This window comes from Homarus americanus, unplaced genomic scaffold, assembly GCF_018991925.1.
Source record: "Homarus americanus isolate GMGI-L3 unplaced genomic scaffold, GMGI_Hamer_2.0 scaffold43707, whole genome shotgun sequence".
NCBI lineage: Eukaryota > Metazoa > Arthropoda > Malacostraca > Decapoda > Nephropidae > Homarus > Homarus americanus.
The window spans coordinates 798481-870569 of record NW_024724449.1 but is presented as its reverse complement, the minus strand read 5'-3'; positions in this window follow the sequence as shown (position 1 = coordinate 870569).

Sequence of the window (72089 nt, the reverse complement as noted above, 5' to 3'; positions counted from 1 at the left end):
CTGATATGGGACGGATTATCGTGGACGGATTATTCTTATTTGGATTATTACCAGCTCACGAATTATTCTTAGGCGGAAAATGAACCAAGAAATGCGTTATTACTTCTATTTATGGAGCCGTTGGGTGTGGATAAGTGAGAGGTGAGGGTGAGAGGTGAGGAATAAGGAGTGAGAGGTGAGGAATGAAGGTGTACGGATGGAGGAGAGGGGTAAGGAGTGATGGTGATTCCTGGTGGCTTGTGAAGTGAGTCAGGCAGCGAGGTTGACGTAGAAAAGTCCCGTCGCCTCTCCTGCTGCTTCACGAACCCCGAGAATCTGACTCATGAACCCGTAGGAGAGGAAGGGGGAGGGAGGGGTGGGGGAAGGGGTGATGAGAGGTGTGAAGAGGTGTGAAGAGTGGAGGGGAGGATGGTGAGAAGGAGGGGGGTGAGGAGGGAGGTAAGAAGGAGGGGGGTGAAGAAGGGGGAGAGGAGGGAGGTGAGAAAGGAGGCGAGTCAAGGCAATATTTCACTATAATTTTCATCAAGAAGACTTCAGATGAGCTGTGGTGTTTGCAATGTTTCGTCTGATCGTGTGTTTGTTCGGTCATCACACACGTATTAAATAACACTAAAAACCCACCTGTTTCATTATTATACTTTACGTTACCCTCAGGAAACAGGTCAGTACATCAACGTATCAAAGTCATTCGAGTTCAAAGGTCAAACAGATTAACTATCAAACAGCCCCCGAACTCCTGAACCAATGTCATGTCCGTATCAACACTAAAGGGCAAATCTTACAAACCAAGGTCAAGATCATGTACTTAAGAGATCAAAGGTCAAATATCTACATCAAAGGTCAAGTTCTTCGTCACATTACTAAGTTCATTTTAAGTTCCTAGATGTCGACGCCACCTTCAGGTATGTCTCCACCATCGCCTGCTGCCGTAACTCACCCCGCCAGGTCCTGATGTGCTCCCCACGTACCTGTAACACATAAGAGACATATATTAGACCGAGTGGTGAGTGCATGGCTGACATACAGACAGTGATATAAAGGGAGAATAAAATACATATACTGTCTTATTCTTTCATGACGATCAACCACCCATGGCAAGATGATGGGATACATACATACAAACATACATACAAACATACATACATACATACATACATACATACATAGTACAGGTGAGGGTGCAGATGTTTGGGCCAGGAAGGAGTGACAGCAGCCGGGGAACACCATGACAACAGTTGCTGGGCCAACCGCCACCCTGCCCACCAAAACACTTCATCACACACACACACACACACACACACACACACACACACACACACACACACCACTGCAGTGTCTCGAACATCCGGACATCTCTTCATTATTCGGATAAACACACTCCAATAAACCACAAATGGTTAACCAACAGTTCCTTAATATCATTCTACTTATACAAATAAACGACATAAACAACACAAACTCAAGGTGGAATATATTAACTAAAATCAAGACAAATGACTACGAATAACAACTTATGTTTTATTAATCCTATCGTCCCAGCCTCACCCAGACACTCCCTTGAAATAGTTTATCAGCAAGGTCAGTAAAGGCTGTACACTGGGTTGGATTTGAATGGTGAGACAATGATAAACGGTAGGGATGTAGTAGCAAGTAAACAATCAACGTGCATCAATCAAGCACACAACAATCAGGTTCCAATCAAGCAGCAAACACAAATCTAGTTAAGCTTTAACCAGAGGAAACAGGTTGGAAAACGACATGATAGAAAGAGTCAGCAACAACCAGACAAGCAAACAATCAAGCAAGCAGGCAGGGAGGCAGGCAGACAAGCTAGTGAGCATGGAGGCAAGCAAGCAGGCTTGCAGGCAGGCAAGTAAGTAAGCAGGGAAGCAAGTAAGCAGGGAGGCAGTCAGGCAAGCAAGTAAGCAGGGTGGCAAGCAGGCAGGCAATAATACAAGCAAGCAAGGAAAGAGGCAAGCAGGAAGTAAGCAAGCAAGTAAACTGGGAGTGCAGGCAGGCAGGCAGGAAGGAAGCAAGCAAGCAAGCAGAAGAGGTTCACAGCTGCATGGCCAACCTGCTGACCATAACCGCTGCCCCCGGACCTTCCATTCAGTCAACCTGCAAGGCGCCTGACCATCACATTGAGGACCAGACACCCAGCGCCAGCGGGCCCTATCACCGCCAAGCATTCATCACACCAACATGTGGCCATCACATATACAAAAAAATCCACCCTATGCTTGAGTGGTCCCGCGGAGGTCCCAAGGTTCTAGTGGAGGTTCCAAGGTTCCTGAGGAGGTTCCAAGGTTCCTGGGGGAGGTTCCGGGGCTCCTGAGGAGGTTCCAAGTATCCCGAGAAGGTTCCGGGGCTCCCGAGGAGGTTCCGGGGTTCCAGGAATCCAGTGGAAGTTCCAAGGTTCCAGTGGAGGTTCCAAAATTCCTGATGAGGTTCCGGGGTTCCTGAGGAGGTCCCAGGGTTCCTGTGGAGGTCCCAGGATTCCCGCGGAGGTCCCAGAGTTCACATGAAGTCCTAGGGGTCTTGCTTGCTGACCATAAACACGCTGCACTATATGTATATACACTGCCACACACCATACCACCACAGGGCAGCAGAGGCAGTAAGGAAGCGGTAACATACAACACGAAGCACAAGGAACCAGCAGCGTGACCGGGTGGAATATCTCTATTTATCTTTTATGGTGACGATGAAGAAACAGGTTCCTCCCGGCCATGCTGTATGGTCCTCTCTTCCCGCTCGTCAATACACATAAGTCTAGGTGTGCTCTACCCCGGATTCATCTCGGACTGGTGTTGTTATGATGAGGGTTTGAATCTTGAACGAGGAATAGCTTTAACATGAATATACGTAGAAAATACATACATACATATATTTGTGTATGTTAATATGTGTGTATAGTATATGTAAGACCGTCACCCCTGCCACCACGCCTACCGTACTGGGTGTCTTTATCATGTATCGACCTCAAGAGTCACCTTAGAGCTAACCAACGTATGTGACACCAGAAAAATAAATAAATAAATAAATAATTTCGTCATTGTTGGATGGTCGTCATATTTGACTCCAGGTGAGAACAAAGAGATAATGCAAGTATATAAGACCTAATATCCTTCACGGTTTCTCATATATTTAAATAAGTACACTACACTGCATGAATTTATGTATGTAAAATTACCTGTATGTAAACATAAAACACATATGTGTACAATGTATAGAATTCTATTAAAACACTGAAGGCAAGGCGATGACGCAAACATAAAATCAAATTTGAAAAAGTAACCGACGCTTTCAACATGTTTACAAAACCTGAGAGTACCGACACACCTGGAGCAACGTCTGTACCTGTGTAAATTGGTCTACTATATAAAACTCTTGCCCAGAAGTGTTGCAAAACCCACACCACACCACATCTGAACTGCCATTGCTAATTACTGTCAACATCCCGCTCATTAGTCCCTGCCAGGTTCATCACTGCAGCCCATAATGGCAGCCGTGAAGCTTGGCCAAGCAGCCATCATGGAAGCTTGCCCCAGCAGTCATAATGGAAATCTGGCCCAGCAGCCATCATGGAAGCTTGCCCCAGCAGCCATAATGGAAATCTGGCCCAGCAGCCGTGGTGGAAACCTTGGCCAGCAGTCATCATGGAAGCCTGGGCCAGGAAACAAACAATCATCATGGCTGCTCAAACACACGTGAAGGTATTCTACGCCAAAAAGTCGAGACACACACACAAGCACATTACCGGTGGGTGGCCGCACGCAGAGAATTTTGGCGCGCCTCGGAGCAGAAAACAATGGTTGCATATCAGGCACGCGGTGGTAACAGTGCGAGGTATCGATCGCCGTGTTAGACTTGGCTGGCCGTGCATCTCGGGAGAATTTATCCAATTTATCTGGCGCTCTCATCCCTGCATTGGCTGCACACACGTCACAGAAATATCTCTCCGTCACGGAAATATCTCTCAGTTAGCGATTTTTGTGGTCTTCCTCCAGAATATCTGATCCTTGTCTGTACTACCGACTTCTCTTGGCGTTTTGTTTACAGTATGCCATTTGGCGGGAAGATTAACGGTTTTTAAGTACAGCCTTTGAAAAGGGGAAAATGGAAACCCAGTTTGGCAACCATGATGGAAACCCAGTCCGGCAGCCATGATGGAAACTCAGTCCGGCAGCCATGATGGAAACCCAGTTCGGCAGCCATAATGGAAACCCAGTCCGGCAGCCATGATGGAAACTCAGTCCGGCAACCATGATGGAAACCCAATCCGGCAACCATGATGGAAACCCAGTCCGGCAGCCATGATGGAAACCCAGTCCGGCAGCCATGATGGAAACCAGTCCGAAGCAGCCAAGATGAAACGATCTAGCAGCCATAATTAAAACCCAATCTAGCAACCATGATGAAACCAGTCCAACAGCCAAGATGAAACCCAGTCAGCAGCCATGATGACAGTCCAGCAGCCATGATGAAACCCAGTCTAACGCCATGATGAAACCCAGTCCAGCAGCTAAGATGAAACCCAGTCTACTGCAGCCATGATGAAACCCAGTCCAGCAGCCAAGATACTGAAACCCAGTCAGCAGCCATGATGAAACAGTCCAGCAGCCATGATGAAGCAGTCTAGCAATATGATGGAAACCCAGTCAACGGCAAGATGGAAGCAGTCTAGCAACCATGATGGAAACGTCTTACAGCCATGATAAACCAGTCAACAGCCAAAATGAAGTAGTCACTTAACCATGATGAAGCAGTCTAACAGCCATGATGAAGCCCAGTCCAACATAGATCAAAACAGTCAACAGCAAGATGAAACCCAGTCAACAGCCATGATGAAACCAGTCTAGCAGCCATGATGAGCAGTCCAAAGCAGCCAAGATGACAGTCCAGCAGCCAAGATGAAACCCGATCCGGCAGCCAAAGATAAACAGTCAACAGCCAAAATGGAAACAGTCCGGCAGCCATGATGACCAATCAGCATATGATGGAAACCCAGTCCGGCAGCCATGATGGAAACCAGTCCGGCATGCATGATGGAAACCAGTCTGGCAACCGCAAATGAAACAGTCCGGCAGCAAGATGGAAGCAGTCCAGCAGCCAAGATGGAAGCAGTCCGGCAGCCATGATGGAAACCCAGTCCGGCAGCCATGATGGAAACCCAGTCCGGCAGCCATGATGGAAACCCAGTCCGGCAGCCATGATGGAAACCCAGTCCGGCAACCATGATGGAAACCCAGTCCGGCAACCATGATGGAAACCCAGTCCGGCAGCCACCTGTGAGTTGTTCCCGCCTTTCAATTGCCATAACCAGTCTGGACACAAAAAGGTGGTCGTTCAAAATGTGGAAATAGGTGATGGTGGTGATGACGGTGTTGGAGGTGGTGGTGATGATGGTGAAAGTGATGGCGATAGTGGTGATGATGGCGATAGTGGTGATGGTGGCAATGGCGATAGTGGTGATGGTGGCGATTGTGGTGATGGTGGTGATGATGTCAATGGTGATGGTGGGGATGGTGGTGATGATGACGGTGTGGTGGAGGTGGCGATGATGATGGTGAAAGTGATGGCGATGAGTGGTGATGGTGATGATGGTGGTGATGATGTCAGCGTGGTGATGTGGTGTGGTGATGCTGGACGTTAGGAAGAGGAAGGGGAGGGAGGGATAGAGGACCTGCCTGGTGAGCTGGAAGGGGGCTTATTCTTACTCGTATTGGTGTGCATCTGTGTGTGTAGAGGCACATGTATGACTGCCTTCGCCTCGATGCCTCAACTGGACACCCTTAGGGGGGTACAATATGGACACCACCATCTCGTTCCACTTCCTCAGGCCTCTTCTACAAGAACCTCAAGGACTTTTCCCCCCCCCCTGTATTTGATGTTCTTATGCCTAGACACTGTGTCTCGTAAGAGCTTTTAATCTGTGTTATAAATCCCTTCAGAGAACATCCCCCTCCCACCACTGAGCCCTCACGGACCCCTCCCCACCGGACCCCTCCCCACCGGACCCCCTCCCTCCCCATACACCAGATGTTATCAAGGTGTTACTTGTCCACCTCTTAAAAGGTTACCGATAATCCTTCAATTTCACTCAAAATGGTTTCAGGAGGGGAAATAAGTCGTCAAGGTCACTGTATATATATTGTTCCAACACGAAGTCACAATAGGGCGAACATTACCTGGTGTTATTGTGTAAATGGTTGGACCGGAAGACATTTCAGGTGATAGTAGTTCCAGTAGGTGGTGGTAGGAGCAATAGTCTCCAGTAGATGGTGTTAGTGACACTATCAGCCTCACGGTGTTGGCACTAGTGTAGGTGTTACTATTCCAGGTAGTGGTGTCAGTAGTCCAGATAGTCAGGCAGGAAACAGGCTGCCTGAACACAGATAGATATTCATACAGTCATATGAGACTATACTCAACACCTGCCTTCACTACACTCAACACCTGCCTTCACTACACTCAACACCTGCCTTCACTATTCAACACCTGCCTTCACTATACTCAACACCTGCCTTCACTACACTCACCTGCCTTCACTATACTCAACACCTGCCTTCACTTCATACTCAACACCTGCCTTCACTATACTCAACACCTGCCTTCACTATACTCAACACCTGCCTTCACTATACTCAACACCTGCCTTCACTATACTCAACACCTGCCTTCACTATACTCAACACCTGCCTTCACTATACTCAACACCTGCCTTCACTATACCCTGCCTTCACTTCCAACACCTGCCTTCACTATACTCAACACCTGCCTTCACTATACTCAACACCTGCCTTCACTATACTCAACACCTGCCTTCACTATACTCAACACCTGCCTTCACTATACTCAACACCTGCCTTCCGGTTAATTATCACCTGGCTGACAATAACATCTCGAACAAACTCACAATTTCTTTCTATTATGTGAATTATTATTGTCATGTTCTGGCGGGCTTTCCTGTGTACCGCCGCCACAGGTAAACCCTTCTATGGACGTGTATGTATGTATGTGGGGCGGGTGGGGGGGAGACCAGGTGTAGCGGCAGTATGGTTCTCTCTTACGCAATGCTGGTCAAGCTGTATCTCTACGGCATCTAAGTCAAGGTATGGTTTTTACGTTACTACTGTACGACCATATGGAAAAGCTCTTTACCTGTATGTGTTCCTAAGCCAGTAACTGTACTGGACTCTTGTGTCTGGGGGGTGGAGGGGGGATGTGTGAACCAAATTGAAAAAGATGGTGAAAAATTTCCTCCCAGTTAACTGCTAATTTAACACTGTATTCCCCTCCTCACAAGCACACAATTTATTGTGCATTCCCGTAAGTTAATGTATGTTAATGTATGTTAAAATTCACATATGATTATTTATGATTATTTTACCAAGTATAAAACTCCCGAAAAATAATACAGTATTTTTTTATAACTCTTAATATATCAACAATAGTAAAAAAAAATACCAAGAGTCAAAATTACACTTTAAAATACTCGAATATACAGTAATACATCACATGCAGTCAGTAGGTAGATAAATAACTATGACAAATGTGCCCACTTTAAATAATGTATGCACTCTTTTAACACGTATCAAATATATTACCAAACAAAAACATAATTACCCCCCCCCCCTTTCCCGACGTCTCTAGGTATATATATCGTTTAAAGGTACTCGGGCACGTATTAATACCTCATAAATTTATGTGCCTCATATGCCACCAATGCAATTTTCCGTTCAAACTTGCCGCCATAGAATACGGATCATTCATGAACAGGATACTGACCAGACACAAGGCAACAAGACCCGAAAAACCTACTAAAGACGACGTGGATGGTTTGGTATAGAGCTTAAATCCCCTTTGATCTAAGTAGAGCCTTCCTTAACCCCTCTAAATCTGCCGCTAATCCTTCCACTTCTCGTTAACTTTCCCGACATATGGGGAGGGGGGGGGAGAGATGAAGCATGGTTAATACAAATTGCAGTCCATGCCGCCGCCCCCTTACCTCCACCACCACCCCTTGCCGGGATTGTATGGTCAAGAAGTGGCGTTGTGTCCGTTGGCTTAAACCCGTCCCGGTCACTCCCAGGCTTCACCATTCCTCCCTCTCTCCCTCGTGGCCCCTCCATATGATCTTTTTACTGCCTGCCCCCCCTCTCCAACACCACCTTCACCTCCTCCATTACCTCCAACTCCATCGCCATTTCTACCTCCTTCAACATTGTCACCACCACCTGCAGATCTATAGCATGACCGGCTCCATTACCTCCATTACATATAGGTGCATTGCCTTCACCAAGTACTCCACTACAGCCTCTGATCTCCAAGACGGTCACCAACTCACATCCTTCTAAAGGTTCACTACTGTCCTTAAACACCAAAAACTGCGTCGCCGCCCCTCTATCAAGAACTGCGTCACGGCCTCTCCATCAAGAACTGCGTCATCACCCCTCTATCCAGAACTGCGTCATCACCCTCACCATGAGGTCCAGTGTCGCCTCTGTTCCCGTAGTTCCCCGCCCTCCTTCTCCATGTCCTACACCGCCGCCCCTTCTCCATGTCTTACACCACTGCCCCTTCACCATGTCCTACACCACTTCCCCTCCTCCATGTCTTACACCGCCGCCCCCTTCACCATGTCCTACACCACCCTCCCTCCATGTCCTACACCACCGCCCTTCCACCCACATGTCCCTCCACACCACCACCCCTCCCTCCACTTGTCTTACATCGCCGCCCCTCCTCCATGTCTTACACCGCACCCCTCCGCCATATGTCTTACACCGCTGTCTCCTCCATATCTTCCACCACCACCCTCCTCCTCCATGTCTTACACCGCCGCCCCTTCACCATGTCCTACACCGCCGCCCCTCCTCCATGTCCTACACCGCCGCCCCTTCTCCATGCCCTACACCACCGCCCTTCCTATGCTGTACAAAAGCCACTTCTCTTTCAAGTAGTTTACAACTCTCCCTCCACCATGAGGCGTACAGTACAATCGTTATTCCACCACTAGATGCATTACTTTTATCTCTCCTCGTGGTAATTGATAAGAGGGACTAAGCACCACGTTTTGCCACACACGGAAATCCTCCCTACGTGCACTTATCTTCACTACATGTAACTTGCTAACACAACCAAAGGTCCCCCGGGTAACTGTATCCTTTCATCGGTTAAGTCTGAGATGGCTATAGTAAGAACTCTGGTGCTTTCCTGTTGCGCGCTGTAATGCTTGGGTGCTTCGCCTTGGACAGGATGCAAGGGGGTGCTTAATAAACTAGCCCCAGCGCCTTTGGATAAATCTGACATCTACATCTGGTTGGGCATTACTCTTTTCCTTCACTGCAGTATTACACAAGAAATACTTAAGAGAAGGAAGGAAGGAAGGAAGGAAGAAGAGCTTTGGTACTATCTCGTATGAACCAGCTTATAGGCATGATTTATTATAATGAGCAACATCATTACTACTTTTATTATTAGTAGTATTATTATTCAATATAATAAGACTTTCTGGTGACCTCTGACCCCTGTAAAATGGCCAAAAACACAATGAATCCAAATCTATCAATATATTAAATCGATTATAAGATTGTTGGCCCTTATATAAACGGTCAATTAATACGCTAATGTGGCCTACAACAGAGGTACTGTACATATGTATAGCTTTCATTTTAAGCGTCCCAAATATGACCCAAACAGCAGGTCAAGGTATGATGCGACAGGCTGTGTTATGTGACCTTTAACCCCAGAAAATCCTAAAAAAAAAGGTGTGTGTATTGACCAAGTTTACAAAAATACTCCATAAATTAAATAAATGACATAATATATTTTAGTTTTTGAAGATAATAGCAGGAATAGATAGGGGGCAAAAAAAGTATATGAACCTCTGATTGTTATGTTCCCACGACTAGAAAGGCATGTTGACTGTTGAGATTAATAGTAGCATAAGAAGAGACATACAGGCAGGAGGTAGAGGCTGTGGGGGGAGGAGCACCATCATAGATCTCGTCTTGCAGGGGGGGTGAGGGGGGGGGGAGCACACAGCCTGGTCACCTCACTGCTCCCTTTGCTTGCCGCCTCAGCAGGGAAGGGGACTACCACCACCACTACCACCTTCATATGTAAATTTACCTCACCGCACGCAGTAGTATCCTCAACACACCACTGACCTTCATGATAGCATCCAGTTAAGTCTTTTGTGTACCAGAACCTTGATGCTTTTCCACAAAACCTAAAAACACAATTCTGATAAAAGCACAACGAACCTGCAGAGAGAAGGATATGTAAATAGCATCATCATTTGTCTGGCGTTAATGAACCTGTGAGTTGTGTGTGACGCTATACAGACGAGAGACACAGGTTGAGTCCCACGGTAAATACCCCATAACAATGAAAGTGAGATACAGTACAATACAACCTAATGATAAAACATGGAATGGAAAAAAAAACACCCAGTTTCCTCACAAATCTAAATGAAATACAAGGTTATCAAAACACATAAACAAATACGAATAAACCCGTAAATAAGTACAAGTAAAAGCTGAATACCCATTACTGAAAAGCATCCGGCAGCTAAGTGCAAGAAACAGGGCACCATGGAGACCCCCCCGGTAAACACTGAGGCGAGTGATGCAGGTAGTGTTGCCTTACTCACAGAGGGTCTTCAGGTGGCCTTTCCCTCTGCCGTGTGAACATTCCCAACACACTAGTAACACTCACCAACTGGCCACTGTACTGTCTGATGAAGATTTAACAACACCACATCAAGGTTAACGTATAATAATGACTATAACAAAGTACTGTCTTGTGGAGAATAGAGCGACACACAGTACATAACAAATAGAGAAACTAACTCTCTCTCTCTCTCTCTCTCTCTCTCTCTCTCTCTCATGCCATCAAACACAATACACTTTTTGTTTACTAATTTCTAATGACTTTTATATTTTGTTTTTTATTTATGTAACGTAATGGAAATTATTTTATATACATTATCATTTACGAAGTCAACAATGCCCCCCCCCCCATAACACCACTCACTTGGAATTATCAAAAAGGTCTAATAAATTATAGGTAGAGTATAATTATCCCTCCTTATCGTCACTGTCGGTTTAAATAAAAAAAACACAAAAAACAGGAAATTAAAACACAAACTGAAGGAACAAAAACGGTTGGGTAAATTAAACTCCTCCTACTCATGTTTGTTCAGTTTGTTCCATGAAAAAAAAAATGTCTTCAATTAGTTCAACGAAAAAAACAACATCAATTAGACTTTAATTAATTGGTAAATATATTTCTTTCATTTCATTAATTGGAGTCTGTTTCTTCATATCCTGCCTAGCCTGCATCAGATCCTGCCTAGCCTTCTTCATATCCTGCCTAGCCTGCATCAGATCCTGCCTACCCTACATCAGATCCTGCCTAGCCTTCTTCTTATCCTGCCTAGCCTTCTTCATATCCTGCCTAGCCTTCTACATATCCTGCCTAGCCTTGTGATGAAGACTGAAATATTTTTAACGTTGGATTATGGTAAGAATTGGACTATGTGGATGGAGGTTATATTGATTGATTGATTGATTGATGGATGGATGGATGGATGGATGGATGGATGGATAGATAGTTGTATAGATGGATAAATGGATAATTGTATGGATGGATAAATGGATGGATTGACAAGGTGATGGGTGACGTGGACTGCGTGAAAAGGGTAGTTTCCGTCCGCAGTGTAGCGTTGAGGTCAGCCAGCCATGTTCCTCCTCCCTTCAACTACTATACTCACCTCCTAACGACCCACCCACCACCTGCCCACCTTCTACCCCACCCCTAACCTAACCTAACCACTACCGCGTCTCAACTCTTGCTTATCCACACGTGAACCTTCTGACCACAGCCCAGTAGACCCGTTCCTCTCAGCTAGACACCACTACCACAAGTCACACACTCCGGTTTTGTTTTGTTTTCTCCTCCCTCAAACTCGTGGCCGTCAGTAAAACTAGTATTTATAATATAACCTGACATCCAACGAATTATCACCCTCCCCAATACCTCCCCCACCCCTTTAAAAAAAAATTGACTCCCAAGTTAACGGATCCGAATTATGTGAAAAAGTTGTTGTGATGAGGAAGCAAGGTCGCCTGATGTCCTTTTCTGGCCGGGTATTGATAGACCGGTGTTACAATTACGAAAATAATGAAGTAACCTTTTTTTTTTTTTTAACCCTTATACTCCCTCTCCTGTAGGCTCCCCCCGCTGGGCCTTTTGGCTGGCTATTACTAACCTTCACGGGGCCTAGAGGTGGAAAAACTGGCGCCTGTGAGCTCATTAGTGAGGGGAGAAATGGTGCTCTCGACAACCCCTCCCCCCCACTGGTTCATCTCTCACTCGACCCCTCCCACACCCCCCACTGATTCATCTCTCCTCCCGACCCCTCCCACCCCCCACTGGTTCATCTCTCACTCAGCCCCTCCTCCACCCCCCACTGGTTCATCTCTCACTGACCCCTCCCACCCCACCACTGGTTCATCTCTCACTCGACCTCCCACCCCCCACTGGTTCATCTCTCCTCACCCCTCCCACCCCCCCACTGGTTCATCTCTCCTGACCCTCCCCACACCTCTCCACCCCACCCACACTCTTACACGAAATTTCACTTCTCAGACCCCCTGCCAATACGACCCCCACCCCTGCCCTCCTCCTCTTCTCCTTTTCACCTCCTTGGTTCACTGCAGTGCTCTGTCATCTTACCCTGCAGTGATCCCCTATATCCTCCCCCGTTTTCACTGTTCAGTGCCTCATTGTAACACCCCCCTTGGTCATGTTCAGCCCCCCATCACTGCCAACACGCTCAGACCTCTACCAACATCCCTCAGTGGTTCATTTGTAAGACCTCTTCTCCTACCTACACAGCCTCCCTCCCCTCCCTCGCATTACTGAGAATCTCTTTATTCACGGTTCACATTCCCGCTCATCACTGATTCGCTCCATTACACCTAAAAGAGAGAGAGTTAGTGAGTCACTTGTGCCGGTAACCACATTAATTACATACCGTAAATAACATTGGACACACCGAATTTTTCTCTGAAGGACACGCCAACGATTCTGCCACACCACACACACACTAAATTTTCGCTACACGACTCGCCAAAGTTTAACGATTGGACTCGCTAAAGTTTCACGTTTTAGAGATCAAGTATGGCAATGTAATACCCATATTATGGTCACCTACGGGCCAGACACAAGACATATAGCATTAAACAAACATATTTTTTAATGAGTGACAATCAACAAACATAATATGACAGAAAATACAACAAAGTAACATACCCCCACCCAGCTAGAAGGAGGATATACAGTAATAAAGAAAAAAGTGATAATAAACCAGACAATCTTGAGAACACAGAGAGAACACAGAGAGAACACAGAGAGAAGACAAAGAGAACACAGAGAGAACACAGAGAGAACACAGAGAGAAGACAAAGAGAACACAGAGAGAACAGAGAAAGCACAAAGAGAACCGTAACTCATAACTTGGTTCATAAATCGTGAGTCTGAACCTGAAGAAGAAAAACACGAAGAAAAACACCGTTAGGAGTATACTGAGGAAGGAGCTGTGAGGTCCTGAATGGTGGGGTGATGGGTGGGGGGTGTGGGTGTGGGGGGGGTGATGGTGATGGGGTGTGGGTGGGGTGGGGTGGATGGGGTGGGGTGTGTGGGTGGGGTGTGGGTGTGGGGGGGCTGGGGTGTGGTGGGGTAAGGTGGGGTGATCCTTTATGCCATCAAGGCGGTACAAACACAGGTCAAAACATGATTCAGGACAATGCCTAAAAAATACAAACACAAACATATATCCAATAGAAAAAACAAACTCTCACCAACTACTTATTAACAAACACATACCAACACATCTACAAACATACCAGTCACTAAATCACAAACAGTCTGACCCACTTACTGAAATACACAAAGACATCCAACTTGTTCATAAAAAAAACTAAGGTCCCCCCCTCCCAGATGGTCGCGAGGACATTGCACGGGTGGTGGTGATTAGTTCTGCCAGTGTTGGAGAGCCCATATATCAACACCCTCGCTCCCCCCCCATCTTCCCTCACTGTCTTCCTCCCCTCTCCTCCCCCACCGTCTCCATTCCCTCCCCCATCTTTCACCACCCTTCCCCTCTCCCACCACCGCTTCCCCCTCCCCCATCATCATTCCATCCTCCCTCTCCTCCTACCCCTCCCTCACTTTCCTCCGCCCCTTGTCCTTCCTCACTCTCACCCCATACGTGTGTAAAATATGTGGGACAGGGACACCTTGGAACATGTGGTGACCGCGTGTTGAGGTGGAGATCAGCGCGTGAATCAGGCCACGTGTTAAGGTCAGCACGCGCCCTCGCCACACATTCAGGGGTCAGCCACGTGTTGAGAGGTCACCACGCGTCTATAGGTGTTCAGAGGTCACCATACACCTAGATCTCGTGATCAGAGGTCACCATACACCTAGATCTCGTGGTCAGAGGTCACCATACACCTAGATCATCACGTGTTGAGGTCACCATACACCTAGATCATCACGTGTTCAGAGGTCACCATACACCTAGTTCCCAACCTTCCAAACATCACGGACCAGTGCAGAGAATGAACAAATCCCGTGGACCTGTATCATACATTTACCTGATCCACATATAAAATAAAAACAAATGTATGACAAATATACACACAAAACATATTTACTTTTTTTGGCAATTTAAACTTTGTACTGTGGCAATTCTATGTACAGTACACCCAAAGGTTCACAAACCCATCCCTCCACAACGTTTCATATTTTACAATTTAAAGAGTCAAGTCCATATATACAGGTGCAGGATACGCCAGTCTACTGTACATTTATCTGTCATGTTTTTTTTTTATTTTACAACTGAAAATTTATATATATACTGTATGTATTTTTTGATATGTCAGAACACATGAGAGGTAAAACTTCCCATATTAATGCTTGTACATGAAAAAATAAAAATAAATAAAATTTGGTAAAGACTAGACCACCATAGTGACAAATCTATGTAGAGTAAAATCTATACATATCAATATATCCAAAATGTAGAGTTTCATATATCACAATATAAAGTGACGCGTCTATAAGCAAAGGTCAACAAATGTACTTAACCAACACGTATTATATTTTATAGTTCAGATCTTACGTAGAGAAAAATACATGTACAGGTGTATACAAAATGATACAAATCCATACAACAGGTTAGGTTAGGTTAGGTTTTTAACTCGTGTTCATGAATGACGCAGAAGTCAATATGTTTTTCGAGACAAAAAAACCCCGACTTGGCAACTATATTCCAGGAAACAAGTTAAATTGCCAAGTTAAATATTTTTTTTTTACTTTTTTTCTTTAATCAGCTGAATTTCTTCCTACACGCAAGAATTTTTAATTTTCAGAACGCCAGATAAAATCAAATGGGTTTTAAAAGAGAAAAAATACAGGTCTGACTAAGATAAAATTAAAAGGGAATGTTTGGATATATTCTCCAATGTTGTCTAAATGATCGATGACCAATATATACATTCTGAAACACATCACCGACAAAAACAATTAATTCCACTTTCTTAGCATTTTACTATTGATTTTCCTGCTGAAGATGATGATCCACGAACTGAAAATAAATAGATTCAAACCCTTTTTGCCAGAATGTAGTGAGGAAAAACTTGAACCCATTGTAAGAGGATCAACTGAGTGTATTGTCAAGTGATAGGGGATTCGAATCTGTCCTCAAAGGTAACATAACACTAACGTTGCATTTTGGATTACAAGCCCATGTCTGAATTGAGTGTCATTGATTTAGAATTTTTAAAGGGCCATTCTCCTTAACATACCTCTGTGAAGCTGTATTAGGGTTCCCGATAATGGCTTCACACATCAAAACACCTTTAATATTTACACAAAATAATAACAACAACGACAATAACAACAACAACAACAACAACAACAACAACAATAATAATAATAATAATAATAATAATAATAATAATAATAATAATAATAATAATAATTAATACAAAAGATTCACTACCACAATACGTCAACTTCAACAGCATTAACCTGACCTCTGAATTACCATAAATCCTTCCGTCACATAAACAACAACAACATTGTCATGAATGAATAAAAACTCCCATTAATGATACAAGAAAATTACAGAGAAAATTACAGACCCTTCCTAACTTGTCATTACCCAAAATATAATCAAGTCTACTGGCTATTAAAAGATGAAAATAGTAATAATAGCAAAAAAAATAGCTTCATCCTCTTCCTCCTAACCTAACCTAACCTCCCGACACCATATTACGTAGAACCAGAGAGATAATGGCAAACATGATGATTTCTCAATTAAATGACTGAACTTTCCAATACCAGTTAGTTTTTACTTTGACATATATTTTGAGAAAAAGTTTGTAGTCTATGATACGGTCTAACATCAGTTGCCAAAAGTTTTTAAAAGTCTCTGGCAGTTCTGGTCATTGGAAAACACTCTGGGAACGCCATAAGCTTCAACATAATGGCATGGGGGGTACTTTAGCTAACTCCTCTACAACAACAACGATTACAACGACAACAAATATAAAAACAACGACAAGCTACAACAACTACAACAAATCAAACTAAAATAACTACAACAACAAAAAATACAACAAATACAATTACAAAAACATAGTGCTTGTACTTGTAAAACAAAATGGAGGTAAAATTCAAAACACGAAAACATTACTGCTATTATAACCGCAGGAATAATCGGGTTGTATGATGACAACACACACACACACACACACACACACACACACACACACTGACCCTTTCGACTCTCACTGACCATCACCACGACCTCATCTGCAAATTTGGTAAGAAGCTTCTACACCATCCCCGACACCGGCTCCTACTACCACCTGAGATCCCTTGTCCGAGAATTGCTGTTCGACACCACAACCGCATCCAGCCCATACGTGCACGAACTGATCGCTATAAGAACAGCCCAGTCCCAACCATTGTAAAAATTATCAATAACATGTAATAAATCAGTGTATTCACTCCCGGTAAACACTGCTCCTTACACTGTCACTATGTTGAAATGAACTGTAGTTTGAGCTGATCCCCATCTAAGTTATTATATGTCTTATTTGTGTCACTTATGTTACTTGTATATTATTTGTAATTCGTAACCCATTCCCCAAATATGTAACTGTATATTTTCAGCCTTCTGGCTCTTTCAATAAACCGTTAATTATTATTATTATTATTATTACACACACACCAGAATCCTACATGTACCGTAAACAGTATCTTGGGAAATTAACCCCCAAATAAATACAAATTACCATACTCACCTGACACAACGACCCTCACGACCACCTAATTAAGTACACCTGAGTGAGGACGACCCACATTCAACACCCCATTATGTTAACATGTATAATCGAGTTAATAATCTACCCAAATAACTATAATCTCTCAGGTAGAGTAAATACCCCTTGTAATGATCAATATATCCGGACACATTACCTACATAGTCATCAATTCTCTCCATATGAAACCTTATCAATTTCAATCACACACCTGTACACACCTGGTTTATTAGTGGATGTTTGTGAGGTGTGATATGTCAATAGTGATATAATACTACTGAGGAATATATAACTACCTGTAACTACCTCATCGGTGTAAAAGCGCCATCATACACCTGGTGAGAGTCGCGTGCAGCATAAAGGCTATGGTGAACCTTAACTCTGAATCAATTATGCAAATATTGTACTATAATTGGGCGTAGCGGCATGTAGCAGGGGGGCCACGTCACAAACAGAGAGAGAGAGAGCTGCCACGTCACAGAGAGAGGGGGGAGGGAGGAAGGGCTGCCACGTCACAAACAGAGAGAGGAGGGGAGGGAGGAAGGGTTGCCACGTCACAGAGGGAGGGAGAGAGAGAATATGACAGGGAGAGAGGGAGAGTTGCCACGTCATTGGGGTGTAGTTGTGGGAGGGAGGGAGGGAGGGAGAGTTGTTACGTCACTGCCTGCCCCCCCCCCCCACACACTCACACACGTAATAACCTGCAGACCATCCCACGTCCAGTTTGTACTCGAAATGTTTTAATAATAATAATAATAATAATAATAATAATAACAATAATAATAATAATAATAATAATAATAATAATAATAATAATAACCACAACAACAATAATAACAACAATTTCAAGTCAGCAATACAGTGTTTACCGCAAGTCTTCATACACCTGTGGGCTGACAAGCGGTATACAAGGACTCGTTCCAACACTCGTAGTCACAGGCGTATAAGCTAACCTTCTCCGTGACTCTACCAAAGACACAGGGACATTAGCTATTACGAAGTCCTGGTGATATGTGAAAGATAAACTATAGGGTTAAATGTACAGTCATCCACATAGGCCCTGTCGACTCCTGAACCACGAACCCCCGAGAGAGATTCAGACTCATGAACCCGAAGCACAGGAGGCTGATGCACTATTCTGTTCATAAATGTTTTGGGTTCACGAGTCTGAATCTCTCGGGGGTTCGTATGGTTCAGTACGAGAGGCGACAGGACTTTTGTGGGTGACTAATAATAATAATAATAATAATAATAATAATAATAATAATAATAATAATAATAATAACAAAACATGCGCTAGTATATTATGATGCACTGTACTGTATAATAATAATGTATGCCACAATATAAGTTTTTTCTAAATAATATACAAAAAAAATATATCACCTCTTTGGCAATTATTATTTTTCCATTTTTAAAAGTCACTCATCACCCTGTCACTCAGTCTTGCCTGTATCGTAAAAAAAAGAAGAAGATAAAATTACAGTATAATTCATCAATATTCTTTCCCTCGCCAAATCACAAATAAAAATCGCCAAACTACATTTTCCCGTCAAATTATAATAAAAATTCACAAGAGCAAAATATTTCAGATTGGCCGGCACAGCACCACATAATGTAATCGCATAACTTCATTACCCTTGTTACCTCCCCCACCCCTGTGAAAAATATCAGAATTTACTGTGAGTAATTTCCCCCGTGATTTAAGATATCGTAAAGTACTTTTGGTTAGCGGCGCAGACTCGTGTGGGAGCCTCATGTACCATGGGTAAGTCTGGCCCCCACCTGCCCGATAATAGTGGAATGACGACACAAACACCGGATTGCATTGATTGCGTGGGGTGATTTAACTAGGGTGATTGCGTGGGGGTGATTCCGTAGGGTGATTGTGTGGGGTGATTTAACTAGGGTGATTGCTTTGGGTGATTGTATAGGGTGATTGCGTGGGATGATTGCATGGGGTGATTGCGTGGGGTAATTGCGTGAGGTGATTTAACTAGAGTAACTACGTGGGGGTGATTGCGTGGGGGTGATTGCATGAGGCGATTTACCTAGGGTGATTGCTTGGGGTGATTGCATAGGGTGATTGCGTGGGGTCATTGCGTGGGGGGGGGGATTACGTCAAGTGACTGCCCAGAATGACTGCACAAGGGTGACTGAATGAATACACTAAAGTCACTGCAAAGGATAACTGTTTACGATGACTGATGTGTGTGTGTGTGTGTGTGTGTGTGTGTGTGTGAGCGCCTGTGTGTGTATGTGTGACAGCATAGACAGATCAATAACCACACACCAATCGCATTACGCACAACCAGACGGGACAAATTTTAATCTATTTATCAATACTCATAAACTGTCCTCCCCTTTTTTTCCTCCTCCTTTTGATGAATTTACGAGAGATAATGAGGGGGATGAGGGGGCAATAAAAGAGGTGTTTTATATCCGCTAACGACCTAATTACCATCAATTGACAACGTACCGTCCAGTTAATGAGGAATGAGTGTGATTGTTAAGGTGTGTTGAGGTGTGTGTGTATATATACTGTACTGTACCTCTCCCCTCCATCACCCTCTCCTACCTGGCTACCACAACCTCGACGATATTACGAGTCATTCATACAATCTCTCTCTCTCTCTCTCTCTCTCTCTCTCTCTCTCTTCGTTCATCACTATATGTCTTATTATTTACACCACATTCTACACTTATAACAACCAAACCACCCAACAACCTTAACCACAACAATAAACCAGCCCACATACTCGACCAGCACAGATAGCTGGTTAACCACAACATGTAAACCGCTCAGTGCCACAAAGGAGCCAAGAATGAGGTGCCACACAACACTGGAGGCACGGAGAGGAACGGCCTGGCACTGGGGCTTGATGCTAGGGTCGTAGAGCGTGATGGCACTCTTAACTAAACTAAACTTAACTCCCCCAAGCACCTACTAGCAGGCATATATAGCCACTTGGGGCTCCAACTAGCGACTAGGAGATATAAGTAGCCAATGGGAGCCACAACTAGCTACTAGGAGCCCAAACTAGACACTAAGAACCAAAACTAGTCACTAGGAACCATTACTAGTCACTAGGACCCAAAACTAGACACTAGGGGACAAAATTAGCCACTAGAAACCACAATTAACCACTAGCAGCCACCAGTAACGACCAACACGTGCCCACCAAAACACTCCTTCACGCTTCGTCTACCACAGCGTCACCACCACAACACACGGATACTAATTAGTGACTCCCTCCAACCGGTGGCTTCAGTGTGGTGGTAACTGCAGGTAAGACGGTCACCACAACAACAACAACAACAACAACAACAACAACAACGACGACAACAACAACAACGACAACAACAACAACAATAATAATAATAATAATAATAATAATAAAAACACAAGAGGGGAGAGAAAACTTGAAATATCGGTCATACAAGATTTCTCTTTAATTAATCGGTAATAAAGTTGTCATTATGTACAGGTATATATAGGTATGTATAAGTCCCCCCCATCGCCTCAATTCCGGATAATGATGATAAAACAGGCTGGTATTACCGAACCCTTCTGAGATATTGATGTAATATATATACCGTACACAAAAAAAAACACACACACACAAACATACACATACATCTTAAGTTCGGTTAAAATCCAAACGTGGGTCGAGTTATTGTCTTTACAACTCCCGGACGCACGCATAGCAGAATAGGACACAATGATGGGTTAGGTTGGGTTAAGCATTCCTATTTATATTCCTCTCTGGGGACGATAGGTGAAAAGAAAATCTCATTAAATGTTCATAAATATATCCCAGGCGAATTAATACACGAACATTTAAATTCTTACAAAATAGATCCTAACGCAACCCAACTTAACCTAACCCAACCTAACCTAACCTAACCTAACCTAACCTAACCTAACCTAACCTAACCTAACCTAACCTAACCTAACCTAACCTAACCTAACCCAACCAACCAACCTAACCTAACCTAACCAATATAAGGGTGTCTTAAGTATTATTTCATTGTTCTTTCTATACTCTTCTTTTCGTATCGAGAGTAAAGTGGGTCAAGGAGAGGACAAAAGAGGGAAGAGGAGGGGAAGAGGGAGGGGAAGAGGGAGGAGGGAGGAAGGAGGGGGAGGGAAGGAGGAGGAAGGAGGGAGGGGGAAGCTGGCACCGACTGAAGTCACCAACAGAGAGGAAACAAAAAGCGACATCTTTGTGACTCGACACCGAACGAAACTTTCACTGTCTTTGTATACCAGAGAGAGAGAGAGAGAGAGAGAGAGAGAGAGAGAGAGAGAGAGAGAGAGAGAGAGAGAGAGAGAGAGATTGATTCGACACGGTAGAGGTAAACCCACACACTCACACACACACACACACACACACACACACACACACACACACACACACACACACACACACACACACACACACACACACACACACACACCACACGTAGTTACTGTCCCTCCACATGACCCTAAATCTCTCAACACCACCGAAAAAGACAAAAGAATCTCACTCCTCCTCAGATTAATACCGAGTCATCAATCGCGATAATATATACAACAAACCCGCCGAGGAAAGTTTACACCCTCAATTAGGTAGCATTTGGGGGGTGGGGGGGGGGTGGAAAGGAACGGGGGTGAGGGGAGGGGGGGTTGTATCCAATATATAACAGCCAAATTTACTGGAAATAAATTCTCCAGCTGACAAACGGGGTCACGTCAGGCAGGGTACGGCCGGGCTGGCAGAGAAACTGGGTCACGGAGGCGTCTGACCTAATTTCGCATCGCTTTAGTTCCCCCTTCCCCTCTCCACCCCTCCCATCCCAGGTCTCGTAAGGTCGTTGGGTACACGAAATGGTCCTTGACCCGCATAGTAATACACACGTTTCTCAATACGACGCAAGGGGGATTCCCCCCCCCCCCACTGAGCTCCTATACCTACGTCACCACACTGGGCGAGGACCTCCACCATGTTATATATCTGTTCACCCATCAGGAATGAGTACCTTGATGTACCCAGCCTCTCAACCTCCCACCCCCCACTACTCCTTCCTTCCCCCTTGAGTACAAGTGTTATCTTACTCGAGGAAAACAGGTTATTGTATTCAAAGAGCTAAAACATCGTACTCTAGGGATTCATTTATTGTACTCACGGGGTTGTCATTGTACTCAAGGGGTTAAGTTAATGTACTCAAGGGATTAAACGCATCTTACTCAATGGGGTTATCCAATGTACTCAAAGGGCTGTCATCGTACTCATTGAATTATTACCAAACATGACAGCTCAAGGCCTGATCTATTGAGTCGTGATTTTTAACATAAGGACACCTGGTGCGTGTGATATTCCAACAATGGAAAGTGTTTTATAACGAGCAAAAACTGTAAGTCCATCACAACACAGTAGAATATTACCATGTGTGTGTGTGTGTGTGTGTGTGTGTGTGTGTGTGTGTGCCTCTTGAGTTTATATAATAGTCTACATAAATAAACTGAACGCGAGCTAAACACAGTGGCATTATCCTGCACATAATCTTCAGGACAAAAGACGCAAGTAGACGATAAAATTATGTAAATGATCCTACATAAAAGTGGTAAAAATTACGACAAAATTATCCAAGTTATATAATTCTACAAGACACAGGTGAACATAAAGGCAAATTATCTAATGAATTATCCTTATGTATGAATTGGTGTATAAGAATCTAATGAAGGATTAATCTTTAAGTGTAAATATAATAAACAGGTGTAAGATAATTAACAGGTGTAAGATAATTAACAGGTGTAAGATAATAAACAGGTGTAAGATAATAAACACGTGTAAATATAATACAGGTGTAACTTGTAAGGTAATAAACAGATGTAAGATAATAAACAGGTGTAAGATACGTATACAGTTCGTCTAAATCAATACACTGGAACTTTCTTCTTCTCGAGTCGCGCCAGACAGTCTTTTTCGCCAGGTGTCACGTCTTTAACACCCGCTGCTCTCCTGAAAACCACTCCACGATGATCCGGGGCAAGAAGGTGCTAAGCGTTGTATATCTGCTGTTCACTGTTGACTCCACAGGTAGTAGCGTTGGCAACAATGGTGGGGGTCAATACGTCAAATCTTCTTCAGGAGTGTTGGCACCACTGGCTGGGGTGGCTGGGGGGGGGGGGGGGGGAGTTAGTAGATCAGAGTACACTGGGATGGGTGGCACGCTCCCGCCACCCACGCCGATGGGACAATGAGCCATATGTCAAGAGATCACGACCCTTGGTAATTAAGTGTGTCGAGCTGCCCCCTCCTCCCTACCCCTCGGTCCACGTCCCGACAGCACGCCCTCCACACGCTTCCCACCACACCCTCCACACGCCACGTCACACACGTCACCACGCCTTAATACACACACCTCACGCCTCTCCAACACACGAGCCGCCACTAAAGCAGGTAATCACGTATACAAACATGACCTTTACCACCCGATGCCTCACCTGCCCCTTAAATTACCAAGGTCACCCTCTACCTGGTCAGGAGGAGGTCTATTGAGAGAGAGAGAGAGAGAGAGAGAGAGAGAGAGAGAGAGAGAGAGAGACCTCGGCACTTTTATCCCAAGAGTTCTATAAATAAAAAGATGAAAAACCTAACCTAACCTAACCTAACCGAAGCAACAACAGTGACAGTATCTTTTATCTCGTTATCAGCTGTAACAGTGAACAAGATAGAAAGAGGGAAAGAGGAGAGGAGGAAGAAGAAGAAAATAGGAGAGGGAGGGAAAGAAGAAGAGAATGGAAGAGGAGGAAGAGTAGGAAGAGGAAGAAGAAGGAATAATAGGAGGGGTAAACACAAGACACAGTTCAGGCTATTTACCCAGTCTTAGCTTAACTCCCGACACACTCCAGCTGATGGCCTCATAACCGCACCAGTAATAGGCCATTCGCCACCTCTCGCCACTACCTCTCGCTACCTCGTAAAATACATAATGAGGCCACGTTAAAGCTTTTGACGTCCAGAGCCAAGGCCACTGTGGGATAACCTAACCTACTGAGCCGTCAAGACCAACACAACTGGGTCGGTCAGTCCTGGGCCTTCTGGCAAGAGAGGGAACAGGTAGTAGTATTAGAGGGGTGATGGGTGTATGGGTGGATAAGAGGGTGTAAGAGTGGGTGGGTGTAAGAGTGGGTGGGTGTATGAGTGGCTGGGTATATGAGTGGCTGGGACATCCTTTACCATATACGAGGTGCGGCGCCACGTCTGTCAGAGGTCTTTGGGGAGAGAAAATCGAAATGGTTCGTTGATTAAGAAGAGTATGACTCCCCCCGGTAGAGAACAGCTGACGAGCCCAGACCAACACTGCAACAAGGGCTTCTGAGTGTTTACTACGTCTGTCGCCTGCTCTGATCACCACCCACGCCTCCTTTGGTCACTCACCCACGCCTCCTCTGGTCACTCACCCACGCCTCCTCTGGTCACTCACCCATGCCTGCTCTGGTCACTCACCCACGCCTGCTCTGGTCACTCACCCACGCCTGCTCTGGTCACTCACCCACGCCTGCTCTGGTCACTCACCCCACTCTGCACTCCCGCCTGCCTACCTGGTCACCACCCACTGCTCTCCCACCACGCCTCTTGCAGTGTTTTGTACTATATTATTATTTTAAAGGGTTACCAGGAGATCGTCTGGGGGAGCACAGCCACCAATTTAGAAGACAATATCATGAAGCTGGATTGCGTCTTTTAGTGGTCTGGTTAGTAAAATTTTGACAACATCGAGAGAGAGAGAGAGAGAGAGAGAGAGAGAGAGAGAGAGAGAGAGAGCAGTGCATGGGTCTGTGTTGTGTGGGCTTGAGTGAAAGGTTTCTCCCACTTTCTTTGGCTTCATTAAAATGCACTGGACAAAGCAGTAATATAGACGACGAATATTAATTCCGGGTGAGGGAAACGAGGTGACAGTGATTTGCTCTCTCTCTCTCTCTCTCTCTCTCTCTCTCTCTCACACACACACAAGCATCACTTCATCTATGCGTCAAACGTCTAAATTCTCGGTACACATTAAACCACCCACCAGAAACTGCACTATTCAGTCATTTCCGGAGGCTCTGTGTTATTTCTTTTCTGTAACCTGTATTAATATTACCAACTTAACCCGTATCTAACCTAACCTAACCCGTATCTAACAAAATAAAAAAGAAAGTCTAACTGGGGATCATTAACAACAACAACACACAATATACGATCACAAATCCAAAGTGTAACTCACGACCACAAGTCACGATAAATTACGACCTCAAATTTACAACCAAAAATACGACTCAAAAGTTACGACCAAATATCTCGTGCATAGGAAAAAACTTCACCGCACACACACACACACACACACACACACACACACACACACACACACACACACACACACTTCGACCACAAATCAGACCTACAACTCACAACTATAATCCCGGGACAGAGAAGTGAAGTCCCACAAATCAAGAGGACGAGTGTAGAGGACAAAGGAAACAGGAGCGTGATGATGAGGAGAGGGGGGGGGGCGTGAGGTGACGAGGAGAGAGGAGGGGCGTGAGGTGACAAAGAGAGAAGGGGAAGGGAGGGGGAGGGGATAAGGGGAGGGGGGTGATATATTTCTTATTATAATCCGTATTTTAATGAGCCACGAATACAGATCTGTTTCACCAGAGATTGTGCACGACCCATCAACCTATAACTTAGGGTTTATTACGACCGTCCGTGTGTGTGTGTGTGTGTGTGTGTGTAATTAACTCCTTATGACTACACTAAACTTCTTCATTACAATGTACATGATAAAACACACACACCCAAAAAACAAAAACAAAAATCGAAAAAAAGTAATATATATATACTGTATATAAATTTCCATGACTTTTCTAGCACATCCCAACTCATTCCAAGACTAATGATGATGATGATGATGATGATGATAAAATAATACTACTACTAATAATAAGAAGAAGAATTAACACAAAAAAGCGATAACAAACATAAAAACATAACATACGAGACAACATCGATACATCTAACATATTCAGCCCAGTGAGGATAATATAGTTTGAATGTATCCAGAGTAGAAATATGCTTCACCAATACACTTCACGCCGCGGCACCCTGGCATGGGAGGAGGTCATTATGGCCTTGTGTTCCCTGATGGACGAGGGCCAGGGCTAACCATGCTAATAACCCTGGCATATGACAGTTAATAACCCTGGCATATGACAGATAATAACCCTGGCATGACAGTTAATAACCCTGGCATATGACAATTAATAACCCTGGCATATGACAGTTAATAACCCTGGCATATGACAGTTAATAACCCTGGCATATGACAGTTAATAACCCTGGCATATGACAGTTAATAACCCTGGCATATGACAGTTAATAACCCTGGCGTATGACAGTTAATAACCCTGGCATATGACAGTTAATAACCCTGGCATATGACAGTTAATAACCCTGGCATATGACAGTTAATAACCTTGGCATAAATATAATACAAAAAATAACAAAACACAACAATGACGAGAACAACAACAACAACAAGTGCTGCATAATAACAGCAGACACTACAGCAGCCTGAAGCCAACACCCACCCCCAGGAAGAAGGGGGTCACATGTCCCTCCTCCATTCACCTTTACCAACTGATCGATCCCCCGCCTTCGCCTCTGCACACGCACTTAACACACACCGCAGGCATCACCCCATTCAGGCACCAGGCAGGCAGGACACCACACCCAATGTAAACAGAACGAGCAGCACGCGCGCACACACACACTTCATTAATGCTCCTCTCCCTCTCCTTCTACTGGCAATTCCTGCTGGAGAAGCCCCACACCATCTGTTTAGGTCAGCCCGACACCAGCACCGCTCAACAGCAACATGTGGTACGTATAGGTCAACCTTGGGACGACAACTTCTTCAGTCCAACTTCTATAGCAGCCACACCAGCAGGCAGACCTTCACATGTCGGGCTGACTGTGATGCCCTGCAGGGTGTTCCTCGCCTCGTCACCCGCTGAGAGAAGCCTTCACTTAATAACTCCCTCCTCCGCTATTACTGTCGGTGTTGAGTTTCTCGTTTAACTTCCTTCCCCAGCCCTTCCTCACGTCCGTCTCCTCTCTTTCATTCCTGTAATTGTGTAGCTATCCTCTCACTCTAAAAGAAAGAAAGAAAGAAAGAAAGAAAGAAAGGATTGAAGTGGCTTTTCATCCTTCCTCTCTCTATCATTCCTCTATTCTTATAACCCAACTTATCATCAACCACAATTAATGTTATTCTCCTTCCTGTCTTTCCTCCCTCCTCTCCCCTCGCCGCCCCCAAACAGCGAGGGGAGAGAGAGAGAACCAGGCAGGCACAGCGGGTAGGTAAACACGGCCGCCTGGTGTTTGAACCATTAATTATTCAACCAGAACAAATTCCGGCCCGGCTGGTGGGAGAACTTGAGTGTAAGACTGCAAGGCCGCCTCCCTCCTCCCCATGGGTCTTACTAGGTGGGGGTCTTGTTTTGAGAGAGAGAGAGAGAGAGAGAGTATGGCTTTGTGAATAACATACACCCATGAGGATATACACAGACTAAGCCTTTAACCATTTAGGCCCATATATGCCACAGACAAAATTGGGTCACATCACAATCACCTGTATGTACGTACCCTACAAGCCAGTCTCTCTCTCTCTCTCTCTCTCTTCTCTCTCTCTCTCTCTCTCTCAGCAGCAGCAGACAGACAGGGGGCCCCTCGGCTGAGTCAACACGAGACATTCTTTACTCCAAGACTGAATAGCTGGTGAATAATACATCTTAATAATACCTCAGTCGACTCCCTATATAGCACAGGTGGAGTGTTAATAATTGTAACAGGTGTTCGTCTACAGGTATGGGGTACTAAGGTTGGGGTACATAATCTGTAAAGGGGGGTACAGCAATGTGTGGGTACAGGGTGTTAAGAGGTACATCAATGCATGAGTTAATAGCAGTAAGGGGTATTCAGTGTGTTAAGTGTACGTCAATGTGTTAGTAAGTGGCGCTAAGGGGTGCGACCAGTAACCCCTTGAGGAGTTCGTATTCGCTACACGGAAGAATAGTGGGAACCCGTGTACTGGATAAATAGATCAACACAGCTCAGTCTTTTCCTTAAACATCCTGAGACGTTCACTGACACCCTTGATACCCGACTGACGCTCACGAGTAAAAAAAACAATTCCGATAAGTCGAGAGATAAAAGGATCCATCCCGAATACAACTGATAACAGCAATCACCTCCACACACAGCAATCACCTCTACACACAGCAATCACCTCTACACACAGCAATCACCTCTACACACACAGCAATCACCTCTACACACACACATAATCACCCCACACACAGCACCACCCCAGCAATCAATTCCCCACACACAGCGATCATCACCCCCACACACAGCACTCTCTACAAACAGCAATCACCCCACACACAGCAATCACCCCACACAGCACCCCACACACAGCAATCACCCCCCACACACAAGGCAACCACCCACACACAACAATCACCCCACACAGCAATCATCTCCACACACAGCACCACTCCCCACACACACAGCAATCACCCCCACACACAGCCATGACATGACCTCCAAACACCTCCCAGGGGATTAATGCAGCTACTAAACTGAAATATGAACAATCTACAGTATATAAACCATCAGTGAACCCACTAGTTAATCCCTCTACAAACAGGTCACTTTACGCCGCCAGCTTCCCCCACCCCACACGTAAGGTTATTTATCCCCAAAGACCAGGTTTGTTTATAACACACACACACACACACACACACACACACACACACACACACACACACACACACACACACACACACACACACACACACACCCCACCTGGTTTATGATGCGGTGGTTATTGGTTAGGATTTATGCGTCTTTTACACCATGTTGGCGAGGGGCTGGATGGCTGGCCAGAGGTGAGGTGCCGGAGGTCGTCCCCTCGTGGTGGTCTCTCTCTCTCATCATAACGCCATACAATGAGTAATGCCAACCCAACCTAACCTAACCTAACCTGACCTGACCTGACCTGACCCAAGACGGTAAATGAAATCGTTCCCGGGGATAAACTTCACACGCTCACACCTTTAACGAACCTCCCTCCCACGAGACACCTGCAGTGCGCTTGGTGTGGCATTCCCGACCCCATTACGCCGCTGAGTCCTCGTTAACTGCCTCTCAGGGGATTAGTAAAACCCGGATAGTTGTGAGCTAAGAGTCATTTCTCGGAATGACCGGCAATTGCTGCTGTTAATTCCACGCAAGAATGAAAAAAAAAAAATCTTACACTCGGAAATGGTTTGGGTCGTTAAGATGTTCCGGTACAGAGGAAACACCCACAAAGACACCAACCTCTCCACCAATTACCAACTAAATCACCCTAGTTAACAAAGCACTATAAAGTAACATCCCAATTTATTCTTATTGTTAATTGGTTTATTTATCTCCACTAACGATGACGTCACTTGTCTATAGCCTCACTACACGACGCAATATACCAAGTTGAAAATACAGTAGTGTGAGGTTATGAAAAGAGAGAGAGAGAGAGAGAAATATTACCTCCCACTGCCTCGTTTACTTCTTCTTACATCGAGTTTTACTTTTGTTTTCCTTACTTGTTTACGTGAGTTATGTTGATTTTGTTTACAGTGCACTTTCTTTTCTTGTTTACATCTTGGTGGAGAGTTTTATTCACCTCTCTCTCTCTCTCTCTCTCTCTCTCTCTCTCTCTCTCTCTCTCTCTCTCTCACACAAGGCATCAAAAACAAATATGTCGCCAGGTGAAAAAAAAATCCCCATTTAAATTTCCCAGGATTTTTAATTTATTTTTAAAGGAAACATTGGATAAAGATATTTGATATTTGCTCCAAGAATAAATTACATCTATTCGTTATAATTTGTTAGTTTATAAAAATGTCTTACCAAAATGACAAACGTATATTATGTTAAATTTGTATTAGGATAAGATATGCTAATTATCCTTTAACAAGTACTGTACTTTTACTGTATGTATTATTTCAATGTACCCCCGCTAGTTGCTACACCTCAAATTTACCCGCTAGAGCCGCCCTCAAGTTTAACCGTTAGAGCCGCCCTCAAGTTTACCCGCTAGAGCCGCCCTCAAGTTTAACCGTTAGAGCCGCCCTCAAGTTTACCCGCTAGAGCCGCCCTCAAGTTTAACCGTTAGAGCTGCCTCAAGTTTACCCAATAGAGCTACCTCAAGTTTAACTGGCTAGAGCTGCCCTCAAGCTTTCACTTCCAATAGAGCCACCCTCAAGTTTAATCCAAGCAGAGCTGCCCTTAAGTTTACCCAATAGGAGCTGCTCTCAAGTTTAACTGCTGCTAGAGCTGCCTCAAGCTTGACTTAAGACAGCTGCCCTCAAGTTTACCTAATAGAGCCACCCTCAAGTTTAACCGCTAGGAGCGTCCCCTCAAGTTTAACCAATAGAGCCACCCTCAAGTTTAACCAATAGAGCCACCCTCAAGTTTAACCAATAGAGCCACCCTCAAGTTTAACCAATAGAGCCACCCTCAAGTTTAACCGCGAGAGCCGCCCTCAAGTTTGCCCAATAGAGCCACCCTCAAGTTTAACCGCGAGAGCCGCCCTCAAGTTTATCCAATAGAGCCGCCACATCCTAAGTTCACACGGTAGACTGCCCATCAAATTCGCTCCTTGACGAGGGAATATTTTTTGCGGGTCTGAAATTTTGCTGCCAGGAAAAAAAAAATCGATCAAGTCCAAACTGTATTTGTTCTTGTTTTGTTCACTATTCCCTTTTGTGGTTTTTTTTTTTGCAAATTTTTTAGTCTTGTTTTTTTTTGTATATTTTTTCTTAATCCCGTTTAATCCGTCGCCTTACATTGTCCTTTTAATCTTCTTAATTCTAATCCTTTATTTTGTCTCCATCTTTCTCTTTTTCTATTATTAGTTTGATCTTTTATATACACGTATTTTTCCCCTTTTCCTATTTTCTCTGTCTCTCTGTGTCACCGATTCTTTGTTTCTTGCGTCTGTTTATGACTCCCAGGCTCTTTGTGTGCGTTCCTGAGTCTGTCTATGTGTCCCTGAGTCTGTCTGTGTGTCCCTGAGTCTGTGTGTGTCCCTGAGTCTGTCTGTGTGTGTCTCTGAGTCTGCCCGTGTGTCCCTGAGCTCCGCCTGTGTGTCCCTCTCTTGAGTCTGTTCTGTGTCCTGAGTCTGTCTGTGTGTCCCTGAATGGCCTGTGTGTCCCTTCCTGAGTCTGCTGTGTGTCCCTGAGTCTGTCTGTGTGTCCCTGGGAGTCTGTCTGTGTGTCCCGGAGTCTGTCTGTGTCCCTGAGTCTGTCTGTGTACCTCGAAATGTCTGTGTGTCCTGGAGTCTGTCTGTGTACCCCCTGGAGTCTGTCTGTGTGTCCTGAGTCTGTCTGTGTGTCCTGAGTCTGTCTGTGTGTCCCTGAGTCTGCCCGTGTCCCTGAGTCTGTCTGTGTGTCCCTGAGTCTGTCTGTGTGTCCCTGAGTCTGCCCTGTACCCTGAGTCTGTCTGTGTGTCCCTGAGTCTGTCTGTGTACCCTGAGTCTGTCTGTGTGTCCTGAGTCTGTCTGTGTGTCCCTGAGTCTGTCTGTGTGTCCTGGAGTCTGTCTGTGTGTCCCTGAGTCTGTCTGTGTGTCCCTGAGTCTGTCTGTGTGTCCCTGAGTCTGTCTGTGTACCTGTGATCGATCGTGAACCAGTCTCGCCAGCCACATTATCAATCTAATTTCTTTCCTTCAAATCCACCTGTCTCATGTCTCCTTCCCTCCCTCCCCACTTTTCCTCCCTCTTCCCTCTCCCACTCTCCTTCCCCCTCCCACTCTCCTTCCCTCCCACTTTCTTTCCCTCCCACCTCACCCTTCTTTCCTTTCACTTTCCCTCCCTCTCCTTCCCTCCCTCTCCGGTTAGTATTAAATCTTCCAGCAACTCCTCCTCCTCCTCCTCCTCCTCCATTCCTTTCCCCACGTTCTTTGTCTTTTTGTCCCCCGAAGTTTCCGCTTCCTACCTTTCCCAATTTATCTTTCTTCTCCGTTTCCATCTTCCATCTTTACATTTATCTTATCTTTCCAAACTTTCCTCTCTCTTTACTTTTCCTCATTCGAATCTTTCCATTGGCACAGTTTCCTCCCACTCTATTTCCCATCCTGACTCCTCTATCCCTTCCCGCATTCCTTATCCTACTTATTTATTACCTCTCCTCATTCCTTTCATCCCCCCTACTCCTTTTTCTCCTCCTTCATTCCTTTCCTTCATTCTCCCCCCTCCTCCCTCCTTACTCCTGCTCACCTATACTTTACCCTTAAGTACCTTCCCCCTCCACCCTTCCGTCAGCACCCCCTCACACCCTTCCCCCCTCCATCAGCACCCACCCCCTCCCCTCCTCAACATACATTCCAGAACCAATACTATTCCGGCTGTCACATTCCACTGGCGCAGGTCGACCTCACAACCCATGTATGTCAAGGACCCGCCGCCATACAAACTGACTTACACCCAATATTTGTCACGCCAACATAACCTCTCCTTTAACCCCACCCACGGGAATGTTTGCATACCATAAAACTAATAACTACACTACTACTAACAATAATAACAACAATAATAACAATAGCACTACTACTACTAATAATAATAACAATAATAACAACAATAATAACATACTACAGTGCTACTACTACTACCAACACACCTTAGCTACAGTAAACAACGGGTGTAAACTGAAGTTACTACACCATAAACATCTTCACTACACACGCCCGGTTATTAATGGCCGAGGCATAATTCCAGCCTCAATTTCTTAAGACTTCCCATAACGATCACGGTAGGTTACAGGTCATGGTAGGTTACAGGTCATGGAAGGTTACAATTGACAGTAGGTTAAAAATCACACCCACACAAGGTCAGGTCACCCTATTAGTAGATAAAGGTCACTTAAAGGTCACACTCAACAGTGGAGGTCCAGGAAAGTGGGTCAAGGAGGAATCTGGCCAGGAATTAATCACGAAAGCCAACGTTCCCAAGGTCACGTCTACACCTCAACCATCCCCCCCCCTCCTACCCCCTCACACACATCAGCAACCCCATCCCCCCCCTACCCAGCCCCTCCGACTACCCCCACCTAACCCCTCCCTGGTTCCTGGTATTTATTGAATTATGATAAAAAAAAGTGTTCAGGATTACAGTGTGTGTGTGTGTGTGTGTGTGTGTGTGTGTGTGTGTGTGTGCTGTAGGTGAGCACTCAGGACTTCAATAGTAAATAACCCAACCAGGTGTCCACCCACTCACTCACATCTATCACTCACTCACTCCCCTCACCCCCCATACACCGCCCCTCCCACCCCCTTCAGTCCACCAATGTGAAGAATTAAAAACAAATCACAAGAACAGGGGAGAGGGGAGGGAAGGGGAGGGAGGGGAGGGAGGACAAATGGGAAAGGGAAGGAGAGGGGAAGAATCAGAAGGAAGATTTTGTAAAGTGAAATGGGAGCGAGGAAAGAAGATCGACAGGGAAAAGAAGGAAGAGAAAAAAAGGTGAAGAAGGAGCGTTGATGACTAAAGAAGGAAGGAAGGAAGGAAGGAAGGAACGTTGACGACTGAAAGGAAAGGAGGCTGTTTCTACAGAACAAACAATGGAACAATCAACAAAGGATCTACCAATTAGTCTCTTTGCGGACATTGTGCTAAAAATAATTGAGGAATGGTACGAATTTCCTCCAGAGAGAGAGAGAGAGAGAGAGAGAGAGAGAGAGAGAGAGAGTAGTAGTAGTATAGGGTAGGAGCAGCATTAGGACAAGTCGACGTAAACTACTATGTTCACACAACCTCCACCTACTATGACTACTACTACTACTACTACTACTAAACTACACTCACCATAGCAGTAGTACCATGACGTCCACACACACACACACGTACGTCCCCCCGTCGAGTCTTTAAGAACAGCCTTGCAAGATGCCAGCCCCGTACCCTATTGTCCGCCCAACGCCCGCCGCCCATACCGCCTCGTCAAAAAGGGGAGAACCTCAGCAGACCACGACAATGCAACCCAGACTTAGCAAAGGAAAAATAAACCTCTTCCTACAACTGGCAGAACAAGAGGGAGCATTGAAAGGTAATATGTCGAACGGCGTGCAAGGCGGACTATTATACCTGCTCATTAACCTGGAAGTGAGCAGTCTCTGGCGTTCATCACTGCCATATGTTAATCCTGGTTTAAGATAACTACATTAACCCATGACGAAGTGCTAAATGGGCAAACCATGTCATTCGCTGGGAGGAAGCGATGAAGGAGGACAAATAAGATAATAGAATTGAGAGTAATATAATGATCTTAACCAAAGCTGTACTCATTTTGAAACCGAGGGGGGTGGGGGGATGAAGGGGGGGAGGGGGATTTGTTTGCGTGTGTAAGGCTGCTGGTGTAGGCCTAAGTGGTAGCTTCGGTATGCTCTCTACACACACACACACGCGACAGATCACCAGCTCTCAGGCCTACTGGTCACGACGCCCACTTGTAGCCCGTCCATAGATAATCGGACCTCTTAATCACCGGCGTCCTGGCCACCACACCACCTGACCACCTGGCCACCACACCACCTGGCCACCACATCACCGGCCACCACACCACCTGGCCACCACATCACCTGGCCACACACCACCTGGCCACCACACCACCTGGCCACCACAGTATACGGTGTTTCAAGAGTAAAAGTAAACTGCCCCATGATGATAATCTCCAATACAGTCACTCTAACAGTAAACTGAACCTAAGCAAAACGGTACAAGGCGCTTGACTGTCCTATTGTATTTCAGTACTAAAAATCATCCTCATTAACAGTGAACTAGGCGGCATTTCGGCACTGGCTTTCCTTCAATATACAGACACCTCCCTCTATCTCGCCAACACCTCCACCAGACGGCCAGATTCTCCTCCAGACGACCACCACCACGTCGGGGAGGACCACACCAGCAGGAACATGACCCCCTACCCAGGAGAGGGGTCCCGTCAGTTCCCATATACAGACAACTGTGACGACCGTGAATTATGAATGGGCGGGCCATGGCGGGGAAAGCCTCATAATTAATGGCGGTGAGGTGGGTGTCTCCCGAGGCCCATTCATCACACCATGCCTGGGCACACACGATAAGAAACACACACACACACACACTCTCGCTAATACATAAACCTCCAGCCTTTCCTTGCAGAAGCTCCTGACGGCAGAACACCTGAAAGAGCTCAAGGTAAACAACGATGAAGGCCAGAGGTGCAGTTTGTTTCCAAGCTGATACACCAAGACGATAACCTGCCAGGGTCCTCCGCCAGGTAACATGGCAACAGGTGAGTGAGAGAACCTACCTGACAGGGAGAACATCCATCACCTGTGGGGGGCAGGGGAGGCACGTACCTGTGGGGAGACATTGTACAGTTAGAAGAGGAGTGGTGAGAGGGCAGGATGAGAGTGAGTGAGAGGGCAGGAGATGAGTGGTGAGAGGGCAGAGTGGAGTGGTGGGAAGGAGATGAGTGGTGAGAGGGCAGAGTGGAGTGGTGGGAAGGGGGAGATGAGTGGTGAGAGGGAGAGGAGTGTTGAGAGGAAAGAAGTGGTGAGAGGGAGAGGAGTGGTGAGAGGGAGAGGAGCGGTGAGAGGGAGAGTGGTGAGAGGGGCGGAGGGGCGGTGAGAGGGGCGGAGATGAGTGGTGAAAGAGCATAGATGAGCAGTGGGAGGGCAGAGAGGAGCAGTGAGAGGGCAGAGAGGAGCAGTGAGAGGGCAGAGAGGAGTAGAAACAGACGGATAAAACTTTAGATAACAATAACAAAAATCATCCGAATATTATAAAGTATTAACCGAACAATACCTAAGACTTATACACACACTACCTTGTTATCAGTAATGGCCAGTGTAGGAGTATTATTATTTGACTTAATTTTTCTTTTATCAGGCTACTTCTCTCTCCAACCCTCCATCTCTTATCATCAATCTTTATCACGTCTCTTTATCTTATTCTCTGTCTTCCTCTTCTCCCCCACATCCTCCCCATCCCCGTTACTCCAACACCACCAGCACCGTCACTCATCATTCTCTCTCTCTCTCTGTTTTATTCTTCCCGTTTATCAATATATTTTTAGCCTTCATATCTGCCTGAAGCTATTATCCTGCGTTCCACAACATGACTCATCAACTCTTGCATGGTTCTTTGTTCACACACACACACACACACACACACACACACACACACACGATTATCGATCATGATTATCCCGCGTGATAATTGACCTGATATATTCGAGGCACTTACGTAATTTTTCTCTCTTTCTAAAATTATTCACCAAAACGTAACCTAACCTGACCTAGCCTGACCTCACTCCCTCCGAAAGGATCTCCTATATTCTCTATCACTCTCAACCACAATCACTCATTCCTCCAACCATCCACCCACTCCGCCAAACAACCACCCTAACAACCCTTTCCTTTCCCAACAACAAAACTACGACCACCACCAGTGCGGGAGAGGCAACCATACACAACAGGGAAGACAAGTTACACGGTACAGCGGCGGTGGTGTGTGGCCGGCGAGGGAGAGTGCCACAAGGCCAGGCCAGTTTATGTAGCGCTAGGCACCACGGCCCCTCGTAAACTCCTCACCCCTCCTTACACCCCTCAGCCGCTCCTACCTCACCCTGGGACGCTGGAAAACAACTCACGGGTAGAGGTGGAGGAAAGGGACAGGTGGGGGGGGTAATATAGAGAAGGGGAGGAGGGAGGTGGTAGGGAGATTTGGAGGTGGAGGTAGGGTATAGTGGAGGAGGAGGACTCGGGAGAAATGTGATGGAGTAGATGTGGTAAGGAGGAGGAGGAAGAGGAGGAACTGGGGTTATAGACAGGAGAAGGGAGAGAAAATAGGGGGGTGAAGGAGAAACAGGGGGGCAGTGGAAGAGGCAGGGGGTAATGGAAGAGGTAGGGAGGGGTAATGGAAGAGGTAGGGAGGGGGTAATGGAAGAGGTAGGGAGGGGGCGATGGAGAAGGAGAATGGAACGGTGGGACAAAGAAGGAGCCTTGAGCCTCACGTTTACCAAGAACTGGAGAGAGATCGAAAAAATAAGAAAAACCAGGTCAAACTAAATCCTAAAACCTGCAAAGAGAACAATAGACGCATGACTAAGTCCACTAATACCTAAAAAGAGTATATGAAATAAATGTATCCATGTGTATAACTAACGCAACAAGTAGAGAGATCACACACACAACACACACACACACACACACACACACACACACACACACATGTATTCCTCTGTTTATGTTGTGCTGGTGAATAACAATGGTGGTTACGTCATCCCCCCTTGTAATGAAAGAAAAAAGTATACAGGAGTGGTGTGAGGAAGGGAGACAATAGTTGCCTGTCTATACCCCACACCGTAAACAAAGAGGCCAGGCAGTGAGAGAGTAGGTGAAAAGTGAAACCGGGAAAAGATTGAGAGAAATTTATAGACAGGAGATGAAAGTGGAGGGGAGAGAGAGAGAATATGGATATCAAGAGAGATGAAAGAATAGGGGATATAGATATGAGATGGAGAGGAAGAGATAAAAAAGTTAAGGAGGTCTGTATGTTATTATCAACGTCTCAGAAAGAAAGTATCAGATGTTTAACTTTAGAATGCAAACAATATTCACAAAGAAAACTTTTCATATATTGTTAAAATTTCCCGATGCAAAACTTTCAGATGCACGACTTCCAAAAGCAAAGCGCGCACGCACACACACACACACAAAATGCAAAACGTGAGGACGGTAATGAATCAAGTTTGATGCAGCAAGCCGGCGTCGCCCTTCCCCACCCCCCACCACCCCTACCCTCAAGAGCACCTCAAACTTAACACAACAAGGCACTCCGGGTCATTACCGCCAGCCCCCACCACGCACGATACCGAGGAAAGGTGGCCAGAGAGAGAGAGAAAAAATAGGCAATATTGGAGTTTTATTACACCAGCACACGAACCAGTAAACGAACTATAGTAAGGTTCTTCACACGAGACAGAGAAGTCAGTTTTATATACAAATTGTAGAGTAGGCGAATGAACTCGAGTAAGTGAAGCAACGAGTGAGCCAGTGCCGAGTTATTGAGTGAACCAGTGTTGAGTTATCGCGTGAAGCAGTGCCGAGTTATCAATTGAAGCAGTGCCGAGTTACCAAGTGAAGCAGCACAAGAACTCCGAAGTAAACCAGCACTTGCAATGGATCTATTGAGTGAACCAGTTTACCTAAATGAACCTGAACTTGAGAACATCAAAGTGAACCAGTTTAAAGATATGTGAATCATAATGTGATCTAACACAAGAACTATAGAGTGAACCAGTACCGAACTGTCACACTACCCAGCACTCTTACCTCTTCCCTTCTATCTTATCCTTGCCAAAACAAAGACTGGCGGGGAGATGAAACCCACCACCATCACCAAAGGCAGTAATGATAATAAACACTACACAATACACTACCCCATCTTCCCTTCACCACACGAATCCTTTTAAATGGAAATTTTGATCCGTCATGTTATTTCATATTCGTTTCCGCAGGTCCACCATCTTCCCAGTTGTGAACCTCCCCATCTTATCCTCAACATCCCCAAGGTAACCGCAAATCCCCTTTGTACCCTAGTTGACCGCAAGAGCCGCTGGTGATGACCGCAGGAGCCGCAGGTGTTGACCGCCAATCTGACGAGCGGTGGTGAGGATGGCAACCGCATAACCACCGCACACGACTCGAGTGACGCTCTCATAACGAGTGCCAAGTAAGGTAACGCTTTCTGGCGTCACGCAACAATACAACATGTTAATTATCTTATAACAACCTACACAATACTTCATTCATAAATCAAATTACACCAGTTAATATACCTCAAACTCTCTATAGTGATGCTTCTGTTGTGTATTATGGATGATAAAACTAACACGAACTTTATCCCACTCGAGCGAGGCGAGGCTAGGCGAGGTGCCAACTCACGCTCAGTTGTATCTGTTTCAAGGCGTGACTTTAACCTTTGACCTCATGACTCAAAAAATATAGCAGCGTTACGGGTTGTTACGGTGGCCATGTGTGCCAAGGATGACCACGGTGACTTACGGTCATCGTCAACCCGAGTAAGTAATTATTATGTTAATTTGTCAATGACGTTCTACTGTAGAGGACCAGTATTACTACAGTTATCTTCCTGTAGTTAACACACATGTAGTTTTATATATTTTTGTGTTAAAAAATATGCTGCTTTTTGCTTACAGAAAACTTGCATCAAATAAAATATAAAAATATATATTGTTTTTTAAGTGAGAGCACAACGATGACTTGCTAAAACACGTTGTGTGTTTAGACAGTTTTGGTAAACACAAACGATGCCATTATTATTTACTGACAATAGACACGAGTGGAGAGCGTTACTGCGTGAAGATCTACACACCTGTATATTGTTTTATAATAAAGAGTAATACTGACCTCCTCTTACACGACCACCCGAGTCTCTCTCTCGGAACAGTTTCTTGTACGCCAAATAACCCCGGACTCCATTTAATGACTCCCAAAAACCCACTATTTATTGGAAAACATTAAAAGTCCACTACACTTATTTTCCTCCGCCCCAGACACAACAATTCTCCCTGGTTGTATAAGGTCGACTCCTAGTGGTAACATTTGCTCCCGGGTTTATATCGTGATGTAACAGCGACCATCATCAGTCATCAGTATGTTTACAAACACTCATACAGCCTTACCCCCTCGCCTGGCTATAATGAGGCAACGGATGTGTACCAATACGAGACGGAAAAATTCTCGAAAAAAATATTAAAATCATAATCAGACGACAAATATTAGTTTTGGGATTTTATGAACGACCACTTGCCGATGGACAGTGTGACGCATGAGAGTTGAGGCAGAAAGTCAACAAAAAACAGTCACAGAAATGAATCCAATATGGTCATGGTAACACAAGTCTTTACTACTTTATTTTCTACATCACCTTAAGACTACGGGTGTATATACTTGTCTCTATGGAGTAGTAAAAGTTATGCTCAGGGGATAAGAAGGAAGTCGGTGGGAAGGATCAGAGGAACACAACATCCTCTCATCCTTCCTGAACAGAGTACACTTCCTCTTTTGCCACCTATCCCTCTCCCACTATCCCCCACCCATCATACCCCCTTCCTCCTCCCCACTCACCACCCCCAATCCCTCATACCCCACTTCCTCTTCCCCTGCACCTCTCTTCCTCCTCCCCCATCCCCACTCGCCATTCCCCATCCTCTCTTCACACCAGCTGCTCATCACAACCCACTAAGGAAGAGGTATGCAAGAGGGTCGACCTACTGAGATTAAGTGCATGAACTCTTGACTCACGCTGGTGTTGATATCTTTCTTCGCCACGTGCTGAGGTCAACACTTCTTCAGTCATACGGTCTCTGGGTCAACACTGCTACAGGTAGGTACTGGCAGCCTGAATGTATTTTCCTACACCATCAAAACTTCAACCCATTAAGTTGTGTCGCCCCTGTCAGTAAATCGCATAATCCGGAAATGACCGACAAATTGACAAAACACTAAAAGCAACATACATTACTGTGTCAAGGTTTCACATTAGAAAAAAAACAATAACAGGAAATCATTAGCGCCATAAAAAAATAGACAATGACCTTTAATATCAGCTCACGTTAGGTCCTATATCTTACAACCATCACACGACCTTCAATAACAGACCGCGATACTGTTATTACCTATACAGACCGAGGCAAAAGTAGGCGGCTCAGGTGTATAATATTAACACAGAGTACGATATAACCCGACACACACTTCATAATACCAAACTTGGAGACATTTAAAACTTTTCAAGAAACTCTGGAATCGGGGAGGGAGGCTACAAGCAAGGAAAGGGCTACCAACTCGTCACTATTTTAGCCTGAAAAACACTAAACAAAAAACAAAGACACTGTCCCCATTTTTTAAACACTTAACTTCAACAATAACAAAAATGGGTTAAATTTGATAATATACATAATTATTAAAAAGAGAAACAGATTTACAGTTGTTTCCCTCTTTTGACAGGATCTTCCCCTCCAAAATACTGAGTTAGGAGTGCAGGAAGGATGATAAAAGAACAAACACACACACACACACACACACACACACACACACACACACACACACACACACACACACACAAAAACACACACACACACACACACACACACACAGTTATGAGAAACTTAATATAATCCAAATACCATATTACACTTAAATTAAATCTTAACATTAGGATACATTTAGCACCATTTCCCACCACCCGACAAACACTTAGTAGATGGGAATGAGAGGCTTGTGGAGGAGGCGAAGCTCACACGCTACTTCCTGTATAAGATTAAAGAGGTAGTAAAATATGCTAGGAAAATTAACTAATAACACCCTTGAACCTTAAGTCTTATGTTTGAACCTTAAGCAAAAGGTCTTGTATGATGGTTGTGTCAGCGTTGCCCTCACTACCATATACATCCATCACGGTGGCTTTATATCGCGACTACTGACCTGACCATGACTTGGCTTGTCATTTTTTTCTGTCCTTGAACCCAATTCTTCCCACCTTCACCTCCCTCCCTCCTTCCTTCCCTCCCTCCCTCCTTCCTTCCGTCCCTCACCACTTGACCGCTAAGACTCCTCCTATCTCCCCTCCCCCCCGCCCCCCCTGAAGATTGAGGGCAGGTGGAGGGGAAGCAGTAAAGCCTCGTGACCTCTGGGGATGGAGTGGCTACTTCTCCTTTATGTGATCATGGAGGCCACCACCCTCTTCACGCCACCCGCTGCCACCCACACCGCCACCCACTGAGAGGAAACACCGCTATCGAACCTCACTTAAAACTACTTCACTTTCGCTGCTATTAACTTATACAATCGATCTCATCTCTCTCAACGACGTAGTTATCTTGTAGTCATTTCCAACAAGCTTGCCTCCAGTAAATTGCTAATTATGCCGCGCTGAATTACGTTAGACCCGTTTACGTGAAGGAATTCTGTGGTAGAGTTTTCGTTCCGGGAGTGAATGATCTTATACATTACTATACACTCTAGGAAATGTATAAATTGGAATCATCTTAATGAATTCCTAACTGCTAGTATAGAGAGGCGGAAGGTGCAAAGTCATTGTACCTGCTAGCGAAGTGGTGTTCTAAACTAACCCAGCCCAGTCCAGCGCAGCCCAACCTAACCTAATCCAACCCAATTAAGGTTAGGTTAGAAGCCCATATCACAAACTAGGTTAGGTTAGAAGCCCATATCACAAACTAGGTAAAATTACATAACCCTAACCTAACCTAACGTACATTGGTTGGGTTTGGTTAGGCTATGGGCCCATTTTCACGTACATACATCAACGAGGCAATTCTACAAACGGGACATAACATATACCGGTATATTACTTGAAACGAGCTTCATAGACTAGTGAATATACGAGTTATAATCTTCCCTCACTACTACCTCCCTCCCTCCCTCCTCACCACTACCACCCACACCACCACTACTACCACCCACCCTCCTCACTCCTTTCTTTACCATTATCCATACTATCATCATCGCCATCTTCACCTTCAGAAATAATTAGATTTTTTTCTTCATGAACTTTCCCGCTGCCAACACGACCTCACCCTAACACCCCACACAGTATGGCCGCCGTTGTCGTCACCACCACCACCAGTCACACCTTATCAAGCAGACCGCCCAGTCATTCAGAAGAGGAGGACGACCTTGACCCAATGAACAGAGTTGTCCCCCCTCTAGTGTATAATATCCTCTCGCGGCTGGACTAAATGACCAAGATCCATCCATCCACCTGTCGCCACCCGTCCCTCTGACCCAGATACGTCGAGGGGGAAAATACACCTTTTGACCTCAATCAATTTATGTGGTTCTGTCATACACTTCTTCCCTGACACAGTTTTCCCATTCAAACACCTGATCGACTTTTTTTTTATATATACGTTTGGTTTGTGTATAGAGTAATGAGCTAGTTTTAATTAATACTAAAACCGTTCTCTTAGTATATTGCTAAAGTTTATCCTTCGTGAGATAAAAGAGATTGAGGGGGGATTTTCACTGCCATAGAGACGATAGAAACATTATATATGACGCTGCGGATGTGTGTTTAGGTCCTTCCTGGGAGCCACCTGTCACCCACCTCCCTCCCTCCCTCCCTCCCACTGGCCTCGCCCCTGTTTAAGCCAGTTTTCTTACTTCCTTTCCTCTGTAACATATATATTCACTCCTTCTGTTTATTTCCTTTGAATCTCCATCTATTTATTCCATTCTTAATTCTCGTCTTCTTCCTCCTCGTGTATTATTTCCTCTTCTCACCCTCGAACTAGGTCCTCCTCCAGCACCAACCAGCGCCACAGTGTTAACAAGGTGATATGTTATGACCGCCAGCCACCTCACCTCACCTTTCCGTGTCAGATCATCTTGTTATTAGACCGACGCTCCCACCCTTTTCTTCCCCTCTCACTATCCTTCTCCTGCAGGGTGTAAAGGTGATAATATCCAGGTCCTCTACAACCCTCTCCCTCAATCCCACTCCATCCTCCACCCCATATGACCACCTACCCCACCCCACAACCCTCCTAGCAACACACGCCTGCAGACCACCACAACCTACCACGCCTCCAGACCACCACAACCTACCACGCCTCCAGACCGCCACAATCACAATTCCATCCGCCTTTTCGCACAATAAATATATTCCAGGAGGGAGGGACGGAGAGAGGGAGAGGGGGAGGGAAAGTGAGGAAAGGAGGGAGGGAAGAAGGGAGGGAGGGAGAAAGGGAAGGAGGGAGGGAGAAAGGGAGAGAGGGGCGAGACGGGAACCACAAACTCAATCTCTTAACTCGTGCCAATTCTCCCTCCATTCCCGTCGCTTGTCATCAACATCAACGGCGGAGAGAGAGAGAGAGAGGAAAAGAAAATGAAGAGGAGAATGATAAAGTGCGAAAACGAATAAGAAAAATAATGATACAGGAGGTGGAGGGATGAAATAGTGGAAAAACATTGGCAAGAGGAGAGAGAGAGAGAGAGAGAAAAGATAAACATTTTCACCGGAACTACACACCGGGGAGGAATATTTTCACCGACATAACACCCACGGGGAGAATATCTCACACTGCATGGAGAAACAAACAAGAGAGATACAGAGACGAGGAGAGAATACACACCAAAGTGATAACAAGAGAGACAATCGTAGGGCGGCGGAGGAGGAAGAGGGGAGAGGGGGAGGAGAGGAGGGGGAGAAAGAGGGGAGGATACGGAGGGGAGAAGGATGAGAAGGAGGATGAGGAGGAGGAGGAGAAGGAGGAACAGGAGGAGGAAGAGGGAAGGAGGGGAGAAGGAGGAAGAGGGGGAGGAGCAAGAGGGGGAGGAAGAAGAAGAGAAGGAGAAAGAGGAGAAAGGGGAAGACAAGAACGAGGAGGAAAGAAAGAAATGAGGGAGAAATAAGAAAACGAGGAGGAAGAGGAAGCTCAGAGAGGAAGAAATGAACGAGAATGAAGAAGGAAGAGGAAGATAACGAGAAGTATCAGGAAGTGGGAGAGAAGAACGAGGAAGAGGACCTTGAAATGACCACCCGAGTAGAATACAGAGCAGCCTAGGGGTGACACCTTATATATATACCACCCAACCCTCTAAGTCAATACCACCTTCAGACAAACACACACACACATACGGTATAGCTTCTGTTATCTGGGCAAAGTGGTTATCGTAATAAAACACATGAACCTTTATTCCAACCCAACCCAACACACACACACACAGGCTCACCAGGTAGCCTTCCGAGACTCCTTCCTTCCTTCCTTCCTTCCTTCCTTCCTTCCTTCCACCTCCCCGTATTTCAGTATCATAATCCTCCGGGGAACATGTAATTTACCTTGATTAATTGAATCTTCCTGACCTTAATCTGTCAGGCTTTTTTTCCTCTTCTCTTTTCCTCCTCTTTCCACTATTCTCCCCTTTCTTCCTTTCATTTTCTCCCTCTTCTTTCCTTTCCTTCCCCTCGTTTTCCCACTTTTCTCTTTTCCTCATCTTCTCTGTCTTTCCCCTTTCTCCTCCTCTCATTTCCACCTCTTCTTTTCTTCCCTTCTCCTTCGTCTTCCTTCCTTCTTCCTCTCTCATTCATCTGTAATCAACGAAGACTTCAATCATAGACAAGATTGTACACAACCTAACCCAACCCAACCTAACATAAACAACACTGCAGACAATCGAGGCTTCCACATTAAATAAGTCACCCGTCAGCCTTTTTCCTGTTTTCTTTTCTGAGGTAGACTGAGCTATTATCATCTTGTTCAAATTAACCGGTTCCATGACCTTAACCTTTGACCTACTGAGGTTTAAAGTTCTGGTAAATATTATCTAACCGCTCCCGCTCCTCCTCCCCCATCCAACCCGCCGGGAAGATGAGCAAAGAGAGTTTTGGTAATTTTTCAAATGAAGGAAGAGAGGAGGGAGGAGAGGGAGGGGGGGGAGGGGTGAGTAGAGGAGGGTGAGGAAGAAAGAAGGAGGGGACGGTGAGAACTGTCAATAATCGAGTGTATGAAAGAGAAATGATACTGACGATAATGACATGATGACTATGATGATGATGATGATGATGATGACTAATATGCTGTGGTTCAGTGCTGGAAGATATAAATTATTGCTGTGCATTTAAATACCGGAGTTATTTATAATTATTAATGTTATTATTATCATCATCATCACGTCATCCCCAAAAGGAGAGAGAGAGAGAGAAAGAGAGAGAGAAAGAGAAAGAGAAAGAGAGAGAGAGAGAGAGAGAGAGAGAGAGAGAGAGAGAGAGACTTCCTTCTCTTATTCTTGCAACAAATAATTATTAATCGTCACGCCTTCAATTCTGGGCCAATTAATTTGAAACTTCGCGCACGCACGCACGCACGCACGCACACACACACACACACACACACACACACACACACACACACACACACACACACACACACACACACACACACACACACACACACACACACACACACACACACACACACACACACACACACACACACACACACACACACACACACACACACACACACACACACACACACACGGGGTCCATTATGATTCAGTCTGGTCCATTTCGGTCCATTGTTTACTGTGATTCAACCAATATAGACGGACCTTGTACAGCTACTGACTGCATCATGTAAAGGTCAAAGGTCAACACCTCATGGGGAGGGTAAGGGATAAATATGTTGTATTAGAGCTAGAATTTTGTTGACTTTGAATTATTACGGAAGAGTGTGATGGAGAGACACTTATATCACAACGCTGTACAGGTGGGGAGGAGGGGTGGGGGAGGGGTGGGGGGAGGGGTGGGGGAGGGAGGGAGGGAGGAGGGAGGGAGAGGAGAGGAGGGAGGGAAGGAAGAAGGAAGGGAGGGGAAGAAAAAAATAGGAAGGAAGAGCAGGAAGGATCAGGTGTAGAGAAGATGAAGGAAGAGAAAGTGACGAGGGTGGGGTGGGGTGTAAAGCAGGCTGGTGCAGGAGGGGGGATGAAGGCCAGCCAGGTGTAGCAAGCAAGGCACGTGCCATCACCTACACTAGCGAGGAAACCCGCCACACACACACACACACACACACACACGCCCCTCCCCTCCCCATCCCCCCTCCCCTTTCACCATGATCCACCCTCACCCCTCCTCCCCCCAAGCAAACCTTTCAAGTTGGTTCTTAACTATGTGTACCCTCCCACCTCACTACTCCCCGGGTCAGCTATATTTTTTTAAGCATTTCACAGTCATCCTTCCCCCTGGGTCGTCACCTTCCCGAGACAGACACACGAAGAAGGTTTCCCAGGTGTCTGTGTAATCTGTATCTGAATTCCTGTAATCAAGACTGATCTCAAGAACTACAGGTGGTCATACCAAGTCTACCTGATAATTTGTGTTTAGTGATCAGTGTGTGATAACTGCCTCACCCAGTTCACACACACACACACACACACTTTAATTTAGGAGACAAGTTATAACTCAACTGGTGAATTCATGGAGTGCCTAAAGCAGTATCTCAACTATCCTCAACTGCCGTCATCACCACTTCTTCCTTCATGACCTATCGGGGAGTCGGGTCACTAAGCCACTTACCGCCTCTCCGGACAGGTCCATTAGAGAGACTTAATATTAAACTAAAAAAAGACTCCAAGGGGACGATGGAGAGAGGGGGGGGGGGGATTACCTACCACCTCACCTTCCTTCTGCTTATTAAAATTCCAGGCACCGAGTTTATCGAGAGAGTAGAAGTGAGGCGCTGGGCGGGTGATGTATACAGTCACCTTTATAAAGTATCATTACCTTTTCCGTCTATACAATATTAAACTCTGGATGAAATACTTTGATATATTCACCAGTGTATCGTTATAGGTTGGTAAGTCAGCTCCCCATACACAAATATACACAACATATGTATTTATATAATGTCTACAGGAATAAAACTTGAGTTACTAGTCATTTTGGAATTCTGGCAGTAGTGTGTGTGTGTGTGTACGAAAGTGTTACCGGATAATTTGATTCACGTAGTTTATACCAATACCTGTGGCTGGCTGTTACAACCATACAGGAACTATAGTGGACTATCACCGCTCACAACACCACGAACATCGACCGCCATAAGTAAAGACACTTATTTAGGGGACTGTATACTGATAAATGTGGGTGGCAGAGTGGGTGGTGAGTAGTGGTGACGCAGCTACAGGTGTGGATGGTGAGCCGCTTGGTGACAATAACAGTTACGAGGATGGTGACACAAGAGGCGATGAGGTAAACAAGGTGAATGGGAAGCCTATTACCTAACCTGTACCTGGAGTTCACCTGGAGTCTATACCTAAGTCAGTTCCAAGGAAGTCTTTTACACTCGTTCAATGTCAAAGACGTCATCTTTACCTACTCCTCCCTGGTGCTCTGACGTCACACACTTACGTCATACACTTACGGCCACTATTCTTATATAAGGATTCTCATGGTTACAGCGTTATCCATTTACAGACAAACACTTCTGGGTTTACACACCACAGTAACATATATCTCAAATACATCTAATTAGAGTAACAGTGTGGCTGCATGAGTATATTGTGTGTATAGGAATGACGCCTCAAACATTCCATACACGTACAACATATCAGTCATGTACACTATCAGAGTATGGGTGTTAGGTCAGGTCAGGTGGGTGTGATCACCATATTGAAACACTTATTCACTATCAATCGTGTTTATATTCCGCCTCAGTAATGCGCTAATGACTCACATAACAATCATGATTCCACTTCATAATTTCCAAACTCTGAATAAATCTTTTTTAACACACTGAAAATTAAGTAAATCATCAACACAGCTCCAAGATAATAATTACCAAGGCTCATTAACAACGTTCATTATCACCTGACAGAGTACAGCTGTACGTGAGACCCCTGACATCTCTCACTAACACCAACGGAAATAGCGTACATAAATACACAACAGTTCATATATCAAGTTGTGAGTGTAAGCTAAGTGTCACGTACACACACAAAATACACCAACAGCAGATATTATAACGTTAAAGTGCTAATGATGCTACACCTTTACTGTATGTGACCTACGTGAGCTGGCAGGTACATTAAAAATCCTGTATACAGCTGCCACGTAGAAGTTGTGTCGAGTGTCGGGCACATTTTATTATCTCGGGGAAGTTTCAGACCCCCCCCCCCCACACACACACCACACAGCTAAGCACCTCATGACAACTGTGTGTATCTCGGGTCAGATATTTCCACAAAAGAGAAATTTACTCAAACAAAACCCTACACAGGTCCTCCTCCACTGAGACCCTCACACTCCACCATTACGACTCCAAACACTCCCCTAACTAGAGATGTGAGAAACCATCCAACTACTTCATTAAGCTGTACCAGAAACATGTGGCGAAAATAATACTGAAATTCTGCCGGGGAAACTCTTTTGTAACTATGAGTAGACGTGTTCTCATATCCTTAACTTAAAGAAACCAAATTAACGCAAGAATCTTTGAGAATCTCTCTCCAGGGTTACACTTATGCCACTCAGGATCATAGCGGGAGGGGGTTGTATGACGAGGGAGGGGGGTTGTATGACGAGGGAGGGGGGTTGTATGACGAGGGAAGGGAGGGAGGGGGTGAGATACGTGGCCCAGGTGGAGTATCTACCCCCTCACACACACACACAGAGGAAGACCCAATATCCCGGCTGGTGGCGGCCTCCACCCCACCAGCACCCTCAATGACCTGTGTGCAACGGCCACCGATAGTTGTCGCCTTCACCACGACCCCTTCCCTACCTCTCCGGCGTCCCCTCCCTCACTTTCCCCCTAACTCTCCGGTCCCCTTAACTCTCCTGCACCCCTTAACTCTCCTGCACCCCTTAACTCTCCTGCACCCCCTCCACCCCTAACCCTCCTGCCTATACACCTTAATCCCCAAGGCCTCCCTTCCCCCACCTCCTGCCTCCACCATCACACACTACACGTCACAGGATTGAAAAAAGAAAACAATTATTGAAACTGCTACATACTTTTTCATTTAAAAACACTATATATTCTGTGTGTGTGTGTGTGTGTGTGTGTGTGTGTGTGTGTGTGTGTGTGTGAGTGTGTGTGTGTGTGTGTGTGTACTGGCTTAAGATGGATGACAAAAATTACGTTCGGGCGCTTACACACACAGACATTCATATATAACATGCTAGCACGCACATAAAACGCAATCTGAGAGAGAGAGAGAGAGAGAGAGAGAGAGAGAGAGAGAGAGAGAGAGAGAGAGAGAGAGAGAGAGCAGCATAGGTTGTGTGAAGGAAGCAGGGCCAGGGAGGTGCATGGTGAGAGAGGCGGGGTGCCGATAATTAAGAGCATCCTGTGTGTGTGTATCACCGTGGGCCGTCAACACACTCCCTGAGGTGTGTCACGCACCACACGACACACTCCCGCTCACGTATACCGGCCGTCCAGGTGATGACACATATACCCCTTGACACAGAGAGGACGGAGAGAGAGTCATGATGATGGGAAGGGTGACGGGAAGAGGGTAATGGGTGGTGGTAAGAAAGACAATGTTGACAAGAGTGATGATTGTTGTGTGTTAGAGGGAAAAGTGTGAAGTTTACCTGGCTTATACAACGATACGAGTTATTAAAGATGTAACCTTCCTTGGTGAGCTCTGAGGTGTCTCAATTAAGAGGTCGATAAGGGACCGGCAGGGTCGTTCACAGTTGTTGCACGTGTGGTGGGCTACATCTAGTGCGGGAGGGGCGGCGGCGGTGGCGGCGACACACACACACACACACACACACACACACACACACACACACACACACACAGGACACTGGGACCCAACAATAAGCAGAAAAGAAATGGTGTTGATGAAGGTGTGGGTGGGCACACTGTCACAAGCATGAGGCAACTGTTACATGAGTCAATGAGAGAGGTAGCCATCTCTCCCTTCCCCACTTACTCATGTTTCCTGGAAGCCACACCTGTAGACCCACACCACCAGCCACACCTGTAGACCCACACCACCAGCCACACCTCACCACATCCAATTAGAAGTGGCGAGATGTAACCCGACTGTCTCACGTCAACCAGTCCACGGTACACGACACGAGGCTCCCGCAGTGACTCGAGAGGTTTAATGGGTCAGTAAATCAATTCCTAATACTAACAAGAAGTGTAAGGGAGTGTAAGGTTATGTAAGTTCCTCCTGTTACTGTGGTCACCTGCACCACCAGTCTCCCTCACACCCTCCACCACTACACCTCCCATCCTAACGGCGGCGCTGGCGATAGAACATTCCACCCTCTGACGACGGTGAGGACTGAGGAGCAGATCAAGGACAAGTGACCACTCATAACCAAGGTATTCCTCCACTGTTCCGGCTGTCCGCACCTCACCTCACCTAATGAATTAAGTGCCACGGAGACACCCACTATCCTGCCTCGGGTGGTGTGTGGTGAAACCACCCCAAATAAGGTGCCATATTAGTAAATAGCCTAAAACAACAACAACTACAACAACGATAATAATAATAATAATAATAATAATAATAATAATAATAATAATAATAATAATAATAATAATAATAATAATAACAATAATAAATAATAATGAAAATAATATAATAATAATAACAATAATACACAACACCACGAATACAAGGGCGCCACCACCACCATCAGAACATAACAACCTCTATCACTTATATATCCATCCAACCTATGTTTGAAGCTATCTATCCAGCGTATTCGAGTTAATGATGAAATTTGGTAACTTGTTCCACTCATCCAATACTCTATTTCCAAACCAATGTTTACCTATCGCGCGCCTAAATCTAAATTTGTCCAATTTAAAACCATTGCTACGAGTTCGCTCCCGGTTGGATAGTTTGAGTACCTTTGTTATATCACCTTTGTTTAGCCCTGATTTCCATTTATACAACTCTCGAAGGAGTGCAAGTTAAGATGCTTTAACCTGTCTCTGTACTCGAGGTTCCTAATGCCCGGGATTAGTCTTGTCGTTCTCCTCTGAATTCTTTCCAAGGATTCTATATCCATTCTGTAATACGGTGACCAGAACTGAACTGCGTAATCCAAGTGAGGTCTCACAAGCGCAAGATATAGTTTTAGGATGACCTCGCTAGTCTTGTAACTAACACTCCTTTGTATGAACCCAAGTACTGAACATCTTTTGGGAGCTTCTCAGGCTCCTCTTAAAAAAATAAATCCTCGATCACTTAACACACGTAAGATGCCTGAACACCTAACAGCTCGTAAACAGTTTAGTCACTGTAAATACCTAACCTAACCAAACCTAACCAAACCTAACCTCCATTTGGTCAGCCGTTTTAGACTACTGTAGAAGGTGTTGAGTGAGAGAGAGAAAAAGAGAGAATAATGGAACTCAGTAAAAATGGAGTAAAACCAATTGATGATTTGATAGACAAGAAATGACAAATCGAGAAAAAAACAAGTTGAAATTAACAGAGGAAATGAGGAAGGGATCTTAGTGATAACTCCAAATCTGACGTCACTAACAGTCCTCATTACCACCAAACACCACCCTCAGTACCACACACCACCACCACCACTATCACCAAACACCACCCTCAGTACCACACACCACCACCACCACTATCACCAAACACCACCCTCAGTACCACACACCACCACCACCACCTAACCTAACCAAAATAATACAATCAAACACCACCACTATCACCAAACACCACCCTCAGTACCACACACCACCACCACCACCACTAAGCACTATAACTACCACCTAACCTAACCAAAATAATACAACCAAACATCACCACAAAAATCGGTCATCATATAAACTTTAGGGCCGCTCACGGGTGTGTAAACAAGCCGCTCATTATGTTTATCAACAGCATAATGAGGAAGGAACTACTCCAATTACCGCCTCGACGCTCCTATCTGGATAATAACTCCTGATGTATACAGACAGTTATTGTCCTTCCTCGCCTCCGTCAGGGGATATGGGACTGTACCCGTCTGTCTGTCTGTCCACCCGTCTGTCCTGGTAGCCTGGGAACACGATGACTCAGAACACATATACAGTACATGTATGTCAATGAAACTCGGGTTGTGAAGTAACTCAACAAGACCCCAAAAAGGTTTAAATAATCAGTATTTTTCCTTCCATAATTTGGGGATTTATGATCTGTTTGACTCTGTATAGACGAAACACCCTGCATGGGCACTTGAGATTATCTTGGTTAAAAAGAACACTGTGTTGCTGTCTGACAATTAATACAACACAGAACCCCCCCAACCAGTGACGTCAGCAAGAGCCTCACGTATTTCAGACTTTCACCACAGCAGCATACTTGAGGAGCTCTTAACATACCTGTGCGCCTCCTCCTTCATTACCCGCCTCAATTAACACGTGGACTGCATCACCCACTCACCACCTGAGACACAAGCCTCACCGCTCTTAACTCTCACCTTAGGTTAGGTTAGGGACACACGCCTCACCGCTCTTAACTCTCACCTTAGGTTAGGTTAGGGACACACGCCTCACCGCTCATAACTCTCACATTAGCGTAGAAAGTAATGCAAGGAAGAAGGCACATGACACCAGATGTTAACTCAGTGGGCAGAATTTTAAAGTGTGGTCCTTCTAGATGTGAGGAAATATCAATGTAAAAATGGCGGGGCGTCTGTCTATATGTCCCACACTTAAAGAGGTGAAGAGGATAGAAAGATACATGTATGAAATATATTTAGAACTCTTTTAAACCTTACACGTCATGCCAATCACAGAAGCGAAGCTGGGCAATAAGCTACAAAAGAGGGGCGAAGCGGGGCAATATTTTACCTTAAAACTCCACGTGTAATAACAGGGAGTCGAGGCGGGGCAATACAAGCTCATAACCCCACGAATAATGACAGGAAGACTTGGGGGATGGGCAATACATAAGCTTTAAAACCTCCACTACTGATGACAGGAAGCCTTGACGGCCCCTCTCCTTCATCCCCGACCCCACGAAGCAGTGATCCCGGGATGGCAAAGCGATCACAATGCCTTAGATTTGCCCACTTACCCCGTTTATCCCCCTTACCCACCCCCCGTAAGTCCCCCGGCGGCTGAGGACAATGTAGCGGTTTCTTGCACGCCGCCCTGCATTGTGGCCGCCCGTATGGATGCCAGGGCGGGAGGCGGCGGAGATTTATGGTGGCTAGGGCGACAATGCAGACGATCCGGGAGATGAGTGACAGGGTAAGAGAGAAGGTCAGGGAGCCGCTGTGAGGAAGGGATACATCTGGGGTTATTATTACCACGACGCGAGTAACGGTAACTAACAGACACTCACTCCCTCTGTCAACAACCACACTGTCTGGCTCTCACTGACTGACTCACTCCCTCTGTCAACAACCACACTGTCTGGCTCTCTCCTTTGGCTGACTCCACTACCTCAATCCCCAACCTGTCTGGCTCTCACTGGCTGACTCACTCCTCAATCAACAACCACACTGTCTGGCTCTCACTGACTGACTCACTCCCTCCAATCAACAACCACACTGTCTGACTCCTCCATAGGCTGGCTCCTGCCTCATCCAACAGCCCTGTCTGGCTCTCACTGACTCGCCCTCAATCAACAACCACACTGTCTGGCTCTCACTGGCTGACTCACTCCCTCAATCAACAATCCACTGTCTGGCTCTCACTGACTGACTCACTCCCTCAATCAACAACCACACTGTCTGGCTCTCACTGACTGACTCACTACCTCAATCAACAACCACACTGTCTGGCTCTCACTGACTGACTCACTCCCTCAATCAACAACCACACTGTCTGGCTCTCACTGACTGACTCACTCCCTCAATCAACAACCACACTGTCTGGCTCTCACTCACTGACTGGCTCACCCCGTCCCTCTGTCAACAACCACACTGTTTGGCTCTCACTGACTGACTCACCCCGTCCGTCTGTCAAGAACCACACTGACTCACGCCTTCAGTCAACAACCACACTGTCTGGCTCACACTGACTCACTCCCTCTGTTAACACCACGCATACACACACACACACACTAGTTCCCACTCACTGTCACACACACACACTAGTTCCCACTCACTCTCACACACACTAGTTCCCACTCACTCTCACACACACACTAGTTCCCACTCACTCTCACACACACACTAGTTCCCACTCGTCATGTAACCAAACCTAACCTACCCATACCCCGACTGGTTTGACGTAAACAGCCAACCGGTTCACCACCATACAGGCCAAAGGGTAGTAGACCAAAACCCACTGTATACTGTAGATCGTATCTCAACTTGCCTGATATGTGACCCCCCGCCCACACGTGTGCATGACGCCCTGGGCTGCCTCCATGTGTCCCCTGGTGTTGTGGATGAATCTATAACGTGGTGTTGTGGATGAGTTTATATAACCTGGTGTTGTGGATGAGTCTATATAACCTGGTGTTGTGGTCAAATCTATAACCTGGTGTTGTGGATGAGATCTATATAACCCTGAGTGTTGTGGATGAGTCTATATAACCTAGTGTTGTGGATGAGTTTATATAACCTAATTATTTGTGGGATGAGAGTCTATATAACCTGGTGTTGTGGATGAGTCTATAACCTGGTGTTGTGGATGAGTTTATATAACCTGGTGTTGTGGATGAGTCTATAACCTGGTGTTGTGGATGAGTCTATAACCTGGTGTTGTGGATGAATCTATATAACCTGGTGTTGTGGATGAGTCTATATAACCTGGTGTTGTGGATGAGTCTATATAACCTGGTGTTGTGGATGAATCTATATAACCTGGTGTTGTGGGTGAGTCTATATAACCTGGTGTTGTGGATGAGTCTATATAACCTGGTGTTGTGGATGAGTCTATATAACCTGGTGTTGTGGATGAGTTTATATAACCTGGTGTTTGTGGGTGAGTCTATATAACCTGGTGTTGTGGTGGTGTTGTGGATGAATCTATATAACCTGGTGTTGTGGGTGAGTCTATATAACCTGGTGTTGTGGATGAGTCTATATAACCTGGTGTTGTGGATGAGTCTATATAACCTGGTGTTGTGGATGAGTTTATATAACGTGGTGTTGTGGATGAGTCTATATAACCTGGTGTTGTGGATGAGTCTATATAACCTGGTGTTGTGGATGAGTTTATATAACGTGGTGTTGTGGATGAGTCTATATAACCTGGTGTTGTGGATGAGTTTATATAACCTGGTGTTCTTTTTTCCGGATATCTAAACAAATTACATAATTTTTTCCCCAGAACATTAAACAAATTCACAATACTTTTTTTACCAGATCATATAACCAAACCTCTATGATCAAAAAACCTTATAAAAGAAAATATATATATATAAAAGTTTTCACCAATTAGTTTACCTTTGGATCCCCCCTCCCCGAGAACCAATTAATTTTAGGTAAGACGATTAATTTCGATTTACTTACTGCCTATATCCATACGATCCCAGACTTTATTATAATGAATTTCTATGACTCTTCAGGTGTCCACGATTCCTAATTAAGAGGCACGTGTAGCTCATATGATGATTAGTAATTTACCTGTACACATAACTTAAAAAAAAATCATTTAAATAAGGAACGACAGCAAACAGAATTAATAAAACAGGACAGAGAAACAGCCGACTTTTGGAGCAAGTGGGATGGTGTGTGTGTGAAATGTGTGTGTGTGTGTGTGTGTGTGTGTGTGTGTGTGTGTGTGTGTGTGTGTGTGTGTGTGTGTGTGTGTGTGTGTGTGTGCACGCGCGTCACTACCAAATGCTTTACCTCGTCAGTGTTCCATATACCTAAAATTTTATTCCACTAAAATGTCGACTGTCACAAAGATAATTAACATAAAAATAATAATAATTGACAGCATAATATGATATTCACTCACTCACACACACACACACACACACACACACACACACACACACACTCGCCCACCCTGCACTCTGACAGTTCACTCACAATGGCGCCACACACAAAAAAATCTTCACTTTTCACCTAACCCAAAGTATTTTCTCCGGGCATAAAAGACACATGACCCAGTGAGACAAACTTAACAAACTCACTATTTTGTGGTGTGAATGAGGTCAGCCAGCCGCACCATCGTCAACACTAACCCGATATAAGAAACAAAACAATAACAACTTTCAATGACAATAACTGGTTCATCATCATACAATAACCAACACACAATAAATCACCTGGAATCAATTACTGACTACATAATAAATTAATAGGGCTGCCATAGTTACAGGTGATGATTAATTAGCAGTAATGAATAAGAAACATTGTATAACTATGTAAAAATAAAACGATGCAGATTTCTATAGACACGACAACTCTATCCATCAATCGCTCTATATCATACTCTTAAACGACGGACAATCATCCCTATACCGGATAATAGAGACAGGGTGAAAATAAAAGCAACTTAACGAGAAAACAAGCCAAGGAACTGCCCGACACGTGACATCACCATGGACAGAGATATCAGTGACTTAACACCCTCAGGAGTCAGCAGACGAAGGGAACGAGAGTCATTGACCTACGATAATCCCAGGTAAGTCATCACACACACAGGTGAGGTCGTTCCCCTATACTGTACTGTATAACATACTCCGACAACAGTCTCTACTGCTTCTAACACTGCCGCCGCCGAAGCCACACAAGTAAATATTTATCACACACTGTACGTAGCCTGTCTCTGTCTGTATGTATGTGTGTATGTATGTATGTATGTATGTATGTATGTATGTATGTATGTATGTATGTATGTATGTATGTAACTTCAGCAATGGACTTGTTACGTGGAAAGTATACTCTCATAACGAAGAGGTGAACCAGGGAAAACACAAACATCTTGACTAAGTTGGGTTTCTTTAATCACTAACGTTTGGTTTAATCATTTACCATCATCAGAGTCTAGAAAACAAACAAGAAGTTTTAAAAAATTACAGGTGATGTACAATAAAAATGGAACATTATTCTAAAATTTACCTTCCGCAAAATTTTAAAAAGGTCATTATAATTTAAAACCAATAACACCCTCGTCGTGTTCTTGAGAGAGAGAGAGAACGGGAGGATATTTATTCACCTCCTCCCGACCTCCTCCCGTTACCCCAATTACAAGCTGAATGATATATTATGTACAGTAGGTAAGTTTAGGGGAATTAACTTTGGTTCTTTATGTTCAGATAGACAGAGATAAACGAACAGACAGATGCAGATAGATGGATAGATAGATAGACAGACAAACACAGAAAGATACAGACAGACATACAGACACACACAGACACACAGACAGACAGACAGACACACAGACAGACGGCTCATTTTACCGACACTTTTACCCCTCCGTCCTTAAATAAAAGCGTATCCTCTACCCTGGCGGCGTCTCCATCGTCCACTCTCGTGTCTGACCCATATTTCAGTAACCTCAAACGCCTTTCATTTTCTATGTGAAGTATTAATCATTACCTACAACAGGTGAGTTATTGTATGTCGTCTTCAACAGCACTGGTAGATGCTCAACCTAACCTAACCTAACCTAACCTAGTATAACCTAATTTATCATGGCCTAATCTAACATAACATTACCTACCCTAACTTAACCTAATCTAACATAACATGATCTAACTTAACCTAATACGACCTAACATGACCTGACCTAACTTGACCTTGAGTGTTGCGTGTTTTACTACAGTAGAGCCACGTGACACAGCCACGAGGGTAACCACAGCGACACAGAAGGCACCCACAACGGCAATAGTAATTACCCCCACCAGAGCCCCAAGAGGAGAGGGAGGAGGATGAGGGGAGAGGAGAAGGGAGGGGGGGATGGGCGACGGAAGTGGGCGGCGACGGTGGCAAGGGCGTACGTTACTCCTTGTCAATAGCTATGTGTGTGGGTGGTTAGTGGGCGGCAGTACAGCCACCCACCACACCACCACCACCCGCCATCACCCCCTACAGAACGACATACAACATTTACATCTGACGTCAAAGGTCTTGAGGGTGAAGTGACCTAACAACGTGTAATTTATTGGGATGACACACACACACACACACACACACACACACACACACACACACACACACACACACACACACACACACACACACACACACACACACACACACACCGCTGGATGAGGCTAAAACACATGTACTGAGGACCTATACATGAGTCTGACGGCTACTATATAAATACGAAATCTGAAACCGTTTATTAAGCCGGAATAATAAAACTACCAAGTGAACAAAACCCCAAGATAAAAAAAATACGGTATAGATTCACCATAAAAGAAGTAGTGAACAAGCCATGGCAGGTAGAGCAGAGGTAAAGCGGCGGCAGGTGAGGAGGCTGCGGGTCTCCTCTCAATTATGCAGATTCTGTGATTGAAAAGTTGGTTTAGGAAACATACCTTTCTTTAATACATTTTTCTTGTTTTTTTTTTCGTACGAGCTTAAAGGAGTCTCTTAATTTATTCATTCGTCCTCACAAACGTATTTGCATGTATATAGATCCTGGACAAAGATATGCCTGCATAAAACACACACACACACACACACACACACACACACACACACACACACACACACACACACACACACGTTACAAGATGCGAAAAGCCAAAACGGAAATAAAATTAGATGAAAGCCAAACTAGCGTATGTGTGTATCACGTAGTGTGTGTGTGTGTTGGAGGTCTCCTGGGAGGTCCTGAGGACTGGAGGTTACAAGGGGCGAGGACGACTTCCGAGGACGAAGAGACAAAGAAGGTCAGGAAAAAGAAGAGAGAAAAAAGAAGAAAACGAACAGGAAAACCAAAAACAGAAGGAAAAGGAAACCAGAGGGGGAGAAATGAGGCAACAAAATCCTGTATATATAACTTACAACAAAGGTCAAGACATCGTTGACACACATCCTCCCTCCCTCCTCAATCATACAACTACAGGAGACGAAAAACAAAAGAAACGGAAGGAAAATAAAAAGGAAGAAAGTGGGAGAAAAAAGAAAGGAGAAATAAAAAAGAAAGAAAATATGAAATAAAAAGAACAAATGGAATAAAAAAGCGAAAAAATGAAAAACAGGAAAGTAGAAATAAAAATAAGAAAGGAGTAAGAAGCGGAAAAGGATAAAGAAAGAAACGTGAAAAATTAAAGAAATAGAGAAAGGTAAAGAATGAAAAGAAAGTGAAAAAAGACGCAAAGAAGAGGAAGAAAACGAAAGACTAGTTCAAGAATAATTGAGAAGCAAAGAAAACAGATTAAACTCCGCTGATTCATCCACAAAGATGATTTATTTTTCCAGAGGACCTAACCTTTTTCTTGTTTGAGATTATGACGAAAAATCTACAAGACCCACAATTTTATACTACACAAAGGGGAAAAAAAAACCCTACTGTTCAATTGTTTCAGGATGACCAAAAGAATACCAGGCATCTTACCACACACACACTGATCGCCCTCTTGTGGACAAACTCATCACCTACATCCATATAGCTTCTGAGGGCCAAGCAATATTTTTTTTTATATAAACACGATAAATAATTTTCTACTACCCAATATTTTGTTTTTTACTTTCGGGGTTTTGTTTTGGTCTTTTTTAATACTAGTCAAAGAGATAAACATGAACTTAAGTCATAACATAAACACGATGTCACTTCTAGAGCTTGACAACACTAACAGGGCTTCAGGTGTGTTTTGAAACCCTCCTCCCTCCCTCAGGTGCGTCCCAGGGAGGAGGAGGAGGAGGAGGAGTTTGCCGAGTCACCTGAGGGTTATTAATAGCCATAGCAGCAGACAGGTGACAACAACGTTCATTATTCAACACGAGCGGAAAGGTAAAGGTAAAGTTTAAGCTGTACTTGACTTTACACACACACACACACACACACACACACACCAAAGATTCCAGAAGTTCTTGTCAACAGAGAACCCGCCACACACAATAACAAACAGTTGGTGTGAGCAGGGCCTCGTCTGCACGCCAAGTGCCAACCCTCATGCATAGTTAATGTAAGCTTCCACCAGAGCCGCAAGTGCATGGGATTATCTCCAACACGACAACACCCGCGACGAGACGAGTGGCAGGACAGTGGTGGAATGTTTTGTAAAGTCTTATACCTGTTGACGGTGATACAAGCACCTGGTATTATAATCACCATATGTGTTGACACTTGATCCAGGTACATAACATCTCTCTTTCTCTAAACAAATATGTCAAGTTTGGCCAGGTAGTAGGCAGCTACCAAACAAGGAGGTACTACCGCCTGGGAAGATATTGGAAGCATAATGTGTTGTCTAATGGTAGACCCTGCTGCCATATGGCATCAAATTTTTTTTGACCAAGTCCCAAGTTGCTGATCTGACTTTCTGCCTCATTTACACACAATTGCAGGGTCTCAATTGTTTTTCTTAATATTGACAACACAACATACATATATTGTTTTCACTCTTCATTTTCTTTGTGGCTCTTTAATTTTTTATTATTATTATTATTATTATTATTATTATTATTATTATTATTATTATTATTATTATTATTATTATTATTATTTTACTTTATTATAATTGTTATTAATTTGTGTTAATTATTATTATTATTGTTTATTCTATTTTTGCCCCCCCCCAGGCCGTGATGTGGGTCATTATAAAATAACTTGTGCACGGGTAGGCTAATGCCCGTAACAAAAATACTGAGAGAGAGAGAGAGAGAGAGAGAGAGCAAATAAAGACCCAGTGGGAGAGAAAAACAACAAACAACGAAGAATGTAAAGAAGGAAACTGAATGAGGGGGCGGAGGAGGGGGAAGAAGTAGTAGAAGGGGAGGATGTGGATAGGGAGGGAAGGAAGGGGATAGGAATCAGTTAGTGGGTTCCTCCCCTCGTCAAGGCTACCCCCCCCTCCCACCTAAACCACCAGTTACCGAAGCAAAGATCACAAATGGAGGATCTTCTTTCATAGTAAATTCTTTCCCTTCCCATTCCGGTGTAAAATTTAGGGCTCCACTTTCCCGGAAACTTGGTCGGAGTAAAATATGATATTGTATGTGACAATCGTAATGTAATGTTAGATTTATACCAATGTTGTGTGTGTGTGTGTGTATGTGTGTGTGTGTGTAACGTTTAGGGTTAGGTTAGGTTAGATATACTGTAAATTGACGTGTATAAGGTAAAGGGGGCACTACCTCCCACTAATGATTCCTTGTACCCCTGACATCCAAATATCAGACAGAACTTTAGCCTTCGGGACACCTGCTGGGGTTCAGAGTCGGAATTTAGTGATGATGGTAGTAAGGTATATGCTGGTATAAGGGCTGGTATAAGGGCTGGTATAAGGGCTGGTATAAGGGCTGGTATAAGGGCTGGTATAAGGGCTGGTATAAGATAAGGGATGGTATAAGGACTGACGCGGTGTAAAGTTTAACCCGTAAAAAATCTCGCGTGTTGGCCGATGTTAAGATAAGACCCTATGTACTTGGTCCATTGTCAAGTGGTCCTTAGGACGCTGTGAGATGGGGCCACCAGCCTATACGGTGGATGGACACTTGTAACATAACGTAACATAACATAACTAGCCTAACCTAACATTACATAGCATAACATAACCTAACCTGACATAGCATAGCATAGCATAACATGACATACCCTAACCTGACATAGCATAGCATAGCATTACCTAACCTGACCTGACCTGACCTAACTTGGCTCAGTGAGAGAGATATAAAACTTTCCTGTTACCGAGGAGAAAATAAAGTGCGTTGGAGTTGGAACCGTGTGAGACCTCCAGGGATAAGCCAGCACGAATGTACAGAGGGGAGGGGTGAGAGGTGGGGGAGGGGTGAGGGGTGAGGGGTGGGGGAGGGGGGGTGAGAGAGGGGGTGAGAGAGGGAGGGATGTAGGTCACTTGGAATTACACTTTCTGTACTGGGGTGTAACTTTGGTCGGCCGTCCGCAGGGAAGCTGGTAATCTACCCCTTGGGGAAAATAGGTCCTCTGTGTGTGTGTGAAGTTTTATTTTAATGCCAGAAGTAAAATTGAAGTTACTGTACGGGACAATATTGTGAATACGGACGGACAGAGAGACAGACGAACAGCATGACGTCTATATCCCTTAATTTATACGGTCGGGAAGGATAAACACTCGATCACTTCTGTCTAATCTGCATTTCATTCTCCCGTCCATACCAGCACATCCTCACCACCACAATACCAGCACATCCTCACCACCACAATACCAGCACACCCTCACCTCCACAATGCCAACACGACACACACAAGAGATTCATCAAATGAAAACCCAGGTATGAGAAATGGCAGGGGAGAATTTATCGCGATGTTATTCAATTCTTAGTCCTCCTCGTCGTCCGGGGTCCTCAGCTCCGGCAATAGCCCGATAACTCACCACAAACTACCCGGAATAATCCTCGTGTCATTTCCTCTCCCACAGACTGGCGGGACTCGACATGAACCTTAAATGTGTATAAGAGCAGAGGTCGGGCTAATCCCCGGGGGTGGAGGAGGACCTGCGAGGGCTGAGGTAGACCAGTGAGGAAGATCCCAGATAGTTGAAGTAAGGCCCGGGGGCCAAGGAACTCCTCCTGAGAGTGAAGCAGACTCCGAGGGCTGAATTATAACCAGGACATCAGAGGTAAACCTCCAGAGTCAGAGGATAAGACAGACTTTGAAGGCGAGGACGACACAGGAAGGGGAGGTTGACCCAATAAGGCGAGGTAAATTCTGGGAGGCGAGGAAGCCCCCGTAGACAGACTCCATGAAGCCTATAGTAGACAGACACAAGAGGACTGAGTCAGACCCCCAGGGTCTGAGTTAGACCCCGAGGTCTAAGGTAGACTCCCAGGGGGCTAAGGAATGCCCGAGCAGGTGCCCCACATCCTGTCGGGATATTGGGTCTGTCTGTTCCTGAATACACATACAAAAGACCTCCCGCCCTCCCACACAACCCTGACAAGGTCTATAGCATCGGTAATTACCCCCCTAGTCGGCACACACCACAAATCTAAGCATATAGTACAGCCTCGACCAACAATGTTAACTTCCACACAGGACACCCTAGTGCACACCCACTATGTAAACACACTACTGCTCCACTAGACAACACTGGGTGGAATTCAGTAACCTAAAGAAATTGAAAAAAAAAATATTCGTGTCTGAACCGCCTGAGCGTCTAGAGGCGACACACAACACAGGTATAGGACACACCCGGAAGGTTGTGTACGCCCCACTCCCCCCACCCAGGGATGGTGATGCAGGTGGTGGTGGGTGGGGATAGAGGGGGGTGGTTGGGAGGGGCAGGAAGCAGCCGCTCCCCACCACCCACACATGTTTCAATACCCACGTGCCCCCTCATCACTTACCTCCGTAATGGGGCTACATTCAACCTTAATTTATGTACTCAGGGGTCTCTCAAAGGGCGGCTCCACCACGTAACGACCCGTAAAACACGCCGCTAGATAACGTCTGATCCTGTACTGCCGCCCAGATCTGCAGGGCCTCACTGGTGCACGCTTCTACTATACAGAGACTCACGCTGTTTACCTCAATTACCGTACAGTTTGTGGTATAAGGTTACATCAAGGCACCTCGTCACCGATCTTATTTATATTTAAACAACTACAAGTTCTCATCGGAAACACACAATGCTCACATCAATTTGTACTTCCTTGCCTCTCGCTGAGTGGGATGGTAGTGTTAGAGGCCTAGATAACACTTACCATCCTCTGCATACTACGGACGACCTCTGACAACTCCACCAACCCGACTTAAAATTATCCAGCAAGATGAGCGAGAGTCGTGCATGACGCCACTCCCGAGTAACGTGAACCATATATGAGGATATATAAATCCTGCCCCACACACAAGGAGTAACACCTTCTGCACATAAAACCTTTCAAGGATGGACAGCTTTCATAGGAGCACTTAAGACCCACAATGTCAAGAACACAGTCTCTCTCTCCTACGTGTCAGTCTCGGCCTTGTATCTCACACACACACACACACACACACACACACACACACACACACCAACGACCTTCCCAGATTGCTTCCTACAGCACCACCAACCAACCAACTGCCACACACAATGATTCCTCTGGTATACATGTTTACGATCACCACACAATGACCACACCCCCCCTAACAACACTATACGGCATCCAACTCCACACTAACGACTATTGCTCATAAAATACCAATACCTAACCTAACCAATAAACTATCCAATAATCGGGTGTGTAGTGCGTTGCCTCAGGGTGTAGTGTGTTGTCTCAGGGTGTAGTGTGTTGCCTCAGGGTGTAGTGTGTTGCCTCAGGGTGTAGTGTGTTGCCTCAGGGTGTAGTGTGTTGCCTCAGGGTGTAGTGTGTTGCCTCAGGGTGTAGTGTGTTGCCTCAGGGTGTGTTGTATTGTGCAGATGAAAGAAACAAACCATACACAATTCTTAACCCCTCTAACATCCATCTCCCCGACCCAGGCTAACCCACTCACCTACCCACCACCACCCACACACTACCCACACACCACCCACACACTACCCACCTAATATCTGTAAAGCCACCCACCTGGAGACTCCACCTTCAGCTAACTCCCCGCATACAGGATAACACAAACGTGATTTAATGAAGGTAAATAAACTCCAGTAGACAACCTCAACCCTACTATATATTAAGTGACGTTTTTGTAGCACCGACGCTGACCTCTCTTCTGCTGTCTTCCTCCTCCTTCTTCCTCTTCCTCCTCCTTCTTCTCCTCCTCCTCCTCCTCCCCCTTCTTCTCACGCAATGCAAACATGTATTTAAGAATTTAACGTCAGCTTATATACTTCCTTGCCACCTTAGTATACCCTTCCATCCACACACAGACCCATAATCCACATAACCTCAATACCCACATACCACACACACACAACTACCGACATACATGCCTCATCCACACATCCACACCAATATCCAACCTATCAGACATATTTCTACCATCCACGTATCCACTCAACTCCTCCACCATCCACATATCCACTCAACTCCTCCACCTTCCACGTATCCACTCAACTCCTCCACCACCCACACACCTCTATTACTTTTCGAGGAATGTGGGAGAGGTGTCAGGGGATGTGGGAGGGATGTGGAAGAGGTGTCGGGGGATGTGGGAGGGAAGTGGAAGAGAAGTACGGGAGAGAATGCAACAGTAGGATAAGCGGATGTTATTGTGGCCTCTGTTTACTACTTCATGTGGCGGGTAAGTCAATAGGGTGGAGTAGGGGGGCGAAAAGGGTGTGGCTGGGAGTGGAAAGGGTGTGGCTGGGAGTGTGGGTAGGCCTTCTGCGTGAGAGTTGCTATAGTTATGAGGCGCCGCGGGAGTGTGGGAGGGAGTGAGAGGGTGGTCGAGGAATTGGTCATGGGAGCGTAGCAACGGACGTTCATTCATAAAGGGGACAACTTCTCTACCCTAGCTGTAATTAATGGTGGAGTCTAACCACGCTCTGCATACCACACACCTGCACCACCACCACCACCCTACCACAAACACCACTACAACGAGAGAGATAGGAAAAAAAAACTCTCTCCTTTAACCTGTACGTCGCTTTGACATCTAAAAAAAACAACAATAATAATCCCCGGCGACCTTGACAGCAAGTTCAGGGTCACCATACAGCGTTAAGGGTGATGGACTAAAGGCGCCATCACCCACCTGTAGACTTTTTTATCCACCTGTGAAGAGAGACACAGTGGGCTGATGTTAGGTGTGAGCCAGTGCTGTACTAGTGATAATGTTAAAAAAAAAACTCGACTTAATGTAAAAAACTAATTCATTCACAAATAACGAAATGTATGAGGAGGTATAATTAAATACCTCATATCTCAGGTGGTGCGGGGTGACAGGTGACCTTATGACAACGTAAGGTGGCTGATTTAACAGTATTAGGTCTCCCGAGGGTCAGTCAACCTCGGCTCCAGGGCACAAGACATCAGGCAGGTATAGGGAGAGCGACACATTACCATGGCTGATACGAGAGTTCCTGGAGTACTAGTAACGAAAAAAATAGATACTGACCACGATATGTATTTAAGTATCTGTGTGTGTGTGTGTGTGTGTGTGTGTGTGTGTGTGTGTGTGTGTGTGTGTGTGTGTGTGTGTGTGTGTGTGTGTATGTGTGCGTGTGTGTGTGTGTGTGTGTGTGTGTGTGTGTGTGTGTGTGTGTGTGTGTGTGTAAATATAATACAGTCATCCAGCGTACCTGAGACAGCAGCTACAGCCTCAACACCGTACCTGTAAAAGTAAACAAAAAGATTACAAAAACTACATTCATCAGTCGAACAAAAAATACATAAATCTCACACAAAGATAAATCACATTAACATAACCACACGAGTAAACAAAAGAGTCATTAATGTATAACACCAAAAATATTTGACTGAAAGATTTCCGGGATTCCAAGAGTGATAATCATCATTAATTTTTACCACCCCACATCAGCGCCTGCAGGTTCTGATATTATTACAACTGAATATAGAAAGTTATACTCAGCGTCTAACTAACAAGAACACCAAACAATTAGACACCATCCGCCAACAAGTAAAGGATGTAAATAAACAGAGCAACAACCCCGCCATCACAGCTGTCTACCCATCAATTAAGCGCATGTGTAGCACCTTTACCAATGATGGGTCAAAGTGTGTATAATTATGTAAGGCAGTGTATAGACTTGTGTGGTCTTGTGCCTGAAACCCTCCATCCCTTCAACCTATATGAGAGAGAGAGAGAGAGAGAGAGAGAGAGAGAGAGAGAGAGAGAGAGAGAGAGAGACGTACTGATTGACGGCAATGCCTCACACACCACCTCTACCGGGGCAGCCACATGCGACCTTCCCGCCATCAACACACAGTCGCTCAACATGAAATGGACGAATTAAACAGCTGCCGGGTTCACAGACCTCAACAACAGCCGACTCTAGATTGTTTATGACTATTTCTTTCAACAGTGAGGGGGCTGGGGGGGGGAGGGGGGCTAGGGAGGGGGCTGGGAGGGAGAGGTAAGGTCAAAGATCTGTATCTTTAACCCCAGCATTAACCAAACTGAAGTACAAAATTGTCTAATGGGAACAATCCAATCAGGTCTTATCACACTGACGATCTTGTTTACATCACCGAACCACACAAGAGAGTTCATACGTCAGAGGTGGTGGTGGAGGTGGAGGTGGTGGTGGTGGTGAAGCCATTACAAATCACAAGTTGAAAAAAAAATTTATCCAGTGAATTAAGTCAAAGTATGTTCAAGGATACTACGTTCACTTAAGTAATTACACGGCAGGTAAAACAGTGAGCCAGCAGGTATGATGATGAACCCTTACCTGTGTTAAGAGAACGAGTAACTTAATAGTGCATTGTTACAGTTACATTACAGACAAAATAATTCAATGTGTGTGTGTGTGTGTGTGTATGTGTGTGTGTGTGTGTGTGTGTGTGGAGGTAACAAGCAAAACAAAACAATGAGTGACTACCTATTCCATATGGTGGCGGCCCTTACCACCTGAACTCTCTACATCTCACTGTTTTGCGCACACACACACACACACACTCAGAGTTTTACCAAAAGAGACAGGACTCAGGAATATACAAGGCCGGTAGTATTGTAATATTTACACCGCAGTCAAGTTCCATCTTATATATTTTACCTCAGGTCATTTAATATTATAACTGAGAGAAAAACAAATACTACTTTCTGTTCTATTATTTATTTACACAGAGTAAGAGAGAGACTGGTATCCACTCCCTCTTCCTTCCTCACCCTTAGCAACTGCGGTCGCCATTATAAACCCGTATGAAGACCCAAATACAACTTTGAAGGGACACAAAAGCCCAAAACATTCACCCTCGCAACAATTGAACACCGCGAAAAAAACACAAAACAACACAATGGTATTAATCACAAACCATTGCATGTCGGGGTTGGCTACATCATTTGCATACTGCATCTCCCGTCCACCACACTGATTCTTTTGTCAACAATTAAGTACGAGTCAATACTGGTCTCACTCAGCTGGGCCACTAACACACTTCCCTCGTGTATTAATTGATTGGATATCGGATCTACTCCCTTCCTCCCTCTCTCTCTCTCGCCACGTGACTCCATCAGAGGCAGCAGCATTTAATAATTCTGTGGTGATAAGCATGGTCATAATGAAGCAATCATTAAGAAGTTTTTTAAAAAGGTGTACGTGATCTCTCTCTCTCGGATTAATTACAACTCCTCTCAGTTAACTACATCTTCCCTACCTTACTCAAATTCACATCTCAGCTGACAGGAAATAGTCAGCTTAATGACAAAATCTGACTGGAGTAACGTCCCGCGGCGTACCTCAAGGCTCAGTACTTGCGGCGCACCTCAAGGCTCAGTACTTACACCGTTACATAAGCGACACAGATATTGCCTTGACAACAACATAACTGAATTTGCTGAGTACACAACAATATGGCGTGTAATTAAATCTGACGTAGACTTCGAAAAATTGCAAAATCTAAACACATAAGAACATAAGAAAGGAGGAAACTGTAGCGGGCCTTTTGGCCCATACTGGGCAGTCCCGTTTACACCCAACCCCTATCGCTTATATATCCATCCAACCTACATTTGAACCTATCCAGCGTGTTCGAGTAAATGATGATGTTTGTTAACTTGTTCCACTCATCCAATACTCTATTTCCAAACCAATGTTTACCAATCTCGCGCCTAAATCTAAATTTGTCTAATTTAAAACCATTGCTACGAGTTCGCTCCCGGTTGGATAGTTTGAGTACCTTTGTTATATCACCTTTGTTTAGCCATGACTTCCATTTATACACCTCGATCATATCGCCCCTCACTCTACGTCTCTCGAGCATGGACTGAAAAAGGCCAGATGCATCTAATGGGGAAAATGTAAAGTTCTAAGCCTGGGGAAAGGAAACAGGAACCAGTTATGAGTTGAACAACGTAGATGTATAGAAATGTGAGAAAGATTTATGGGTAATGATAAATAGAAACTTAAAACCGAGCCAGCAATGTGTTTATGTTTGAAGCAGTACAAAAATACAGTACTAGGGTTCATATCTGGGAGCGCAGTTAAGTTTTGGTCACCGTACTATAGAAAATGGATATCGATAAATAGAAAGAATATAAAAGGGGATGACAGAGTTAGTCCCGGGCATTAGGAACATTGAGTATTGTGAAAGATTAAAAAAACAAAAACAATTTGCGATATGATCAAAATGTATAAATGGAAATCTGGGTTAAATAAAGGTGATATAACTAAGGTACTACTTAAACTATCCAACTAATCCGAACACATTTAGATTTAGGCATAAAATAGGTAAACATTAGTTTGGAATGAGTGGAAAAAATTACCGAACACCATCATTGACTCTTAACTCGCTGGGAAGCTTCATATATACAGGTTGGACAGATATAGGAGTGATAAGTGTTAACAGGTCTGTCTGGTATGGTTTAATAGACCCGCCGCAGTTTCCTTCATTCTTGTTATTAATTCCTTCACTGACTTACGAACGGACGGACTATCACCTTGTCTCTGCCACCAGTTCCTCCCTGACACCACCACCACCTCCCCCTTCGACACCAACACCACCGCCTCCTCCCCCTTCGACGCCAACACCACCGCCTCCTCCCCCTTCGACACCAACACCACCGCCTCCTCCCCCTTCGACACCAACACCACCGCCTCCTCCCCCTTCGACACCAACACCACCGCCTCCTCTTCCTCCTCCCCGCCACCACCATCTCATCCTGCCTCACCTCACTCCCAGGGCGCGTCTCCCCAGGGTTTCGCCCGCTGTGATGATGATGGTGATGATGGTGATGTGTTTCATAGTCTGGTGGTGGTGACGTTGATTGTGGTGTTAACTATGGTGGCGGCACTTAACACCACACCAGGTTACCAAAAGCTAGTTCACACGCTGTCGGGCAGAGCACAGCCAACCCGCCTCGTGACAGCGTGTGACCGACCGACTAGAATACAAGCACCACACTCAGACCTGCTGCTGCCCGACACCTCGCCTTCCTCTAACCTGTAACCCGACCGGACTATACCCAGCCTGCTTTGACCTGTAACACGACCAACCATCTTTAAATTCAATGACCTGTCAACCTACTACCCTCACAATCATCAGTAGTGAGAACAATATTATTTTTTTACTCTGATCGATAATTATTACCAAAAAATAAATACGACAGTTACCCAGAAAATAAACAATATATAATTTATTTATTTGTTATTTATTTGTTATTTATTGATATTATTATTATTATTATTATTATTATTACATATTATTAGTATTATTATTATTAGTATTATTATTTTTTGGGGGGAGGGAGGGGTAATGGAAACTCTTAAGTCTAAATTTTCATAATAAAATACATTAAACTAAGGACCTGAAAAAATTTACTCGTATTATTCCTTTAAGTTTTGGAAATTAAACTTTACATACTTTAGAGAGAGAGAGAGAGAGAGAGAGAGAGAGAGAGAGAGGTACTGTATATCAAACAGTAAACAAGTCTCTGGATTCGTTGTTTACATGGATCCATTTCTACTGTTTTCTATTTGCCCCAAAAAATAAATCACTTTAATTATATTCAATTCTCTCACAAGTGTTTCTATATATCATACCAAAATATATACAGACGAATATTACACACACACACACACACACAGAAACACCTCACTACTCGTACATTCTCTCTCTCTCTCTCTCTCTCTCTCTCTCACAGGTGTATCCAAAAACCTCTAACCACTGGGGAAGTGAACATTCCAAATACCACAAAAAATAACTAAAATATCCAGTAATAAGTTTTCTGTCACAATCCAGTATGTGGTTAGGTTAGGTTAGGTTACTTACGCCATGACACCTGAGAAATGACAAGAATATCACTTTAATGTTGCTACGTTGAGGAGAATTTGTCAATTTTTTTCCAGGATGATTAGTAACATAATTTAATCAATAGA